The following is a 71,914-nucleotide window of genomic DNA, read 5'->3' as shown; positions in this document are numbered from 1 at the left end:
AAGGATAGTGGAATTAAGGGTTAAGGAGATAAGGCAGGAACAGGATACTGATTGAGGACGATCAGCCATGATCATAACGAATGGTGGTGCAGGTTCGAAGGGCAGAATGACCTACTCCTGCACCTATTGTCTATTGAGTTCATGTGCCATTGCATGGGGATTGAAGGAGCGACGGCTGAGTGCCATTGTCGACTGGATTTGCAGAAGGTGGGAGGTTCTGGGTGCTGAAAACTAGGGAACACACATGCTGGAGGACCTTCGCCTCAGAGAGATGCATCTGGAAGCCGGCTGCAGACACGTTGGGGGAATCATCAAACCCCCTACACTGTGAAACGGGCCGTTTAGCCCAACAATGCACACTGACACTCCCCCCCCCGCCTAGAGCATCCCACTCAATAACCTCCACAGCTAATCCCTGAATTTAGAACGCCCAATCCACTCTAAGATGCACATCTTGGGACCTTGGGAGGAAACCAGAGCACCCAGAGATGGGAGAGGGGAGGGGGGAGGGTGGAAAAGTGCAAACTCCACACAATCACCCTGAGGGTGGGATCGAACTCAAGTCCCTGGCACTGTGAGGCAGCGGCGCTAACCACTGAACTGCTGCCGCGCCACCCACAGTCTTGGATTGAAGGAATCGATTGGCTTCATGCCAGTCCTGGTGACACTCCAGCCCATTTGGGGAATTGAATATGCTTCCACAGAGTTTCCACGGTGCAGGGGTCTTTGCGTCTCAGCAGCTTTAACGATCAAAAGAAGGGGTCGTCTACAGCGAGAACACTAGTCCACATTTCGCTACAGAGTTAAAGTTCTCTGCACAGTCAGAACCCTGGAACACTCCCACGCAGGCTGCGTGTAATCACGGGGCTTCTCAAGTCACGTTGATGTTTGAAATAACTTCCCCTCCTGAATTCAAACACTGCTGATATTCAGGCCCAGAGTAAATTTCTTGTGCACGCCTGAACAGCAAATCCTCCTCTGCTAATACCTTGAGAAAACAGATCATTGCTGTCAGTGCAGGGCAGGAAATAGGATAAGAGAATTCTAGCTTGTACCGAACAGCCTTCCCTATCTCCTACCCGAAATCTGTCTCCCATTTCCTCCACCTTTCAATGGATTCCAACTCGAATTCATCCTTCCATCCTCCTGTTTTTGCCCAGCTCCCCTCACCGGAAAGCGCTGACGCTCGGTTCAGTTTCATAGTCACTTCTTGCCATTCCCAGTATATTGCCCACATCTTTGTTTAGTTTTTAAAACAGAAAGGCAGTGGTTTGCTGATGCCAGGATCTGAGGGGAATTGCGCTCACGTTCCAGATTCTCTCTCGCGTCATTCACAATAATCTGCACTGCACATGTGCAAAGAAGGGGATGCTGGGAGTGGGTGGGACGCATTCACCACCTCCCCATTCAATCAAGACCCAATCATGCCCACAGCGCCCCCTGTCTATTCTCTCTCGCTATCTCGCCTCCCCCCTCTCACACACATGCCATCCTCTCCGTCCATTCTATCTCCATACTCTCTTCCCCCTGTCTAGTCCAGTCTCTCGTCCACCCTCTGCCTTCCTCCATTCAGTCCCTCTCCCCACACTCATTCTCTCTCTCCTCCCACTCTCTACTCACCTCCATTCTCTCTCTTCCCCCACCCTCCGCTCTCCATCCATTCCCTCTCTCTCCCCACCCTCTCCTCACATTCATTGTTGCTCTCTTTCTCCCTCACCCTTTGCCCCCTTCCATTCTCTCCCGACCCACTGACCCACGTCCATTCTCTCTCCCCACACTCTGAACCCCCATTCTCTCTCTCTCTCTCTCTGACAAATGCCCTGCCCCCACCCTGTGCACCGCCAGTGTTTCTCTAACTCCAATGCTCTGTCCCCGGGTCAATTTCTCTCTCTCTCTTCCCCCTAGCCTCTGTTTCCCGTCCAATGTCTCTACCTGCACCCCCATCCTCATTCTTTCTTGTGCCTCGAGCCCTCTTTGATCACTGTATCAGCCCTTCTAAGGATAGAGAGAGAGCGCGGATGGTGATGACTCAACTTGGGAGATGGGAGGGTGTGGTGTGAGAAATGGTTGATCTTTAACATTGAGAATCGCGAAAATGATATTTTCAAAAACATCAGTAAAGTTTGAAAGTAAATTCAATTATTTTTTTAAAAAGCTGCATTTTTCTGAAACTTGCATTGAAATCTGTGCAATTAGGCCACAGTTGAGGATAGGCTGTCAGGATGGAATGGCCAATTCCACGTCTTATGAGGTTGGTTCAGATTAATTAGAAATAGAGTCATAGAGTTGCAGAGCAGGGAAACAAACCTTTCGGTGCATACCAACCACATATTCTAAATTAATCTGGTGATCCATTTGCCACCATTTGGCCCATATCTCTCTCAACCCTTCCTATTCATATACCCATCCAGATGCCTTTTAAATGTTGTAATTGTTCCAGCCTCGACCACTGTCTCTGGCAGCTCATTCCATACATATACCACGCTCTGCATGAAAATGTTACCAGTTCGGTCCCATTTGAACCTTTCCCCTCTCACCATAAACCTATGCCCCTCCAGTTGTGGCTTTCCTCTACCCTGGGGAAAAGACATTCAAAAATTGAGCAGCCAGACAAAATGCAAAAGGAATAAACTGTTGAGCCCCAGGAAAACAAACAAGTCTGGCTCCAACCATTTTTTCTCTCCGATTGGCAGTTGGACCAGCATCTCCACTGGGCATACTGCGCATGCTTCTCGATGTCAGGAAGCATTCCGCATGTACGCTGGTTTCAGCAAAATACTACGCATGCTCTTTGCTGTCAGCGGAAACGGCACGCAACATTCTTGATCGACCAAAGGGAAGCCCTGAAGGACCGGAAGGAGTGTGGTCCTGCTGCCATTGAGAGCCTCCCCCCTATTGCCTGAATGCGGAAGTTGGACTATGCGCTTGTGAAGGTGTTCCTGCTCCTCTCTCTATGCATGAAGATTGAACTTCATCCCAGACTGCAACTTCTTTCCTCTGTCCAACATCTGTGAGTATAACACACTCTTCTCACCCCCTTTTCCATTTTATTTTTTCACTCTGGTGTTCAGTTTTTGACTTGCAGCAAAGTTGGCTCAGTTATGTGTGTTAATTGGCAAACACATGGTAAATGTAGTAAATGCAGTGTGAAGTTACAGCCTTTCCTATGAAATAAAAACAGAAAGGAGGTACATTGTTTAAATGGTGATATATTGGGATGTGGAGTAAGTGAGGACTGCAGATACCGGAAATCAGAGTCGAAAATTGTGGCGCTGGAAAAGCACAGCTGGTCAGACAGCATCCGAGGTGCAGAACAGTCAACGTTTTGGGCAAATGCCCTTCATCAGGAATGATGTGTGGATGTACAAACGTGCCTCAGCTGCCTTCTGCTCAGGCTTTCTACTCCAGTCAATGCCAGTTGTCACATAGGTGCAGCAAGCAATCAGCAAGGCAAGTGGTATATTAGCAAGAGGAACTGAGTTCAAACTGGGGATGCCTTTCTGTAGTTAGGGAGATATTGAATATATTCAAAGCTGAGTTCATCTGACTTTTGAATGTCAAAAATAGTTATGGGAGAAGGCAAGAACTTAAAAAAATATATTTTTATTAGAAACTTTTTCAAATCTCTCACAACACCTCTATACAAAAAAGAACAATACCAAAATACAGAAAAATAGCAGTACAATAATGTCATATTATGATACTATTAATAATGAGCTACCTATTATTCTACTAGAACAAACTTAGCTTAAACTAAACTACAATCAAATTGAATAAAAATAAAATTAAACATAATTTAAGTTAATTTGAATTCTATCACATTACTTTATTCTATTTCACTCACCACACCTCCATTAAGGCTCCCATCCATGGGAGCACCAGTTATTGCACCCGTATTCCTTTCACCCAGCCTTGCCCTCCCAGGGCCCCAGGAGCGCCCAGACTGATTCCCACAGCTGTACCACGGCTCTAATTAATACTGCTGATCAGTCTGCATCAATATAATTTAGAAAGGGCTGCCACGTCTTGTAAAACTGCTGTTTTGTGGTGCACCATATTTGTGAGGTCATCTTGGGGGGGATGCTCCATCACCAGCATATGCCACCCCATATGCCCTGGGGGGTTTTCCAACGTCCAATTAATTAAAATGTTCTTCCTTGCACAGTGCTTAAGAATGTTACAGTCTGTTCCTGTGTTCTCCGAGAGAAGGCAAATTTGGCAATCCCAGAAGAAGAAATACCGGATTCATTTTAACTTTAATCCCCCAGGATGTCCTTCAGCTCCCTTACTATAGCACTCCAGTATCTCTGGATCTTACAACATGACCAATAGCAGTGTGTGAGTGCGTATATTAATTTTACATTTGGGACACCCTGGTGATGTGCCTATCTTGAACTTAGCTAGCCTCTCTGGCACCACATAAGCCCTATGTAAAATCTTCAATTGCATGCCCTGTGCTTTGTTACATATTGAAATTTTCCTTGCATTTTCCCATATATCTTGCCATAATGAAATATCCTATCCTAGCTCCCGATTCCACATCCTAGAGAGTCCCTCCACATCCCGTAAGGTACGTCCCTTCTGTAAATGATACAATGTACTAACTGAAAGAGCACCTGTACACCAGAGTACTCTTTATTCCACATTTGACCTGTAATGCTGAGCCAGCAGCATGGTATTCCTCTGTATATAATCCCTTGGCTGAAAGTACCGGAAAAGGTCCCTATTAGACTATGCATATTTCTGACTTAGCTGGCTAAATGACATCAAGACCTAACCCTCGAATAAATCTCCCAGACAGAAGATTCCTTTATTCTCCCATGACTTAAAGCCGGAGTCCATTGCCCCAGGTTTAAATCCTTGGGCTGCCACCAGTGGGGTAATCAGTGAGGTCTTCAGCCAATTGCCCTTGTCTTGCCTCATTATCCTCCAGGCTTTCACTGGATTTAGAATGATTGTACTCTTACACTGCTCAGTCTCAGATTTCATCTTATCAATGAATAATAGATTAACGAGGGGACATCTCGACTGCAATGCTTCAACGTCAAGCAAAATCGACCCGAGTCCCCTCGTGCCCAGTCGCCCACATATGCTAAGAAAGCGCTTATTTGATATCTCTTCAAGTCCAACAGGTCCACTCCTCCTCACTCTGTGAGAGCTGCAATTTGGTAAACTTAATTAGGGGGCGGCTGCGACACCAAATAAAAGAATCTAGCCAACCATTGAGCCTCCGTAATACTCATCTGGGTAGCAACAACATGAGCACTCTCATGGGGTACAACAGGCGAGGAAGAACATTCATTTTAATCAGAGGTATTCGGCCTAACCATGATAACGGTAATCCCTCCCACCGCTGCAAATCCTGCTTTATCCTCTCCAGCAATTGTACATAGTTAGCTTTATACAGCTGGTGGAAGGCAGGGGTAATAAAAATTCCCAAATACAAAAACCCTTTTGACGACCATCTAAACAGGAACTGCATTCCATCCTTCAGATCAGGCACCTCCACTAATTCTTCCTCTCCCCCATCGGCATAGCTTCTGATTTGGTAAAGTTGATCTTGCAGCCCGAAAAACTGGCAAATAAATTAATTGTTTGAGTCAATCGAGGAACGGACTCGTCCAGATTGGCCAAGAACAAAAGGACACCATCAGCATATAGGGTAATCTTATGTTCCCCCATTCCCACTCCTGGCGCCACTATTTCAGGGTCCCTCCTGATAGCCTCAGCTAATGGCTCAATTGCCAAGGTAAATAGCAGCGGTGAAAGAGGACACCCCTGTCGACTACCTCTCCCAGATTTAAAGTTATCTGACTTAGTGCCGTTTGTGATGATTGCTGCCTTAGGATCATTATACAACACCACCACCCATCTAGCAAAGGTTGTCCCCAGACCAAAGCGCTTGAGGACCCCAAACAGGTATAGCCATTCTATCTGGTCAAATGCCTTTTCTGCATTTAGGGAGGCCACTGAACCCAGGATCAACCTTTGCTGGCATACCTGCACCATGTTCAGTACCTTCCTGATATTGTTGGAGGAGCTACAGCCCTTAACAAAATCCATCTGGTCTTCTTTCACAATACAGAACAACACCTTTTCCAACCTCAGGACCAGCGTCTTGGGTAGAATTTTAAAATCTACATTCAACAGTGAAATGTGTCTGTATGAAGCACATTCTTCGGGCTCTTCCTCCTTCTTTAAAATGAGGGAGATATTAGCCTCCCTAAGAGAGGGCGGAAGATAATCCTGTGCATATGAATAGCTATACATCCCCAGAGGTGGCTCCACCAACACATTTATGAATTCCTTATAGAACTCACTTGGGAATCCATCTGACCCCAGTGCTTTGCCACCTTGGAGATGCTTTATTGCTTCCTGCACCTCCTGTATTGTCATAGGCCCATTCAACAGGAAACCTGTTCCGCATTTATACTAGGGAGGTGCAGGATCTCAAAAAAGGCCTGCATTCTCGTTGCACTGTGTTCATCTCCCTCTGACTGATATAACTCTGCAAAGTATTCCCTAAATCTAACACTAATCTTCGTTAACTCACGGGTAACTGTGCCAACCTTCTCTCTAACAGACATAATATATTGGGAAGCATTTTTCTTTCTAGCCAGATATCTACGTGGCTTATCTCCAAATTCAAACAATCTTTGTTGAGCAAAGCAGACATTTTTTTTTCCCAGTGTGTGCAATGAGTTGGGAGCAGCCCGGAGAGCTGCAGCTTGACCAGTGAAGGCCTATTGTAATATACTTCCTCAGCTATCTGCAGACTGGTCTCCAACATCTGTTGTTGCTCCTTCCTTTGCATCCTTCTAGTCGTTAAATAAAAAATAATCAGGCCCCATAAATATGCCTTAGTGGCCTCCTACAGTATTTCCGGATTACTGGCCGTACCCGAGTTGATATCCCAGAAGGCTCTGAACTCTTGTGATGTACTCAACAAATTTGCTATCCCTGAACAGGAATGGGTCCATGCACCAGTGCTGTGCATTCATTCCACCACTCTTGATTTTACCATCTAAATACACTGGCACATGGTCCGAGACAGCTATATTGCCAATTTCACAAGCCAATGTTCTGTCCAAGCAACCCAATGGCATTAAAAAGTGTCAGTTCCCATGTGGTACTTGTGTGGGTTTGGAGAGAAAGTAAAGTCTTTTCCATTAGGGTGGAGATGTCTCCACACATCCACTAATCCCAACTCCTCACACATGCCCACCAACTGCTTAGATTGCGTGGGTGTACCTGCCTGGCCCCTTGGCACTCTGTCTACCTCAGGATCCATTAGGCGATTAAAATCCCCTCCAATGACCATGCGGCGTACCCCAAGACTCATTATTTTAGCAACTGCATCAATTAGAAATTTAAGAGGGTGCACCGGGGGGACAATACACATTCAGGACGCCATACTCTTCTCCATGTGTTAGAGCTTTAAGAATGACGGACAGTCCATGTTTGTCCTTAATTTGCTCAATTACCTACAAAGGGAGGTTCCTTCTTACCAGTATAGCCACTCCTCTACACTTAGAGCTAAAGGAGAAGAAGAATATCCTATCATAACCTCCTTGCTGCAGTTTCAGATGTTCCTTATCAGTTAAATGTGTCCCCTGCAGCAGCGCGATGTCCACCTTTTCCTTCCTGAGGCTTGACAGCAGCTTCTTTCTTTTTACATTCCAGGTGCACCACCTGAACGAATCAGTAGCCATGGTCATCCAGGGCAGACCAGGGTTTCCCAAGAGGAGGAAGCTTATCCGAGGTGCAGTGAGCAACAAAGGCATTAACTCTATAAAGTCTAAAAACTGCTCCTATTAAAAACTACGATAAATAAAAATCTAAACACCACATATAACTTAAGCAAACGCTCAAATAACCCTCAATTATGTAGAGATCTCTTATCCCTACCTCCCCAAACCCCCACCATTGCCACCATCCTGGCTCCTTCCCACTGAGGCTGTGTCCCAAGCGTCAGGCAATTCACAGATTGGAAAAAGCATGTTATTTACATTCTGAGAGTTAACAATGGTTACCCATCTCCCCACACCCCTTCTCCATACATCTTAAGCACAGGTATAGCCACCCCCAATCCAAAAACAAAAGGACAGCAGAAAAAAAAGGCCCCACACAATATGTAACTGACCAATACACTAAAGAATTCCAGCTTTTGTCAAGGCAGTACGTATAAAGCCAATAACCACAAAAAAGGGGCAAAAAGTAGCATTGTCTGTAATGATGTCCCTCCCGCCTTCACCCCAACTCGATTTCTTTAATTCAGAGAATTCGCAAAGTCCTTTGCCTTTTCTGCTGAATCAAAATGATATACCATCCCTCCATGAGTGAAACGCAATACGGTCAGGGACCTCAAAGAATATTGTATATTCAGATCCCTTACTTTTCTCTTAACTTCATCAAATGCCTTTTTCTTAATCCAGGCTCCTGAGAAGTCCTGGAAATATATTATTCTTGACCCTTTGTGCATTAAAGCCTGTGGATCTCTTCCCAGTCTTCTTGCTGTTTCAATCACGAACTGATTTTCTTTATAATGCAGGAGGTGCACTAGGACCACGCGGGGCTGCGGGTCCGACCCGGACCTGCGCATATCGATCCGGTGGGCCCGCTCCACACTCAACAGGCCTGACTCCAACTCCAGCCCCAGCAATCCAATAAGGTCTTCACCTCCCTCGCGTTCCGGAAGACCCAAGAGCTGTAAGATTTTTCTTCTACTTTAGTTTTCCAGGTCGTCCACCTGCTCCTGAAGGACCCGAAACTGGTCTTCCAGCGTTTGGATCCTTCCTCCTGAGACCTCCGCCACGGTCTCCGATGCCACGGTCCTCTCCTCCGCTGCCTCTTCTCTTCGGGCCAACATTTGAATTTCCTGACCATGCTTTTCCAGCGTGGCAGATCGTGGTTCCACCGCTCCTTCAATCTTTTCTCAGAGTTTGGCAAACTCAGAGAGTAACTGCTGCTGCCCCATTAAACCCAAAGGGACTGCCCTGGGAGTTTGAGCAATGGCTCCAGGCACCCCCGATGCAGTAGGGGAGTGCCCTGCCTGCTGCACCCCTGTCGGCCCCTTTCCTTCATTTGCTTTCATTCTGGTCCTAAAGCTGTCAAACCACAATTATAGCAGCTCCAGACGTTCAGTAAGTTTATATTAGCAATTCGTTTCTCCTACGGATGGTTAATGAGGTGGGGGGAGGGGTAAAAGTCTACCTTGCCGGGTGTATTGCACAGACCCCAGCACAACAGACCACTCAAACCACCGCCATCTTGGGTTTCCAAGAAAATGGTTTACAGACCAGTACAGAACAGCTACAGGGTCATACAGCACAGAAACAGACCCTTCGCTCCAACTAGTCTATGCTGACTATGTTCTCAAACCCAACTAGTCCCATCTGCCAGTGAATGGCCCATATACCTCTGAATCTTTCCTATTCATGTACATTTCCAAATGTCTTTTAAACATTGTCACTGTACCTGCATCCATTACTTCCTCTGGACACCCATTCCACACACAAACCACTCTCTGTGAGAAAAAAGTGGAGCTCTTCATGTCTTTTTAAAATCTTTCTCCTCTCCCCTTCAAAATTTGCTCCCTAATCTTGAAAGCCCCACTCTCGGGAAGGGACACCTGTCTTTCACCTCATCTGTACCCCTCATGATATTATAATCCTCGATAAGGTCACCTGTCAATCTCCTCTGCTCCAGTGAAAGAAAACCCAATCTATCCACCTGGCTGTAGGTATATTCATATTCAGTTATGATGTGTTCAATGTTGATGCAGGCTCAAATGGCCAACTCCTGCCCCCAATTCTCTCACTCTGTGTCCAGGACAGCATTGGGAGATTGGGAAAGGGGAGGGATAGATATCTTGTTTGATTTTATTTTTAAAATGCACTTGATTCCCACAAATAAAAGCAACAGGTACAAGTACAGCACATGCAGTATTCCTAATTGCAGCTTCAAGGTTTTATGTCGTCTTCCGCGTTGGCTCCAGCACATACGGCTTCCTTGCCACCGCCCCCCCCCCCCCCCCCCCAAAAGCCGGCCCCATCCCTGCCCTGAGCCATTGATGCTTCCATTGTTTATAAAATCAAGAGACGCATGGATAGGGTAAATAGACAAGGTCGTTTCTCTGGGGGTGTAGAACCAGAGAGTAATAGGATTAAGGTGAGGTGGCCCGGGGAGGCGGAGTGGGGGGCAAGGGATTTAAAAAGGCAATTCATGCAGAACATGGTACGTGTTCGGAAAGAGCTGCCAGAGGAAGTAGTAGATGCTGGTATAATTATAACACATTTAAAAGGCATCTGGATAGGTTTATGAATAGGAAGGGTTTAGAGGGATATGGGCCAAATGCTGGCAAATGAGACCAGATTCGGTGAGGATATCTGGTCAGTATAGACCAGTTGGACCAAAGGACCTGTTTCTGTGCTGTATATCTAGATGACTCTGGTTTGCCACGCCAGTCTATTAAATTTCTCTCTGGTGTCATAGCCTTGATGTCTCATTCTAAAACTCCCTCACCCCTGTGGAGGCACGTTAACCATTTTGTGTCTGATTGGTTGCCAAGAAGTTGCATTGCAGGTTCATCCTGAATTTACACACTATATTTTTACTTCCAAAAATCAGATCTGCTCACCCTCGACAGTATCCCAATGTCGTGGAAGATATTAATTTTCAGGTGCAGGTATCCAAAATTCAGAGAGATGTCAGTTGTGACTGTTCTGCTCTTCTGTCCCTGTCAGATCCTGAATCAGCACTTTCAGGAGAATTAGAATGGAAAGAGAACAGAGGAAGAGAGAGAGAGAGAGAGAAGGATGGTGCTTTCAGTTTTGTGGAATAACAAAAGAAAAGAATGTTCTGCAGAAAGTAGAATTGCTTGTTCTGAATTTCTACCCTGGACTGACAGTGATTACTTTTGTAATCTCTTTTCAGAGTATTTGATCTGAAGATGAAGTTTCAAAATCAATAGATGAAAGGCTTATGCCTGAACCATTGACTCTCCTGCTCCTCAGATGCTGCCTGACCCGCAGTTTTCGACTCTGATTCTCCAGCATTTGTGAGTCACTCAATCCATCGGGACTGTAACAATTTTCAACTGTGATCCAATTGGTTCCTGTTTCAGTACGTTTTCAGCATCAGTGGGACTGGAAGAGAGACCCTACTGAAGCAGCAACGCACTGAATGTGGAGCCTGAAACAGTTATCTGGCCTGGAAAGAGGAATTCAAGGCAGGGAGGGGACATACACGCGTTTGTGTGCAACTGTAGCTTCGGCCATGGAGAAACCATGGAAGTGTGGCGACTGCGGGAAAGGCTTCCGTGTCCCGTCTGCCCTGGAGACACATCGGCGCAGTCACACCAGGAAGAAGCCATTCTCCTGTCCTGAGTGCGGGAAGGCCTTCAGTGATTCCTCCGCCCTGCTGAGGCACCGGCGGGTGCACACAGGGGAGAGGCCCTTCAGCTGCCCTGAGTGCAGGAAGAGCTTCAGCGATTCCTCCGCCCGGCTGAGGCACTTGCGGGTTCACAGAGGGGAGAGGCCCTTCAGCTGCCTCAAGTGTGGGAAGGCCTTCAGCGATTCCTCCGCCCTGATGAGGCACCAGCGGGTGCACACAGGGGAGAGGCCCTTCCACTGCCCCGATTGTGGGAAGGTGTTCATTCGCTCCTCCCACCTCGTGATTCACCGGCGGGTCCACACCGGTGAGAAGCCCTTCCCCTGCCCCAAATGTGGGAAGGCCTTCAGCGATTCCTCAGACCTGCTGGCCCACCGGCGGGTCCACACCGGCAAGAGGCCGTTCACCTGCTCTGTCTGCGGGAAGTGCTTTACACACTCTTCCGACCTGCTGAAGCACCAGCGGGTCCACACTGGGGAAAGGCCCTTCAGCTGCTCTGTGTGCGGGAAGGGCTTTACCCAGGCCTCCCACCTGCTGACACACCGGTGGGTCCACACTGGGGAAAGGCCATTCACCTGCCTCGAGTGCGGGAAGGGCTTTGCTGTCTCCTCCACTCTACTGACGCACCAGCGGGTCCACACTGGGGAGAGGCCGTTTGCCTGCCCCGAGTGTGGGCAGAGGTTCACAATGTCCTGCAGCTTGAACAAGCACCAGCGGAGGCACCAATGCTCCCAACAATCAGATTTTGCCGGTAACGCTGCAGAGGGTCTCCCCCCAGGACTGAACCTCCTGCCCTTTCTGACAGTGGTGGTAGTGGGAGAGTTGATAGGATTTTTTGTTTTCTACTGGGGAGTGGAGGGGGAAAGGGGGGTGGTAGCTCAGTGGTTAGCACTGCTGCCTCATAGTGCCAGGACCCAGATTTGATTCCATTCTCAGGGTGACTGTCTGTGTGGAGTTTGCATGTAACTCCCCCCTGTGTCTGCGTGGGTTTCCTCTGCGTCCAAACGTGCGCATGTTTGAGCGAATTGGCCAAGCTGAATAGTCCCATACTGTTCAGGAATGTGTAGGTGTGGTGCAGAGTTAAGGGTAAGTGCAGAGTGATAAGGTAGGAGAATGTGTCTGGGTGAGTTACTCTTCAAAGGGTCGCTCTGAACTTGTTGGGCAGAAGGGCCCGTTTCCACACTGTAGTGGCTCTATGTTTCTATGAACCTTGCTTCCAGTGGGCGCTGCTGCTCATTGAGCCCAAGACCCGCACAAACCTAAGACCACAAGACCATTGGAGCAGAAGTTAGGATATTTTGACCCATCGAATCTGCTCCACCATTTGTCAGAGACAAAATAAAAAACTGCAGATGCTGGAATCTAAAATAGACAAACAGGAGGCTGGGCACAATAAGGCAGGCAGCACCAGAAGGTGGAGAAGTCAGCATTTCAGGTATTATCCCTCAGGACTGAAGAAGGGTTCTGCCCGAAACGTTGACATCTCCATCAGAAATGATTTATCAGGATGTTGTTAGAACTAGAGGGCATAGGTTTAGAGTGAGAGGGGAAAGATTTAAAAAGGACTTAAAGGGAAAGCTTTTCATGCAGTGTGGTGCGTGCATGGAATAAGCTGCCAGAGGAAGTGGAGGAGGCTGGTAGAATTACAGAATGTCAAAGACATTTGGTTGAGGACATGAATAGAAAGAGTAAGAGGGATTTGGGCCAAGTGCTGGCAAATGGGACTAGATTAATTTAGAATATCTGGTCAGCGTGGACGAGTTGGACTGAAGGATCTGTTTCCGCGCTGTACCTCTCTATGACTATCGGTCCTGATGTAAGTTTAGAATAGAGTAACTTTGAATAATTCAATCTTGTTGAATTCACCTCCTGAAAGGTTTCAAATGAACCCCTCCAAGTGATATGATTTAACTATACCGAGTTGGATAAAGTATCCCATCAAGTTCAACATGAATGCTTAGTTGAAGTAGTTGAAGTCAGAAGTCACACAATACCAGGTTACAGTCCAACAGGTTTATTTGAAATCCCAAGCTTTGGGAGCATTGCTCCTTCATCAGTGCTGCTCCTTCATCACTTCACCTGATGAAGGAACAGTGCTTCGAAAGCTCATGAGTTCAAATCAATCTATTGGGATTGTCACCTGGTGTTGTGTGACTTCTGACCCGTCCACCCCCAGCACCTCCACATCAGAGTTGACGAATGAGATCAGATTTTATTCAGCATGATTTAGTGAGATATTCATCTGGCTGCCGTTATGCCTGAAACATCGATTCTCCTGCTACTCGGGTGCTGTCAGACCTGCTGTGCTTTTCCAGCACCACACTCTCAACTCTGATCTCCAGCATTTGCAGTCCTCACTTTTTCCTGGTTCATGTGGAAACTCAACATTGTCAGAGTTACGAAGAGACGCCTGTCACAGAGTACTATAGCACAGAGACAGGCCCTTTAGCTCAAACCGGTCCATGTTGACCAAAATGTTTGTCAACACTAACCTCATTTCCCTGCACTTGGCCCATATCCTTCTCAAGCTTTCCTACCCATGTATTTGTTGAAACGCCTTTTCAATGTTGTTAATGTACCTGTTTCAACCATTTCCACTGGCAGCTGTTTCCCCAGGCGAACTACACTCTGTAAATATTTTGCCCCACATCTTTTCTTCCATCTTTCTCCTCTCGCCATAAAAACGCGTCCTTGGACTTGAAATCCTCCCCCTAGGGAAGAGACAGCTACCATTAACCCAAATCTACCCCTCATGGTTTGAAAATATTGCCTCTCAACTTCCCCTGCTCCAGTGGAAAAACATCCCAGCCTATCCAGCCTAAATTCTAATTTGATAATAATGGCAGTGATGATTTTGGCTGCGTGTGTGTCAAGGATCTCTCATTTCTAAGCCAATGCTGTGCCTCTTAAGTTCACCTGATCTTAAAACAAATGGCACCCCATTCAAATAAAATGTCCATGTTTTCTGTGCAAAGTCGGTCCTGGTCAGGAAATAGGCATTGGTGTCTTATATTCCCGTAGACTTCCTGTGACCGGGTTCATATGCTCTGTTTTGAGATGTATGAGTAAATCTTCAGAACAAAACATTAATGCAACCTTTATTCATGTCTCATTATTAAAAACACTTTCTCCATTTACAGATGTGATTGAGAAGCTTCTCCCAATGAATCTTTGACTGATAACAGTATTTGTCAGGCTTTTGAAAGTCACTGCAACTCTGTCACAGCACAGGGGAGGGCTCTTTCAGGCACAACGCGTCATGCAGAAAATTCTCCCACATTAGTCGAGCAAAGTTGACGTCTTTTTAAGACATTGTGAAACTTGAAAGGGTTCAGAAAAGGTTTGGAAGGATGTTGCCAGGGCTGCAAGGTTTGAACTACAGGGAGAGGCTGAACACGCTGGTACTATTTTCCCTGAAGCTTCAGAGTCAGCCAGAAACATCTGTTGAATCAGGAAACACCTCTTCCTGCAGCAGCTTCAGACAGACTGCTTGCTAAAACCCAAACCAGGGGAAAAGAATGGGACAACTGCCCCTTCATTGTAGAAGTGGTTTAGAAAATAAAATGTCAAACCCTTTTCCCTGATTGTTGCCTTAGCCAGTATCTGATAACCATTAGCGAAATCCTTAATTCTCGACGAATGAGAAGCTCTGCCTTTTATAACCCCTCCTGAAAATAAACCAAGAACAACATAATCTTCTTAAAGGAGCATCATCATCACAACAGAAAGCACCTGAACTGAAACATTTGTATCAAAGGGCTGTACAGTTAGCAGGACAAGAAAACAGGTTTTCAATGTCACCAATCAATTTAAATCAGCCCCCTTGGCTACCAAAAACTTAAATTTAAATCCTAAAGTTTTGACAACAGGACCAATCCTATCATAAAGAATTGGTGCTCTCAGTCATCTGTGTATTAGAGAAAGCATCATTTAGAATAACAGAGAAGGGCATTCCTGACAGAAGAATCGGAGGAGGCATCCCCGACAGAAAATGGCACAGAATATTCCGGAAGACACATAACCTGGTTGTAATCTGAGAGATTAAATTCTATTTTGTGTTATCTGAGTGGGACATGTATTGATTGGAACAGCATACCAGAAGAATCTTGATTTATTCCAGAATACTCAGTAGTTAGGACGGATTTATTCAGTTTGTTAGTAGTTTTGTTCATTTGTTTACCGTGAGAGTTGGTTAAATAAATTGCTGACTGTCAATTTTAAAGTGTCAGGGATTTACTTTTCACACTACAGCAGGTTACACCACTTATCACACTGACTTTACAGATTAAAGGGCAAAGTGCCACTCTTTGGACGTTTCGGTTTGAGATCTTGGAGAGTGGGGGTGTGGGGGTGGTGGGTTCAGCCTTCGCTTTATAACAGTATTGATGACATTCTCTTGAATGCAATGGAGTCAATATTAATCCCAGCCTCTTGGTGTGGTTGTGGGTGAATCACCTTAATTTGGCTCCTGACTCAGAAACCGCACAGAGAATCAACTGCTGAAACAATGATTTGCACTTTATTGCACGTAGCAACCACAAATAAAACCTCTCAAGTTCATTCAGCTTCACCACACCCCCCACCCCCCGCCCCAAACTTGGCTATCACCCAGTTATGGCTGAATTTAACTGGGTTTCCAACGACAGTGCCCATCTCTGGAAGTGTCCAGGGGTTTGATGCAGTATTATTCTTCTAGGTACTGCTGCTGCTGTATCATTCTGGAGTTGAATTTTGGTGGCGTTTCCTCAATTTCAAATCTGTGGTGTGATTTTGTTTTAAGACTCTAACATACCTCACATTGCTGGAGATCTCAGGTCTGTAGTTTACCTTCTTATCCTTGAGGTTAGCTGTCTGTTTGAAACAGTCTGCCCTGCAATTAACCCCTCTATGTCAGGGCTTTCCTTCCACAGGTAGAATTAATTGTCCTTTTGTCACACCATTGTAAAACAACATTATCTTACCTGTCCCAAGAAACAATTTATTGTGTTGCCTCCTTCTTCCCAGGGATGTTAACCAGCAGAAATTAAGCCATTTGTCGTATTGAATCTGCTCTGCCATTCAATCATGGCTGATATGTTTCTTAACCACATTCAACATGTAACCCTTGAGCCCCTTGATACTCAAGAATGAGTGAATAGTGGAGCAGACTCAATGGGCTGAATGGCCTAATTTCACTTCCTGTTGTGTCACAGTTTCTCGTCGGCCCTTTCATTTCTTGCTCCAGAAAGCGTTATTGTTGACTCGTGAAGTTTGGGAAGTTCTGGAGTTTACAGGTGCACACCACGCTCCTCTGTGCCTCCTCCTCAGCCTTCAAGTAAAGGGAAGACCTTTTAGAAGAGAAATAAGGAGAACTTCAGACAGAGAGTGGTAATCTATGGAATTCACTGCCTCAGAAGGCTGTGGAGGTTAGATCATTGAATATATTTTCTTGAGTATCAAGAGGATCAAAGGTTATGGGGAGAATGGGGTTGAGAAACTTATCAGCCATGACTGAATGGGGGAGCAGACTCAATGGGCTGAATGGCATAATTTCTGCTCCTATAGTCTAATGATATGCTGATGTGTGGAGGGGTGAGGATGGGGGAAAAGAGATAAAGAGGGGAATACAATTAAGGTGAAGCTGGATACAGATACATAGGCAATACACAAATTGTACGATAAATTTCAGACCACATAGAAGCACTGGCAGGGCTTACTGAAGATCTACAATATGCTGCAGTTCGATATTACAAGCCCAGAAACAACTGCAAATCAGACAAGGTCTTTTCAGAAGTTGGACCATGAACGTCTGAAGCTGCTGCTGCTCTTTCTTTCTCTCTCTCTCTCTCTCTCTCTCTCACGCAATGAAGATTGATCTTCACCCAGACTGGAACTTCTTTCCTCTGTCCAAATAATTGTGAACGCAGCCCTTTTTTTGAAGGATGGCATGTTTCCTGATCATCACAATTAAAGGGGTGTCTTCCCCCTGATATGCAAAGCGACAGTCAGTCAGGGGAGGGCAGGGTCACGTCTTGTGTTGTTGTGTGGAATCTGTGACAGCTGCAACAATTCATCCCAACTCCTGTACTCAGTGCTCTGACTGATGAAAGCAAGCATGCCGAAAGTCTTCTTCACCGCCCTGTCTACCCATGACTCCACTTTCTAGGAGCTATGAACCTGCACCCCGACATCTCTTGTTTTGAAATACTGCATATGAAACAGATTTGGTGCTTATCTCGACTCTAATTCGGTATTTTATACTGAATGCCAAGACTGATGAAGGCCAGTGTGACAAAAAATGTCTACCTGTGACTCCATTTTCAGAGAACTGTGAACCTGTACTCCAAGATCCCTCTGTTCCACTACACTCCTTAAGGTCCTGCCATTCACCATGAAATTCCTACCTTGATTTGACTATACAAAATGTAAGACCTCACACTTATTTATTAAACTCCATTTGCCATTAACCTTAAGCCTATGCCCTCTAAGTTTGGACTCCCCCACCCCAAGGGAGAAGACCTTGCCTATTTACCCTACCCATGTCCCTCATGATTTTATAAATGTCTTTAATGTCACCCCTCAGCCTCCAAAGCTCCAGGGAACATAGCTCCAATCTATTCAACCTCTTCCTGTAGCTCAAACCCTCCAACCCTGGCAGCATCCTTGTAAATGTTTTCTGAACCCTTTCAAGTTTCACAACACCCTTCCTGTAGCAGAAAGCACAGAAATTGCATGCAGCATTGCAACAATGATGGAACCAATGTCCTCTCTGAAGAGGATTTTAAAACAATATTTATAACTACAAGCAAATCAGGTTAGTTGGGCATGACTTTCCCACAGCAGTTTGTTTTGGTTGTCCTTCATTAACCTATGCTTTATAATATATAAGAAAATATTTTGAGGGATGGGATTGTTGCTAGCAGTCCAACATTTGCTCCCCATCCCTCATGGCCTTTGGACTGAGCAATTGGCTTCATGCGAGAAGGCAGTTGAGAGTTAACCACATTGCAGTTGGTCTGGAGTCACGTGATGTGAGCGTGTGCACGCATGTGTAGGGTTGTGAGTGGTATATTTCCCTCCCTAAAATAACACGTTCACAATACTCTGTAATGATTGGACAACAACAACAGTTCTGGCAGAATCTATGAGGAGATGACAGTTTTACTGTTATGAGTCCGGTGGCCCTTCAAAATTAGGCTGGATTCAAAATATTAACTATTTTCTTTCCACAGATACTGCCAGACCTGCTGCATTTCCCCAGCAATTGTGCCTTTTGTTGCTGATCTCCAACATCTGCAATTCATTGTCTTAGCCAATAATGGTTTCCTGGTTGCCAGTACAGAGACAAACTCTCACTTCCAGATCTTTTTATTCGTTGAAAATAAAGTCCACTAGCATCCATGATGGGATTTTAATTTTTGTTCTCAGAAGACCGGGATCTCTGGGCGACTTAACCAGTATCACTACATCACAATCTTCCCTTCACTGACAGTGACATTGACAATCTTGTCCTGAATATTTTTCTTTATTCATTCATGGAACGTGACAAAAAATAACCAAGTACCAATTCAGAGGGCAGTTAAGAGTCAACCACATGACTTTGGATCAAGAGTGACACATTCACCAAACTGGGAAAGGACTGAAGATTTCCTTCCTTTAAAAAAGGTTATTAGTGAACAAGATAGGTACTTATGACAATTGATAAGATCAACAAAGCAGCGATAAGTTTATATTCCAGATACATAAATTGATTTCAAATTGCATCGGGGCCATAGCAGCATCAATTTGAAACTCCAGATGTTAAATCCAGTAACAATGCCCAAATGCCACCAACTCCCTAAAATCTCTAGGCTTCCCAACACTGACTGGTCTGTAATTGCCAGTTGCATCCTTTTCCTCCTTACTATTTACTATTCAATTCAGCCCATTGAGTTGACTCTGCTATTTATTCAGATCCCGATTATTGTGGGAAACATTTACTCCATTTTGCTGCCATTTCCCCATAATCCTCAATTCGCTTACTGATTAAAAAAAACTATCTCAGCCTTGACTGCACGTAACAACCCAGGCTCAACAGCCATCTGTAGTATCAAGTTCCACAGATTTACTGCCCTCAGGAGAAATTCCTATCTGTCCTAAACATGCAATCTCTTATTTGGAGGTTACTTCCTCTGGTCCCAAACTCACCCACTTTTCCACGTCGAGCCTGTCAAGTCTCCTCAGAATCTTGTACGTGACAATAAGGTTACCTCTAATTCTTCTAACTTCTAATAAGCACAGGCCCAACCTATTCAGTTCTCCTCATAAGACATATTTTCCATCCCTGGTATCATCATGGCCAACCTTCTCTGGACTGCCTCCAATGCCAATATATCTTTCCTCAGGTAAAGGGCCCTAAACTGTTCACAGTATTCAGTTGTGGCCTGACTAATGCCTTACATAGGTTCACTATAACCTCCCTACATTTCTACTCTATTGAAAAGGCCAACCTCCCATTTGCCTCCCTATTACTCACTGAAACTGGATGAAGAGATTCTTGGACGAGATTCCAAATCCCTCTATTCTAAAGCTTTCTCCATTTAATATTCAGTTCTTCACCTCCTGACACACTGTATTACCTCATTTTCCCATCTGCCAAGCTTTCGCTCATTTGCTTTACCTGTCTATATCGCTCTCCAGATATCTAATGTCATCCTCACCACCTGCTTTCACATCAACTGTCTCTTCTGCAAATTTAACAATAGTACCTTCACTTTACTTATCCAAGTAATTCGTATATATATTGCAAACAATGTTGGCCCCAGCGCTGATCCCTGTGGTACACCACTAGTTACAAGTTGTCATCCTGAACATGCCCCTTACCACAACTGTGGTAGTTCGCCAATCCTCTATCCATGCTAACATACAGCCTCCCAACACTGTGGGCTCTTTGCTTACTATTTCATGAGATGTGAATATCATTGGCTGTGCCAACAACTCTTCCCAAACTGACCTTGAAAAGGTGGTGCTGAACTGCCTCTTAAATTGCTTCACAAATATGGTGTGGACTGCAACAATGTTCAGGAGTGAGTTCCAGCATTTTGGACAATAACAAAGAAACAATGCGATATATCTTGCAGTGGGAATCCTGTGTTCACACTTGTCTGTTCTTGGTGGTTGAGGTCATGACTTGGAAGGTGCTTTTGAAGAACCACCACTCATGCAACCAAGCCAGACTGATAGATTGTGGCCCGAGACTCTGCCATTTTGACTTCCCTTATCAATCTACATTCTTTCCAGCGAAGTTTCAGTCTCAATCCGCCACGCAATGCCTTCTGTTACGGCTTAAAAGATAAGAACACACATGATTACCAACCGTATTTTGGGTTGTATAAATCTTTGCCTGCCAGAATTATTTTCCAAAAGACTTTAATTAAACTGGGTGACTGCATGAAATGGTTTGTTGGTCAGACTATAATCATCATCCTCAAAGGAGACAATGCCAGTAATACCATTGAACTCGTCTTTTTGTTTAAAAAGGACAAGCTCTTGATTTATTTTTACAACTTACTGGCATTCACACCTGCACATTCAATGTCAAACTCAGACAACATAAATGAAATTACACCATTAATTTTGTTTTACAACAATCCAACAGATTAATTAATAATACACAGTGAATACCAAGGCTGATTAATGTGAAATTAAATTTGACTGAAAATGTAAAATCGAGATGAGAGATAACAAATGGGTGAAGGGCAGAAGGCAAGAAATGCAGCATCATAGAAGGTGCTCCTCCAGGGAGTGTATTTTACCAACTACAACTGCTCAATATAAACAAACGCTCTGACATGATCCTCCGGTTTTAATGTAAACCATAGCCCCATACAGTAGGTACCATTTAAATAAGTTAATAGATACAAGCCTTGAGCAAATCCAGCCTCCAACCGGGCCCCCCGCTTCTTGGAGCTCCGAGAGGGGTTCCCACTCATTCATTCAACAGGAGGCGGCTCAATTTATTGTAATGGGCACGGAGGGTACAGTGGTCGTGTCTCATGATGAGGAGGAAGCTGTTTCCTCTCATTCAACAGAAGAGGACCTATTTACTAGAGTTTTTTGTGGTGCAGCTGTAGTCTCCCATAGAGCCCTGAGGCTCAGGTTCAAATCCCACTGCTCCAGTGTGTGGAATAACATTACTGCCCAAGCCACGTGCCAATTGGCACAGGGATAAGAAAATTAGGGAAGGAAACACGTCAACCTGTTCAATGCTATCTCAAATCATTTCACTTCCTGTCCCATTCGTACTCCAGGGAGTCCAGCCTCGTTTCACGGAGGTTCTTTTTGAGAAGTTTAATCGGGCATTTTTGCACAAGTCAAGTTAAGAAAGCCGGGATCTCTCGCAAGATTGCGCAGAAGACAACAATTGTAATTCTCGGCGGGGAGGCTGAATTATGAATTCACTAATAACCTCGCCTCAGCGATGGCGCAAACGGCGCCAATGCATGTCTCTGTGGCACAATTGGTCAGCGCTTTCGGCTGTGAACCGAACGGTTGGTGGTTCGAGCCCACCCAGGGGCGGTGTGTTCGCTGTTCTTCCTCAGCTTCGAAGCTGTACGCTTTTAATGGGGTCAAGAAAATGTTCCCCAAACGGAAATCTTCTCCACAAAGGGGTTTCTGAATTAAATTAATGTCTAACGTAAGGGACTGCGGATGCTGAGAAGCCGAGACAAAAAGAGAAACTCGGAAGGTTTGACAGTACCTGTCGGAGAAAACAGAATTTTGAAATGTTGTCTCTGATTCTCTTTCCACAGATGTTGCCTGACCTGCTGAGTTCCTCCTGCAATTTCCAGTTTTGTTATTAACGGAAAGTTCATTTCATCTTTTGGGATGAAACACCTAGACTCGCCATGTGCAGATATTTATTCCTTTCGAATCACTGTGAAGTGATTGGATTCAAACAAACTCTGCGATGATTCACTCTTTCTCAGCTCCACAGGCAGATAGACCTGTGAAGTGAAGCTGTCAGTGTGGTTCTGTGTTCGTGGGCCGAGTGGTTAATGCGATGGACTTGAAATCCATTGCGGTTTCCCCACGCAGGTGTGAACCTTGCCGACTACAAAATGAGAAATGTCGTCGAAAAGAAAGTGAGCTTGCTCCCCGGCTTCTTCTTTAAGATTCAAATCAGTGGAGGGGGAAAAGTATTTCACTGACATTGGGACTGGTGGGAATCTGCAACCCACTGCCTGTCCAGGTGGAACAAGATACCCGCAGAGCTTCTTTTGCGTCTATGAGCAAAGTCTTTAGAAATGAGACTAGAACAGTGAGGGGCATGAAATCGTGATCGAAATGAAGCAGGCACCTGTGGACAAGGGTGTTTCCTTTGCCAGTGAAAGATACTGCTTCACAAAGTTGGGCCTGCGGCAGGGAATCAGTGACGGTGATTATCTTTGGTTGTTCACCTTGTGAATGTTCCCATTGCTGCGCATGTCCGTGTTAACGTCAGAACTCTGCAGCATGGTGGCGTTAGATACGCACAGGGCCGGGGCGCAATGGATGACGCATCTGACTCCACCTACCTGTTTGAAATGCAGCCCACAGCTTCTTCACATTGGAGTCAAGAAACAGCGCTGTCAGATGAGGGGAAGGTGAAATAGCCGCACACGCTGCTCACGGGCACACGTTCCTTTCCCCAACTCACCGCCTCAACCACTGCGGCTCCTGGGAGTGGAAAGGAAACAATCACCAAAACCCAGTCTTAGCTTTGTGAATCTTCAGAAAATCAGCAAACCTTCATCCATTCGGATTTTCTATCCTGGGCTGACAGGGATGGGTTTTGTCACTCTTTTGTAGCACGTTGCAAGTGGATGTTTTGCAGAAAAGCACAACAATGCCATCTGATTAATCAGGACCTGGATGTTTTCGGTCTTTGAATGTAAGTGTTGTGCTCCAGAACTTTGTTGTTCACAGTTTATAATACTTATCTTCCCAGTGCACTGTATCACTTGTAGAAAATGTTTAATTTGCGTCTTGTAATCCTTTCACTGTCTGCTAATGAGGATAGCGTTTCCGTGTTTTACCTAAATTATCTTGACCTTGCATAACTCAAGCCTCAAGCTAATTTCACGAGAAAGCTTTTCCAGTTCAAAAGCCAACTGTTAATGATGGCTCTGTTTCATGTCACGCATCCAATTTCAGATCGATGTTGTTAATGTCCCTTTTATTCCTTCAGATCCAGGTTTCGCTCACAGGGCTAGAACAGAACTGTCACCAAATACATTTACCATCTATGTTCATCCTATCGATTGTATTAGCATCATCAACACTTCTCATCAAAATAACTCGAGAGACTTTCATCACAATTTTCTGTGAACAGTTCCACATTAGCTTTGTTGAATGAACCCCAAATTTCTTGAAGTGGCTCCTTATTTTCGGCCCTGATTATTAATCTCTCTATGCATGGGAATGGATCCTTCCCACCCGTTCTATCACTCATCAATGTGTGTAGTTCAATTCGATCTCCCATCAGCCTCCTCTGTCCTGATCAAATCCAGGGGAACAGAATACGTTGGGACTATGGCGCGGACAGGAAAAGCCCAATACTCACCTTTCCTGTTAGAACCATTCCATGAGAAATTTTAGACCACAACTTTGGGCGTGTAGTTGTCGCCGAACACTTAAGGTGCTGGCGTAGAGATCCTTTGGGGCTCCCCCGCTCAGGGTAGTAACCTGCTGACTATGCATTCTTCACTGGCGATTTTAAATGACTTCCTGTTGGTTGCACTATCGCTCAAACTTCACAAAACCCGTCTCGATAAAATCCCGTTTTCTCATGTCTGGGAATTGATTGCCATGCAGGAAAATCGGGTTGTGAACAAACAACGTACCAGCCTCACAACGTACAGCTCTGTTTACCTTTCCACAGATGCTGCTCGACCTGTTGGCTTTCTGCAGTATTCTCTGTGTTTAATCGGCACAAGTGCTGCTTTTCATTCAAGAACTTCAATCCCTGTCCTCTGGTAACTGACTCTGGTCAGTGGCAATTGATTCTTCTGATCATTAATCTGCCCATTCCCACCGCTTCTTCTCCAATCATTACCAACAGCCCCAGGAAATCTCCAGTTAACCTTCTTTGCTCCAAAGCGAACATTCCCAACCTTGGTAATGTTTCTCCAAAATGGAAATTCCTCATCCCTGGAAATGAATCAAGGCGTACAATTGGGAAGAGGTTTTGGCAAAATATTGTCAGTTACGAAATGGAAAAATGTTCCTGAAGCAAAACAGAAATCCCTGTCTCCAGCTTTGTGAATCTTTAGAAACCCGTTGTGAAGCGGATTTAGATGAGAATGAAAGATGAACTGTCCAACTGAGTAGAGACAGTCCAGACACCGTCCCCTTGTTGAAGAGGCCGGGAGATTGACTCTGATGTTCTTGGGACATGAACTGATCTGAGACATTCAAAGAATTGTCGTTCCTGCACATCAGGAATTCAAACCCCTTCTCGCCTCCGAGCCAATGAGAGAACTCGGGAAAGGGCAAAACACTGAAAGGCTCGAAGGGTGACGGCCCGGAATAAGAATGCTCGTTCCTCCTGACATGGATGTGTCTCCAGCCTGTCCCCGGTGTCTCCACAATGAATGTCCCAGGCTTTATTATGGCAAAGTAAAACTGATAGACGACAACTGGAATTCGAGGCCGGGAGGCTGAATTATGAATTCAATAATAGCCTCCCCTAAGTGATGGCGCAGCCCATGTCATCGCCTGTCGCTGTGTTATAATTGGTCAGCGCGTTCGGCTGTTAACCGAAAGGTTGGTGGTTCGAGCCCACCCAGAGGCGCATGACCTTCTGATTGCCTGTCTCTTTAACACGCCACCCTGTTCCCTGGCCAACATCTCTGTCTCAGGCATGCAGCAGTGTTCCAGCAAAGCTCCGCTCCAGATAGAAGACCAGGGCCTCATTTTCCGTTTGGAATCCTCCAGTCTTCAAGGTCGAGTTCAATATTATTTGGACCAGAACACCCCCATGCCCTTGATCCCTACCACACCACACGAGGCCGTGTTATCACATCGTCTGCTGTTACACACGACTTATTGTTAGCCAGGAATAGTCTCCATGAACAGTTAGTCACCCTCCGACACAGAGCGTTATTCTCTCCTTTGTCTCTCCAATGTTCTCCCTCTGAACTAGTGGCAAAGAGAGCAATGTGGATTGATATCCCTGAGCCAGCTCTTTGTCCCATCTCCAGGAACCGGGTTCTCTCCACTGGCGGATAATTAAACCACTTTGTGGTTGCGTTGACGTGAGGAGATTGTATAAATATAAACTTTTCTAAATCCCCACCTTCCGTTGATTGAACTGTGAGTTCACTCTGAATCACAACACGTGTCACAGCGCAATTTGAGGCCCACATTAGCTCTGCTGGTTCTACACAGCAAGTAAATGAGAGTCTCTATTCGTATCATTCTCTTGCCTTCTCCCTGTAAATCTCCACATTGTTACTTTGGACATGACCACCGAATTCCGTTTTGTGTTCTTGAATCTGCCTCCTTGTCACGGTCAGACAGGGACAAGAAAGTGTTCTTCCTAATGTCACTTTTACTTTTTTTCCAAATGCCTTGAAATCTCTGCCAATTTTTTGGGAAATTGAAAGGATTCTCATTCCTGCACATGAGGCTGAATTGATTTAATTTCTAACGTAAAGGACAGCGGATGCTGAGAATCAGAGACACAAAGAGGATCTGCTGGAGAAACTCAGCCGGTTTGGCAGTACCTGTGGGAGAAAACAGAGTTCTGAAATATTGTCTCTGATTCTCTTTCCACCGATGGTGCCTGACCTGCTGAGTTGCTCCTGCAATTTCTGTTTTTGCTTTTAACTGAAAGTTCATTTCATCTTTCGTAATGAAACAACCAGACGCGCCATGTGCAGATATGTAACCCTTTCTAAATCTGTGAAGTGATTGGATTCAAACAAACCCAGCAATAACTCACTATTTCTCAGCTCCACAGGCAGAGAGACCTGGGAAATGAAGCTGTCAGTGTGGTTCTCTATTCCTGGTCGAGTGGTTAATACGATGGATTTGAGATCGATTGAGGTTTCCCCACGCAGGTGTGAACCTTGCCGACTACAGTTGAGAAATGTCGTCAAAAAGAAAGGAAGACTGTTCCCCGGTTTCTTCTTTAAGATTCAAATCAGTGGAGGGGTTGGAAATCTGCAACCCACTGCCTGTCAGGGTGGAACAAGCAGATACCCACGGGGCTAATTTTGAGGCTATGAGCCAAGTGTTTGGAAATGAGACGAGAACAGTGAGGGGCGTGAAGTCGTGATCGAAATGAAGCAGGCACCTGAGGACGAATGTGTTTTATTTGCCAGTGAAAGATACTGCTTCACCAAGTTGGGACAATGGAAGGGAAGCCGTGATGGTGATTATCTTTGGCTGTTCCTCTTGTGAATGTTCCCATTGTGTTAACGTCAGAACTCTGCAGCATGGCGGCGTCAGGTACGCACAGTGCCAGGGCGCAATGGATGACGCATCTGACTCCACCTACCTGTTTGAAATGCAGCTCACAGCTTCTTCACACACCCCAATTAATCTTTCTCATTGTCCTGAAGCCGGCATACGGTTTGAATTCCTGATCTGCAGGAACGAGACTCTTTTCACTGTCTCGCGTCAGTAAGTGTCCCTGAGAACATCAGAGTCACGTCACAGCGCTGTCAGAGGAGGGGAAGCTGAAAGAGCCCCACACGCTGCTCACGGGCACATTTCACTTTTTCCAACTCACCGCCCCAACCACTGCGGCTCCTGGGAGTGGAAAGGGAACAAATACCAAAACCCAGTCCCAGCTTTGTAAATCTTCAGGAAATATGAAAGCTGTTCATCCCTTCTGGTTTTCCATCCTGGGCTGACAGCGTTGATTTTAAATGGCTGTCCAGTTAGTGCCGATTCGTTTTTGCTGAAAAAAATCTTCCTTATCTCATCCTAGCATTTCTTGCCACAGAGAACTGTGCGGCAGAGTTCATGTATATATTTCCTTGTATGGTATTTTGTAAATAACATTCGTTTGCGGTTTGTTTGTATAGGCTATTCCAGGTTCATTAGCCGCTGTTTAAGTGTGTTGGTAGGTTTGTGGGCTACCATGGTGCTGAGAGCGTTGAGTTGTCTGGACATCATTTCCCAGATGTCTTTTATGTAAAGTAATGTGGCTAGGGTTTCTGCACACGTTGTGTCTGCTTGTGTCAGTTTGTTGATGTGAAATCGACACACTGGGTTTATTGGGTTGGCAAAAGTGCGGATTGCAGATGCTGGAAACCAGAGTTTAGATCAGAGTGGTGCTGGAAAAGCACAGCAGGTCAGACAGCTTCCGAGGAGCAGGAAAATCGACTTTTCGGGCAAAAGCCCTTCATCAGGACGCCTCCAGGGCGGAGAGATAAATTGGGGGGTTGGAGTGTGCTGGGCCGAATGTAGCAAAGAGTACAATATGTGAATGGGGCTGGGGATGGAGGTGAAAGGTCAGAGAGGAGGGTGGAGCGGATAGGTGGGAAGGGAGATTGGCAGGTAGGACAGGTCATGAGGATAGCACTGTGCTGGAAGTTTGGAACTGAAGTAAGGTGTGGGGAGGGGAAATGAGGAAACTGGTGAAGTCTACATTAATGTTCTGGGTTTGAATTTATCCGAGGCGGAAGATGGGGCGTTTTTCCTCCAGGCATCGGGTGGGGAGGGAGCGGCGATGGAGGAGGCCCAGGACCTGCATGTCCTCGGCAGAGTGGGAGGGGGTGTTGAAATGTTGGGCCAGAGGGCGATGGGGTTGATTGTTGCGGGTGTCCTGGAGATATCCCCTCAAGCGCCGTGACTGGACTCTGCGAGGAGTCTCCAGTCTCCCCAATGTAGAGGAGACCGCATCGGGAGCAATGGATACAAGAAATGACATTGTTGGATGAACAGGTGAAAGCTTGCTGACGACCGCGGCCCAGGTTCGATTTCCGGGCAGGAAAGTAATTTTTCGGAGAGCTGACAATCGCCATCCACATCTCCCTGGTGGTCTAGTGGTTAGGATTTGGCGCTCTCACCGCCGCGGCCCGGGTTCGATTCCCGGTCAGGGAAACCATTTTCAGGGGTGCAGGCTACCCATTCTTCTTAAATGCGCTGTGTAATTATTTATAGTTGTTCCTGGGTGCTGCAGTGTGTCGTGGCTCGTTGAAATAGTGTCCTGATTCAGATTTTTTTGTATGTGGAGGGATGATTGCTTCTGTAGTTAAGTACTTGGTTCGTGTGCGTTGTTTTCCTGTAGAGGCTGTTTTGAATTTACCATTGACTGTTTGCTCTACTGTGACATCTAGAAATGGCACTTTGTTGTTGTTCTCCTCTTTTGTGAATTTTATGTCAGCGAGGATATTGTTGATGGTGTTGTAGGTTTCCTCTAATTTGTTTCATTTTTTGATGACAAAAGTGTCATCACTGTAGTGGACCCAAAGTTTGGGTGGATCGTTGGAAGGGCTGTTTGTTCGAGTCTCTGCATTATTGCTTCTGCGAGGAATCCTGATACTAGTGGTTTCATGGGTATTTCGTTGATTTGTTTGGAGGGCTTGTTACTGAATATGAAGTGGGTGGTAAGACACAGTTCTACGAGGTTGACAGTGTTATCTTTGCTGATGTAGTTGGTGCTGTGTTTATGTCTCTGGTTCTTCGAGTAGTGTCTCCAGTTTTCTTTGGCCACGTTGATGTTAATGGATGTGAACAGGGCTGTTATGTCAAAGGATATCATTATTCCATCCTCTTCTATCTTAGTGTCTTTGGTGTTCAGGAATTCTTGGATGGAGTAAATGGAGTGGCGTGAATCTTCGACTTGGTGTTTTCAGTGGAGGCCTTTGACTAGTCTGCATATTGGTGTTCCAAATGGTGAGGCTTTGGGCCTGAGGGGGGCTCCTGGTTTGAAGAGGAGAACAACAACAAAGTACCATTCTTAGATGTCACAGCAGAGCGAACAGTCAATGGGGAACTTCAAACTAGCGTCTACAGAAAAACAACACACGCAAACCAAATACTTAACCACAGAAGCAATCGTCCCAACACCCACAAACGTTGCTGCATCAGGACATTATTTCAACGAGCCACTACACACTGCAGCACAGAGAAACTACGAAGAGCAGAAGAGGAATACGTATATAGTGTATTTAAGGAGAACGGGTACCCAATAAACCCAGTCCGCCGATTTCTCATTGATGCTTCCAAGCTGACTTTCAAAAATTCGTTTGGCCCTCCATTCTTTCCTGTTTGTTTTTTGTTGGTTTTGAAAGCTTTCGCAATCCTCTGACTGAGTATTGGAGTTGGGAAGTTATGTTGTGGCTGTACAGGACATTGGTTAGACCAGTTTTGGAATATTGTGTGCAATTCTGGTCTCCTATCAGAAGGATACTGTGAAATTTGAAAGAGTTCTGAAGCACCAGTGGGTCCACAGAGGGGAAGAGGCCCTTCTGCTGCCCTGAGTGTGGGAAGGCCTTCAGTGATTCCTCTGCCTGCGGCCGCACCAGTGGTCCACACCGGGGAAGGCTGTTCTCCGGCCCCAAGTGCGAGATGGCCTTCAGCAGTTCTTCCCACCTGCTGAGATACCAGTGGGTCCACACTGAGGAGAGGCCGTTATTCTGCCCCGAGTGCAGGACGGGCTTTGCTCTTTCCTCCGACCTGCTGGCCCATTGGTGAGTCCACATGGGGGAGTGGTCGTTCAGTTGCCCTAAGTGCAGGAAGTCCTTCAGCAATTCCTCAGCCCTGCTGAGGCACCAGTCCGGCCACACCGGGGAGAAGCCGTTCTCCTGCCCCGAGTGTGGGAAGAGCTTTATCCGCTCCTCCACACTGCGGAAGCACCAGCTGGTCCACACGGGGGCGGGGGGGGGGGGGGGGTGAGGCCATTCTGCTGCCCTGAGTGCGGGAAGGCCTTCAGCAATTCCTTCACCCTGCTGAAACACCTGTGTGTCCTTCAGCAGTGGGAGGCCCTTCAGCTGGCCCGAGTGTGGGAAGAGGTTCATGTTTGCTTGCAACTTGCGGAAGCACCAGCGGGGGCACTGCTGCTCATTGAGCCAGGGACTGCACATTGCCAATGAAATGATCCAAATAAACCTCAGACCGCAAGACCATTGGAGCAGAAGTTAGGCCATTGGGCCCGTCGAGTCTACTCTGCCATTCGTTAGAGACAAAATTAGTGCAGATGAGATTAGCTACAGGAAATAGGCCATTTGTCCCAACAAGTCCACACAAACCCTCCGAAGAGTAACCCATCCACACCCATTTCCCTCTAGTTAATGTACCTAACTCTATGGGCAATTAAGCATGGCCAATCAACATGACCTGCACATCTTTGGTGTATGTAAGAAGACAGGATCACCCAGAGAAAACCCATGCAGACACTGGGAGATTGTGCAAACTCCTCACAGACAGCTATCCAAGGCTGGAATCAAACCTGGGTCCCGTGCGCTGTGAGGCTGCGGTGGTAACCATTGAGCCACTACATATTGCAACCCGAAGTTGCAAGCAGGAGGTTGGGAGAACACAGCCTAAGAATGTGGAGTAGTCAGTGTTTTGGGTATTAACCCTTCTTCAGGACTGAAACGTTAACTTCTCCATGAGAAACGATTTATGGGAATGATGCTGGGGGTTGTAGGGTTTGAGCTCCAGGGAGAGGCTGAATAGGCTGGAGCTGTTTTACCTGGAGCATCGGAGGCAGAGGAGTGACCTAATAGAGGTTACAAAATCATGAGGGGCTTGGACAGGGTAATAGACAAGGTCTTTTCTCAGGGGTGGGGGAGTCCAGAACTAGAGGGCATAGGTTTAGGGTGAGAGGTGAAATATATTAAAGGGACAACGTCTTCATGCAGGGGGTGGTACATATATGAAATGAGCTGCCAGAATATATGGATCAGGTGCTGTCAAATGGGACTAGATTAATTTAGGATATCAGGTCAGCATGGACAAGTTGGACCGAAGGGTCTGTTTCCATGCTGTACGTGTCTTTGACTACTGGTCCTCATATAATTTTAAAATAGAATGCAAGTAACTTTGAATAGTTCAATCTTATTGAGCTCACTTCCTGAAAAGTTTCAAATGAATCATCTGAGCGATACTGTTTAAACATGCTGAGTTGGACAAAGTATCCCATCAAGTTCAAGATAAACACAGAGTTGAAGAAGTCAGAAGTCAGAACACCAAGGGGAGCAAAACTGATCACAATATTCCAGGTGCAACCTCATCAACGTCCTGTATAACTACAACATAACTTGCCAACATCTATACTCAGTTCTCTAATTGATGAAGGCCAGTGTGCTGAAACCTTTCTTCACTGCCTTGTGTACCGATGTTGTCAGAGGTATAGGACCTACTGTAAACTGATCCACAATCCAGCTACTCGGAGCCCAGAAGCAGAGTAGTGCTGTGTGAGTGTGCTGTGCAGATAACCCAGAGGTCGATGGGTAAAAACCGTGTGATGCTATTGCCCAATGTCTTCGTAAGCTGCTTTCATTTACAATGGTGCTCTGTTCTGTATGTTGCCTTTGCATCTGCTTCCCAAAGCTTCTTCAGTGGAGGAGTGGCAGCTGGAGCCCAGGAGTTCAACGACCCGCCGGAGCTTGAGGAAGGTCCAAGCTCCAAGAAGCGGGGGGTAAGGCTGGAGGCTGGATTTGCTCAAGGGTTGTATTTTTAACTCATTTAAATGGTACCTACTGTATGGGGCTATGGTTTATATTAAAACCGGAGGATCATATCAGAGTGTTTATATTTAGCAGCGGTAGTTGGTAAAATACACTCCCTGGAGGAGCACCTTCTATGATGCTGCATTTCTTGCTTTATTCCCCCATTTCTTATCTCCCAGCTTGGTTTTATGTTTTTTTGGTTAAATTTAATTTCATATTAATCAGACTGGGTATTGACTGTGTGCTATTAATTTGCTTCTTCGAATATTGAAAGTCAAAATTAATGGTGTAATTTCATTTCTGATGTCAGAGTTTGACATTGAATGTGCAGATGTGAATACCAGTAAGTTGTGAAAATACATCAAGAACTTGTGGTTTTTAACAAAAAGAGCAGTTCACTGATATTCATGGCATTGTCTTATTTGGGAGTGATGATTCAAATCTGACCAACAAACCGTTTCATGCAGCCACCCAATTTAGTTAAAATTTTCATTAATTTAATTAAAGAAAAGAACTCTGGCAGGCTAAGATTTATGCAATCTATTTATAAGATTATGTCCATTGCTTGCAATATGGTCTCATCCACATTGGGGAAACTGGACGCCAACTCGCGGAACGTTTCAGGGAACAGCTCTGGGACACTAAAACTAAACGACCGACGCCCTGTGGCTGAACGCTTTAACTCGCTCTCCCGTTCCGCCAAGGACATGCAAGTCCTGGGCTGCCTCCACTGCCAAACTCTTGCTACCCGACGCTTGTAAGAAAAACACCTCACCTTCTGACTTGGGACCCTCCAACCACATGGTATCAATGTAGATTTCATCAGTTTCCTCATTTCCTCTCCCCCACCTTGTCCCAGATCCAACCTTCCAATTCGACACCAACCTCTTGACCTGTCATACCTGTCCACCTTGCTTCTCACCTATTTGCTCCACCCTCATCTCTGACCTATTACCATCAATCCCGACCTCCAGCTATCTATTGCACTCCCAGCTGCCTTTCCTCCAGCCCCACTTCCTTCCCATTTATCTCTCAGCCCCCTCGGACCACCCTTTATTCCTGATGAAGAGCTTATGCTCTAAACCAAGACTATGATGAAACAACATTCTCAACAAATAGGAAATAGCTCCCAAGTCAGATTTCATTCCCTCTTCTGTTTCCCAGTTCTTTCAGAAATAAGAAATATCTTTTTCTTCCACTAGAAAGTGATCTTCCACTTTGCGCTGTCTGAAGCGTTATGCCACATTATTACTTCAGCCACCTTTTAAGAATCGTTTCAAACTGTTTTTCTAACAGTTGTGGAGGTGACCAAAAGCAAACATTTCACTCCTCCTCAATGCCCCATTTCTCCTCCTATGAGCCACTTTGTCATGTTGTCTATGTTACAAGCAGCCGAGTGCACTTGGTTTCTGAATTGAAATTTGGCCATTGAAGTGATCAGAATTAATATTTATCGATGGCTAGCTGTGTATGCACTAACTGTCATTATCCACCAATACGATGTCGTTTGTTCCACCAAAACTGGAAACAATGATTTGTGATTATATTGCAGTCGGATGTAGAAAATCATCCCAGCGATCTTCACGTTATTATAGTTTACTGTGGCCATAACAGCATTGCGTGGCAGTTTGATGTGACTAAAACTTGGATGGAAAGAATGTGGATTGATGAGAAGTCAAAATGGCAGAGTCTCTGGCCACAATTGATCTGTCTGGCTTGATTATATGAGTGGCGGCTCTTCAAGAGCAACTTCCACTCCATCACTTCAACCAGCAAGAGGAGATAAGTGTGAACACAACATTCCAACTGTGACATATACGCATTGCTTCGATGTTATTGATCAAAATCCTGGAACTCGCTCCTGAACCTTTATTATAGACCACAACATATTTGTGAAGCAATTTAAGAGGTAGCTCACCATCACCTTTTCAAGAACGGTTTGGGAAGACTTGCTGGCAGAGCCAATGATATGCACATGATATTGGAAACAGTCTAATCGTATGGATAGATGATTGGCTAACCAATGATACAGGAGGGATAAGGGGCATGCTCAGGATCGCAACTTACAACTAGCAACGTTCCACAGGGATCAGTGCTGGGGCACAAAATTATTTACTTTATGTATATGAATTACTTGGATAAGTAAAGTGAATGTACTATTGCCAAGACTGCAGTAGATACAGTTGATTAGAATGCAGGTGGTAAGGATGACATGAACTCTTCATCCAAGTTCAGTGAGTAATCGGGAAGGCAAAAGGGAGATTGGCCTTTAAATGGAGTACAAAAGTAGGGAGGTTATAGTGAACCTCCGCCTGGAGGTTTTGATTGAAACCAGCTGACAGTGAAGATTCAACCAGCTGACAGTGGATCTGAATCACATGTAGATCAGACCAGGTTTGGACAGCAGGAAACCAGATAAGTTTTTACAACAAACCACAACGATTTCATCATTTGACTCTTAATTCCAGATTTATGTTGAATTCAGATTCCACCATCTGCCGTGGCAGGTTTTGAACCCAAGTCCCGTGAACATTACCTGGGTGAATGGTCTGGTGACAATAAAGTGGCCATCGCCTCCCCTGAACACATTGGCATATTGTGTTCAGAGGTAACAAAGGAGCAAGAGGTTTCAGCAGCTGCTAAGTTGTTGATATTACACAAGGGAACATCAGCACTCTCAGTAATGGCACATACTGAAGCCAGGGCCCTGTATCAGAGGTAAGGGCTCGGGAACCACAAGAAATAGGAACAGCAATACGCCATTCAGCCTCTTGAGCCTGCTCCTCCATTCAGTAGGATCGTGGCTGATCTGGCATTCCCCACATCCACTTTCCTGCCCTTTTCCTGTAACTGTTCATCCCCCGACTGATCACGAATCTATCGATCCTAGTTTCAATGTGACAAGAAGGATGTCAACAGAGTTACTGGGGTTGGGGGAGGGGCGGGGGGTGTCAGGTCGAACTTGGGGACTAAAACAATGGCTTCACACTTCACAATAGTTAACTAAGGGAATGTTTATGGTTATCCAATGCTGGAAATTGGGCAGGCATTCAGATGAAATTATTGGTAAATTATGAATGACAGAGGAGTCGGGAGAGAAGTGGTGTTCAGGCACAGTTGGATATCATCAGTATAGATGCCAACACCAGCAGCTACGGTTAAATAAATAAGAACGGAAGACGCTAAAAGCAGACCCTCCCAGAGGGATACAGCGATGCTGGAGAGGGTCAGTACTGTCATTAACTCTGATCAAGGCTGTCCGCAGGTCGACGAGGGAATGTTCATCCCTGTCACCGTTACAAAGGATGTCAAATATGACCTTGATAAGAATTGTTTCAGGGGTAGAAACCAGACTCGTGGGCTTTAAACACAGAATTCTGGAAAAGCTGGGAATGGCTTATTCAACAATGTTACATCCAAACCATCACTTCCATTGGTGCGATAATTATAGAAGTGTTTTGGTTTTTATTTAGATGATTCTCAGCAACACTGAGTGAGGAGCAACAAAATTAACACAAGAAATATTGCAATTGCTACAATATGCCTGCTCCCAATAGGAGACCACCTGATGTTCACTTAACTGTCTGCAAGGCGCAATATTGGAAAGGAATTATCCAGTTCATAGCTATAAGAGGGGAGACACAGACTGCTTGATACAAAGGGCGGGAGTAGGCCACTCGGCCCTACGAGCCTGCTGCAACATTCAATAAGATCATGGCTGATCTGAATACAACCTCAGCTCTACATTCCTCCACATCCCCGACAATCTGTCACCCACTTGGTTAGCAAGAACCTGTCTACCTCTGCCTTAAAGATTTTGAATTCACTGCCTTTTGAGGAAGACACACAACCATCAGAAAGAAAAAAAATCATCCTCATTTGTGTCTTCTACTTTTAAAATATGACCCTCTATTTTCAGATATTAAGATAGGGATACAAGCTGCATTCAAATAATACCTGTGGTACAGTTAACTATCTCAAAGTGCTTCACGTGAACATAATGAGAATTCCTTTAAAAATCACAAGAGTGGAGCACAGATTAGGACAGGTGGCCAAAGACTTGGTCAAAGCGGCAGGTTTAGGGCAATCTTTAAAACAGGTTCAATTTCCCAAACATCTGAGGACTAAGACATAAAGAGCAAACACAAAATAGCAAAGGATGGGAAACAACAGTGTGGACATAATGTCACAGGATGAGTAATCCAGGGAACATGAGTTCAAATCCCACCACAGCAAGAGGTGAGATGTGAATAATTCAAATCATAAATGGGGAACACAAAATTAGTCTCAGTATGGTATCGATGGCACTGACGTCAATTGTCATAAAAGCCCATGTTCACCAATGTCCTTTCAGGAGGGAAACTGCCATGCTTACCTGATCTGGCTTACATGTGACTCCAGACACACAGCAATGTGGTTGACTCTTAAATTGCCCTCTGAATTGGCATAAGCAAGACACCTTGCACTTAAGGATGGATAACAAACATCAACCTTGTTAAAGTGTCAGAACAGAAATTGCTGGAGAAACTCAGCCAGTCTGGCAACACCGGTGGAGAGAGAGAGAGAGAAAGAAACAGAGTAAATATCCTGGCATGCGTCCAGAACAGTTGTGAAGAAGGGTCACAGCACTTGAAATGCTAACTCTGCTTCTCTCTCCACTTGTGCTTCCAGTCCTATTGAGTTTCTCCAGCAATTGGTGCATTTTTGTCTTTCAGATCTCCAGCATTGCAGTTCTTTATTACACTGACTTAGGGAAGCTCAAATCCGATAAAAGAATAAAGCAGAAGGGCTGGAATTACTCAGCAAGTCTGGCAGCAGCTATGGAGATAAAACAGTTAGTTCTTCGGGTTATTGAATGATCTTACATCGGGGACAAACTTTTGGCAAGCTGCAAGAGTAAAAGGCACTGGTGTAACTTCAACATCTGGGAGAACTCTCTCAGCCATGGAGGTCAGACTGACTCAGCATTCTGGTCCTGCTCATTACCTGTTAACTTCTCCATTTGTTGTTCTTGTTATATTTCTCCATGGTTGACACATTCCTATGTTTTAAAATGATATTCCAAACTGACAGGAATTTTCCTTGTAAGTAATCATACATTAGAGGGTTTGGAACGTGAATGTAACTTTTAAACAAAAAGTATTTATTCATGCATGGTGTGTGGGCATCGCTGGCAATGCTTGCATTTATACCATCCTTAACCACCCTGTGGTTGGTTGGAAAAGTGAATGAAGGTGTCTGAGATTGTCTTGATTAGCACAGCAATCTCAAAGATGGGTGTGCTCAGGTAGAAGTACCCTCCACTCCCACAGCAAGTCTGCATTCACTTCAATTACAGATGCCATCTCACACTCCCAGGAAAAGGACAGCATGGGATTACAATCAGAATAAAGCTTCCTCTACTCTTAAATTGAAAGTGAAGCTACCTCAACACTGTCCCCAACAAACACTGTCAAGACAGAGAGAGCATTGGGTTAGATACAGAGTAAAACTCCCTCTACACTTCCCCATTCATTCAGTCCCTGGACAATGACAGCAAAGGGTTAAATAAACAGTACAGCTTCTTCCATTATGACTGACACTTAGTACGTTCTACACCAATCCTCAAGGATAATTCAGAACTGAGCCTATTATCTGGTACTGAATTCACACACCCTAATGGGAATGACAGCAACAGAAAATCAGGGAAACCACACACAATGTACAACAAAACTAGACCGTTATTGGGATCTAAGATATTTAAATGAGAGGAGATGTGATCCCTGCAATGATCTGAATGTGAGCTGAACAACTTACTCACTTGAACAATATTCTCTGGGAATGCAATGTCCACCTCACTGCTGTCGATTCAATTCCTCTGCTCTCGTTCAGGGCTGAGTTGCGGCTGACCACATGGTGGCGTGGGCGTCAAGAGGTTAGACAATTAAGGTCAACTTGGATTGAGGGCATCCTGTGTCATGCCAGTGAGGTCGAGGGTCGCTGATTTACTCAACTTATAATCGGGGACAAGGGGATGTCAGGCTGGGCTTGTATCAATTTGCGTTTAGAAGAAACAGATGATCTGATGAAGCTGTATAACATCTGGCGAGGACTTAATGTAAATGTAATGTCCACTCATTTCTTGCCAGAGACTAGCCTCTCATTGAAGATAGGAGAGTTTTGTTTTTCTCTCAAGTGTTCCCAAGTCTTTGAAATTCACTTCTTTAGAGAGCAGCAAGTGGTGGTGGCACGGTGGATAGCACTGCTGCCTCACGGCATCAGTGATCTGAGTTTGAACCAACACTCGGGCCGACTCTTTGTGAGGAGTTTGCACATTCTCCCCTTGTGTCTGCGTTGGTTTCCTCTGGTGCTCTGGCCTCCTACCACAGTCCAAAGGATGTGCAGGTGAGGGTAGATTGACCATGGGAAATGCAGGGTTACAGAGATAGAGTAACGAATTGGTTTTGGGTGGGACGGTCAGTCAATGTTGACTCGATGGGCTGAATGGCCTACTTGCACGCAATTGACCTATATCAATCAACAGTATACTCTTGCTTTATGGTTACCGGCATCAAATTACATTCGTGGTTTTGGTTATTTCATCTCTTACGTCATCATATTCAACCAACTGCAACATCTCGAAATTTGCTTAATTACAATATCCAATATCAGCAGAGTACTTTTTCTTTTTGTCACGACCATTATCTTGAAATCTGACGTGTGACGTCTTCATTGCTGTCAAAGTTCCTTATTTGTCCCTACATTGTCATGGTTTTACTTTGTCGAATGACTTCCTGGCTTTTGCATTTAAGACCCTATATTCTGCCCTCGTCAACACTTTCCCTTCCAATTCTGTACTAAAGATTTCATGAAAAACCTCAGAGTGTGGTGAGACTGTGGAACTCACTCCCATAGTGAATAGTTGGGGTGAAAGACATTACAACTGAGGGTTCGCAACCAAATACAAATGAATGTCACTCTCACCAGATTCACAGCACAGTGAAATTAAAACATGCAATGTCCCTCAATTTCTCAACTGTTCCTAACCAGACTTGATGAAGAACAGATCTTGCACATCAACATTATAATTTAAACAAAAACCAACAATTATAAATACGGCAACTTTTCTAGGCCAAAGTTAAGCAGATAATCTAATTAATAGCAATGAATTAAACCCTTTGATCAAGTTCCCCATCATCTCAGAAATAGAAATTTCAGCGGCAAATTAAGAAAGAATTTTTTTTAAAAACTTACCAATTCAAACAAACAGTTTCCAACAATGGATTGCCAAGCCTTTGTGCAATACTTGGACTATGAGTTTTTCACAGACACGTAACTGTAAATCCAATTTAAAAGTCACTGCTGAATGTGACGAGACACCCCAAAGTATTCAATCATTTCTTACAGGCTCGGACTCATTCCCAGAAAGAGCCAACAATTCTATAACTGACAGTAGAATCTCGAGAGAACAGCTCCTGGGCTCAACAAGCAGCAATGCCCAATGGAGGCAAAGTTGGCGGCGGGGCAGGGCGGGGCAAGGGCATAAAACAAAAAAGCCCACTGACTCTCCCACTGCACACACACTGTGAGAATGCACAGGGGCTCAGTCCTGGGAGTGACCCACAGCAGTTTCATCAAGAGGGCCACACTTGATGAACAGATCTTGCACACCAGAATTATAATTTAAACAAGAACAAACAGATATGAATACCGCAAATTTACTAGGGCAAAGTTAAACAAGATAATCCAGTTAATAGCGATGATTTAAGCCTTATGAACAAGTCCTCCACCATCCCATAGACACAAAATTAAGGGGTAAATTAAGGAAGAGAATTTTTAAAATTATCAATTGAAGCAATCAATTCCCAACAATGAATTGCCAAGCCGTTGGGCAATTCTTCGATGATGAGTTGTTCACAGGCACATAACCGTAGATTTAATTTCAAAATCAATGCTGAATGTGAATGGACACCCTGAAGTATTCAGCTATTATTTACAGACTGGAGCTCGTTCCCAGACAGAGCCAATAATTCTTTGACTGGGCAGAAAACACTAGAGGGAACAGCTCCTGGTCTCAACGAGCAGCAGTGCCCACTGGAAGCAAAGTTGCTGGGGTGGGGAGCACGACGGCATAAAACAAAAAAATCCGACCGACTCTCCCGCTATAAGCACTGTCAGAATGGGCAGGGGTTCAGTTCTGGCAGTGACCCACAGCAAGTTTCACCAGCAGAATCAGATTGTTGGGAGCACTGGTGTGCCCGCTGGTGCTTCTGCAAGGTGCACTACACTACACTACACTTACTGCACACTCTGGGCCCATTTAGTATGGTCACTTCTCCCGAAACCGCACATCGTTAGACTTTGGGAGGAAACCAGAGCAGCCGGAGGAAACCCACGCAGACACGGCAGGGAGAATGTGCAAACTCCACACAGACAGTCGCCCCAAGGCTGGAATCGAACGCTGGTGCTGAGTGCGGTAAGGCAGCAGTGCTCTCCACTGATCCATCGTGCTACTTCCGTGTGCAAAAGGAGGTGGGGCCTGGGAACTTTGTTAATTGTACCACACAGTGGATTGTTGAGTAAGGTTAAATCTCACGGGATCCAGGGAGAGCTAACCAACTGGGTACAAAATTTAGAAGCGCATTGTTGTAGATGCTGGAATCCTTCCTGAAAACAACAAATGCTGAAGATCACATTTGGTCAGGCAGCGCTGTGCCACTCTATGACCGGATAGTGTGGATGTGGAGATGATGTTTCCACGAGGAGAAGGGTTGAGGATGCCAAGTCATTGAGGGTATTTAAGACAGAGATACGTTCTTGATTAGTAAGGGGTCAAGGGTTATGAGGAGAGGGCAGCAGAATGGGATGGAGAAATATATCAGCCATGATCGACTGGTGGAGTGGACTCGATGGGCCAAATGGCCTCATCCTGCTCCTGTGTATTATGGTCTTAAAGCGGAGCAGTCGTCTTAAGAGGTTCTCACAAACTATTTCAGAATCCTGAAGAGGAGTTGTTGGACTGGAAACCTTAACTCAGCTTTTTCTCCACATATGCTTCCAGTCCTGCTGAGTTTTTCCAGTGTTGTCAGTTTTTGTTTCAGTTTTCCAGCATCCACAGTTCTTTGTCTTCTTTATCACAGTCATTTCTTGCCTTTCCCAAGTGTCTGGAACTTCATCTCCCTGATCTACAAACTGTTCAGTTACCCTGGAAATGACCACTACCTCCTTATCAGAGTAGACCCCTTTGTTGCAAAATGATTGTTCAATTCTGTGACCAAAATAATTGCATTCGTAATTACTTACACCAGGGACTCTCAATATCTCAGGCAAGAACACAGCCAGATTTTTTCAGACAGTACATTTATTTGATTTGATACAAATCCCTATTCCCCACTTTACCAGCGTGCTGCTGGGAATGGAGGGTTTGAGTTAAGAAGCTGGGACATTTTTCCAACGAAGCCTAGCAAGTTGACAGATAACTTTATAGAGATTTTTAAAATCAGGAGGGGGAAAAAATAAGGTGTCATTTCCTGGAGGCTCAGAATATTTTATTGCTCCAGAAGGTGTAAAAGGGTGTCAAAGATTCAGCAGAAATCGAGTAGAGCTGAGAACAGACAACATTTCACTCTGTGGGAACAGGGGGACCAGAGGACAGAGAAATCAGGACCTGAAATCGAGATAACACCAGACTACCATGTTATCAGTGCTTTGACAATGGTACTTTTAGATTAGATTACTTTAGATTACTTACAGTGTCGAAACAGGCCCTTCGGCCCAACAAGTCCACAGCGACCCGCCGAAGCGTGACCTACCCATACCCCTACATTTACCCCTTTACCTAACACTACGGGCAATTTAGCATGGCCAATTCACCTGACCTGCACATCTTTGGACTGTGGGAGGAAACCGGAGCCCCCGGAGGGCGCCCACGCAGACACGGGGAGAACGTGCAAACTCCACACAGTCAGTCCCCTGAGTCGGGAATTGAACCCGGGTCTCTGGCGCTGCGAGGCAGCAGTGCTAACCACTGTGCCACCGTGCCGCCCACTCTGTGCGGGGCAGAGTTGAATTATGAATTGAATAGTAACTTCCTCAAGGAGACTGTGCAGCAAGGTCAGGGCCTGTCTCTGTGGCGCAACTGGTCAGCGTGTTCGGCTGTTAACGGGTAGGTTGTTGGTTCGAGACCACCCCGAGGTGGTGCGTTCGTTGTTCACGCTCCAACCGCTTTCTTGGCTGCAAAGATGCGCATTTTTAATGGTGTCATGAAAATCTTTCCCAAACGGAAATCTTTTCCACTGAGGAAGCACAAAGGGGTTTCTGAATTGATTGAATTTCTAACGTAAAGGACTGCGGATGCTTACAGTCCGAGACAGAAAGCGAAACTGCTGGAGCAACTCAGTACCTGGATGAGGAAAAAAAAGTTCTGAAATGTTGTCTCTGATTCTCTTTCTACAGGTGCTGCCTGACCTGCTGAGCTGCTCCTGCAATTACTGGTTTTGTTTTTAACTGAACGTCCATTTCATCTTTCGGGATGAAACACCCAGACTCGCCATTTGCAGATATTTAACCCTTTCGAAACCTGAAAAGTGATTGGATTCAAACAAACTCTGCAATGATTCACTCTTTCTCAGCTCCACAGGCAGAGAGACCTGGGAAATGAAGCTGTCAGTGTGGTTCTGTATTGGTGGGCCGAATGGTGAATGCGATGGACATGAAATCCATTGCGGTTTCCCCACGCAGGTGTGAACCCTGCCGACTACAGTTGAGAACTGTCGTCAAAAAGAAAGGGAGATTGCTCCACGGTTTTTTTTAAAGATGCAAATCAGTGGAGGGTTTGAAATATTTCAATCACATTGGGACTGGTCGGGAATCTGCAACCCACTGCCTGTCAGGGTGGAACAAGCAGATACCCGCAGAGCTGCTTTTGAGGATATGAGCCAAGTGTTTGGAAATGAGACGAGAACAGTGAGGGGCGTGAAGTCGTGGTCGAAATGAGGCAGGCACCTGAGGGCAAAGGTGTTTTATTTGCCAGTGAAAGATACTGCTTCACAAATTTGGTACAATGAAAGGGAAGCAGTGACGGTGATTATCTTTGGCTGTTCACCTTGTGAATGTTCCCATTGCTGCGCATGTCCGTATTAACATCAGAACTCTGCAGCATGGCGGCGTCTGGTCCGCACAGGGCCGGGGGCGCAATGGATGACGCATCTGACTCCACCCACCTGTTTGAAATGCAGCTCACAGCTTCTTCACACACCCCAATTAATCTTTCTCATTGTCCTGAAGCCGGCATACGGTTTGAATTCCTGATCTGCAGGAACGAGACTCTTTTCACTGTCTCGCGTCAGTAAGTGTCCCTGAGACATCAAAGTCACGTCACAGGGCTGTCAGAGGAGGGGAAGCTGAAAGAGCCCCACACGCTGCTCACAGGCACATTTCACTTTCCCCAACTCACCGCCCCAACCAGTGCGGCTGCTGGGAGTGGAAAGGGAATAAACACCAAAACCCAGTCTCAGCTTTGTAAATCTTCAGGAAATAAGAAAACTGATTATCCCTTCCAATCTTCCATCCAGGCCTGACAGCGTTGATTTTAAATGGCTGTCCAGTCAGTGCCGATTCGTTTTGGCTGAAAAAAATCTTCCTTATCTCATCCCAGCATTTCTTGCCACAGAGAACTGTGCGGCAGAGTTCATGTATATATTTCCTTGTCTGGTATTTTGTAAATAACATTCGTTCGCGGGTTGTTTGTATTTAAGGTTCACTAGCTGTTGTTTAATGCTGAGAGGGTTGAGTTGTCTGGACATCATTTCACAGATGTCTTTAATGTAAAGTAATGTGGCTAGGGTTTCTGCAGACCTTGTGTCTGCAAGTGTCAGTTTGTTGATGTGAGATCGTCACACTGGGTTTATTGGGTAGGCAAAAGTGAGGACTGCAGATGCTGGAAACCAGAGTTTAGATCAGAGTGGTGCTGGAAAAGCACAGCAGGTCAGACAGCTTCCGAGGAGCAGGAAAATCGACATTTCGGGCAAAAGCCCTTCATCAGGAATAGAGGCAGGACGCTTCCATGGTTGGCGAGATAAATTGGGGGGTGCTGGACCGAAGGTAGCAAAGAGTACAATAGGTGAATGGGGGTGGGGATGGAGGTGACAGGTCAGAGAGGAGGGTGGAGCGAACAGTTGAGAAGGGAGATTGGCAGGTCGGACAGGTCATGAGGACAGCGCTGAGCTAGAAGGTTGGAACTGAGGTAAGGTGGGGGGAGGGGAAATGAGGAAACTGGTGAAGTCCACATTGATGTCCTGGGGTTGAATTTATCCGAGGCGAAATGTGGGGCGTTCTTCCTTCAGGCATCGGGTGGGGAGTGAGCGGCGATGGAGGAGGTCCAGGACCTGCATGTTCTCGGCAGAGTGGGAGGGGTTTGAAATGCTGGGCCAGAGGGTGATGGGGTTGATTGCTGCGGGTGTCCTGGAGATTTTCTCTCAAGCGCTGTGACTTGACTCTGCGAGGAGTCTCCAGTCTCCCCAATGCAGAGGAGACCGCATCGGGAGCAATGGATACAAACAATGACATTGGTGGATGCCTTCTCACGATCGTGGCCCAGGTTCGATTTCCGGGCAGGGAAGACATTTACATTAGAGCTGTGAGGCGGCGCTGCAGTCTCCATGGTGGTCTAGTGGTTAGGATTCGGCGCTTTCACTGCTGCGGCCCGGGTTCGATTCCCGGTCAGGGAAGTATTTCTCAGTGGATGTTTTGCCTACCCATTCTCCTTAAATGCGCTGTACAGTTCCTTATTGGTCTTCGTCGTTAATGGCTACTGCAGTGTGTATTGCCTCGTTGAAATAGTGTCCTGATTCAGGCTTGTTTGTATGTGTAGGGATCATTGCTTCTGTAGCTAAGTACTTGGTTCGTGTGTGTTGTTTTCCTGTAGACGCTGTTTTGAATTTACCATTGACTGTTCGCTCTACTGTGACATCTCGAAATGGCACTTTGTTGTTGTTCTCCTCTTTTGTGAATTTTATGCCAGTAAGGATATTGTTGATGGTGTTGTAGGTTTCCTCTAATTTACTTCATTTTTTGATGACAAAAGTGTCATCACTGTGGCGGACACAAAGTTTGGATTGGATCGTTGGAAGGGCTGTTGGTTTGAGACTCTGCATTCTTGCTTCTGCTAGGAATCCTGATACTGGTGGTTTCATGGATGTTTCGTTGATTTGTTTGAGGCTTGTTACTGAATATGAAGTGGGTGGTTAAGGCACAGTTCCACGAGCTGGATAGTGCTATCTTTGCTGATGAAGTTGGTGCTGTATTTGTGTCTTTGGTTCTTCGAGTAGTGTCTTCAGTTTTCTTTGGCCACGTTCATGTTAATGGATGTGAACAGGGCTGTTATGTCAAAGGACATCATTATTCCATCCTCTTCTAACTTAGTGTCTTTGGTGTTCAGGAATTCTTGGATGGAATAAATGGAGTGGCGTGAATCTTCGACTTGGTGTTTTACTCTTCAGTGGAGGCCTTTGACTAGTCTGTACATTGGTGTTCCAAGTAGTGAGACTATAGCCTGAGGGGGGCTCCTGGTTTGAAGAGGAGGAGAACAACAACAAAGTGCCATTCTTAGATGTCACAGTAGAGCGAACAGTCAATAGGGAACTTCACACTAGCGTCTACAGAAAAACAACACACGCAAACCAAGTGCTTAACCACAGAAGCAATCATCCCAACACCCACAAACGAAGCTGCATCAGGACGTTATTTCAATGAGCCCCTAAACACTGCATATAGAGGATTATAAAATCATGAGGGGCACGGATGAGGTGAACAGCAGGTGTCCTTTCCCTCAGCTGGGGGTTTCAGGATCAGGGAGCAAATATTTTGAGGTGAGTAGAGAAAGTTTTATAAAGACAGAACAAGGATCGTTTTTAAGAGAGTGGTCTGAGTGCAGAATGAATGTCCAGAAGAAGTCATAGCGTCACAGAGATGTACAGCACCGAAACCGACTGTTTGGTCCAACTTGACCATGCTGACCAACTATCCCAACCCAATCTCGTCCCACCTGACAGCACACGGCCCAATATCCCTCCAAACCCTTCCTATTCATATACCTAACCAAATGCCTTTTAAATTTTGCAATCGTTCTAGACTTCACCACTTCCTCTGGCAGTTCATTCAATAAACGTACAATCCTCTGCGTGAAAACGTTGCCCCTTAGATCTCTTTTGTATCTTTCCCCTCCAATGCTAAACCCATGCCCTCTCGTTCTGGACTCCCCCACCCCTGGGAAAAGACTTTGTCTATTTATCCTATCCATACTCCTCATGATTTTATACACGTACAGTTACAAATTTTAAAAGACATTTGGATAAGTACATGAATATGAAAGGTTCGAAGGTTTATGGGCCAAACACTGGTAGGTGGGACGAGTTTAGTTTGAGAACATACTCAGCATGGACGAGTCTGTTCAGTGCTGTCTGACTCTGTGACTGACCTGTACTGGTCATAAAACCATTTTCTTACCTCCACCCCATAACCATCCACTTCTTTGTTGTTCAAAATTCAGATGAATTTAGCCTTGAATATGTTTAATGACCCCACTTCTGAACTGAATTCCTCTTCGTAATATACCACTTGCCTCGCTCATTGCCTGCTGCATCTGCCCGATAACTGGCATTGACTGGTGTGGAGGGACTCTGAGACCCCATTGTACATCCATACATCATTCCTGATGAAGGGCTTGTGCCCAAAACGTTCACTGTCCTGCTCCTCAGATGCTGCCTGACCTGTTCTGCTTTTCCAGTGCCACATTTTTCGACTTTCACCTCTAGTCCTCACTTTCTCCACATTCCAATATATCACCATTTAAACAATGCACTGCTTTTTTTTTTAAACAGCCAAGGCTATAACTACACATTGCGGCACTGCACTTGCCATGTGTTTGCCAATTGAGACACAGACCTGGACCAACTTTGGGAAGAGGCAAAACACTGAGTTCTGAACAAAAACCGTCACACCGCTCAAAACGTCGGCTCTGTTTAGCTTTCCACGGATGCAGCTCGACCCGTTGGCTTTCTGCAGTATTCGCTGTGTTTGAACTGATAGAAGACAATGGTAATTCTGGGCGGGGCAGGTTGAATTATGAATTGAATAGTAGCTTCCTCAACGAGACTGTGGGCGTGATGCTCAGACCTGTCTCTGTGGCGCAATTGGTCAGCGCGTTCGGCTCCGAAACGATAGGTTCGTGGTTGGAGACCACCCAAGGGCGGAGCGTTTGTTGTTCACGCTCCTGCTGCAAAGATGCGCGTTTTTCATGGTGTCAGGAAAATCTTTCCCAAACGGAAATCTTTTCCACTGAGGAAGCACAAAGGGATTTCTGAATTGATTGAATTTCTCACGTGAAGGACTGCGGCTGCTGAGAGTCCGAGACAGAAAGCGAAACTGCTGGAGCAACTCAGTAGGTTTGGCTGTACCTGGATGAGGAAAAAAAAAGTTCTGAAATGTTGTCTCTGATTCTCTTTCTACAGATGCTACCTGACCTGCTGAGTTGCTCCTGCAATTTCTGGTTTTGTTTTTAACTGAACGTCCATTTCATCTTTCGGGATGAAACACCCAGAATCGCCATTTGCAGATATTTTACCCTTTCGAAACCTGTGGAGTGATTGGATTCAAACAAACTCTGCAATGATTCACTCTTTCTCAGCTCCACAAGCAGAGAGACCTGGGAAATGAAGCTGTCAGTATGGTTCTGTATTGGTGGGCCGAGTGGCGAATGCGATGGACATGAAATCCATTGCAGTTTCCCCACGCAGGTGTGAACCCTGCCGACGACAGTTGAGAACTGTCGTTAAAAAGAAAGGGAGATTGCTCCACGGCTTTTTTAAAGATGCAAATCAGTGGAGGGGTTGAAATATTTCAATCACATTGGGACTGGTCGGGAATCTGCAACCCACTGCCTGTCAGGGTGGAACAAGCAGATACCCACAGAGCTGCTTTTGAGGCTATGAGCCAAGTGTTTGGAAATGAGACGAGAACAGTGAGGGGCGTGAAGTCGTGGTCGAAATGAAGCAGGCACCTGAGGACAAAGGTGTTTTATTTGCCAGTGAAAGATACTGCTTCACAAAGTTGGGTCGATGGAAGGGAAGCAGTGACGGTGATTATCTTTGGCTGTTCATCTTGTGAATGTTCCCATTGCTGCGCATGTCCGTATTAACGTCAGAACTCTGCAGCATGGCGGCGTCAGGTGTGCACAGTGCCAGGGGCGCAATGGATGACGCATCTGACTCCACCTACCTGTTTGAAATACAGCTCACAGCTTCTTCACACACACCAATTAATCTTTCACATTGTCCTGAAGCCGGCATACGGTTTGAATTCCTGATCTGCAGGAACGAGACTCTTTTCACTGTCTCGCGTCAGTAAGTGTCCCTGAGAACATCAGAGTCAGGTCACAGCGCTGTCAGAGGAGGGGAAGCTGAAAGAGCCCCTCACGCTGCTCACGGGCACATTTCACTTTCCCCAACTCACCGCCCCAACCACTGCGGCTTCTGGGAGTGGAAAGGGAACAAACACCAAAACCCAGTCTCAGCTTTGTAAATCTTCAGGAAATAAGAAAACTGATTATCCCTTCCGGTCTTCCATCCTGGCCTGACAGCGTTGAATTTAAATGGCTGTCCAGTCAGTGCCGATTCGTTTTGGCTGAAAAAATCTTCCTTATCTCATCCCAGCATTTCTTGCCACAGAGAACTGTGCGGCAGAGTTCATGTATATATTTCCTTGTATGGTATTTTGTAAATAACATTCGTTTGCGGTTTGTTTGTACACGGTATTTAAGGTTCACTAGCCGTTGTTTAATGCTGTGAGGGTTGAGTTATCTGGAAATCATTTCACAGATGTCTTTAAAGTAAAGTAATGTGGCTAGGGTTTCTGCAGACGTTGTGTCTGCTAGTGTCAGTTTGTTGATGTGAAATCGTCACACTGGGTTTATTGGGTAGGCAAAAGTGAGGACTGCAGATGCTGGAAACCAGAGTTCAGATCAGAGTGGTACTGGAAAAGCACAGCAGGTCAGACAGCTTCCGAGGAGCAGGAAAATCGACATTTCGGGCTTAAGCCCTTCATCAGGAATAGAGGCAGGACTCTTCCAGGGATGGCGAGATAAACTGGGGTGTTTTGGGCCGAAGGTAGCAAAGAGTACAATAGGTGAATGGGGGTGGGGATGGAGGTGACAGGTCAGAGAGGAGGGTGGAGCGAACAGTTGAGAAGGGAGATTGGCAGGTAGGACAGGTCATGAGGACAGCGCTGAGCTGGAAGGTTGGAATGAGGTAAGGTGGGGGGAGGGGAAATGAGGAAACTGGTGAAGTCCACATTGATGTCCTGGGGTTGAATTTATCCGAGGCGAAATGTGGGGCGTTCTTCCTTCAGGCATCGGGTGGGGAGTGAGCGGCGATGGAGAAGGCCCAGGACCTGCATGTTCTCGGCAGAGTGGGAGGGGGGTTGAAATGTTGGGCCAGAGGGTGATGGGGTTGATTGCTGCGGGTGTCCTGGAGATGTTCCCTCAAGCGCTGTGACTTGACTCTGCGAGGAGTCTCCAGTCTCCCCAATGTAGAGGAGACCGCATCGGGAGCAATGGATACAAGCAATGACATTGGTGGAAGCCTTCTCACGATCGTGGCCCAGGTTCGATTTCTGGACAGGGAAGCAATTTACAATAGGGCTGTGAGGGAGCGCTGCTGTCTCCCTGGTGGTCTAGTGGTTAGGATTCGGCGCTTTCACCGCTGCGGCCCGGGTTCGATTCCCGGTCAGGGAAGTGTTTCGCAGTGGATGTTTTGCCTACCCATTCTCCTTCAATGCGCTGTACAGTTACTTATTAGTCTTCGTCGTTACTGGCCACTGCAGTGTGTATTGCCTCGTTGAAATAGTGTCCTGATTCAGGCATGTTTGTGTGCGTAGGGATCATTGCTTCTGTAGCTAAGTAATTGGTTCGTGTGTGTTGTTTTCCTGTAGACGCTGTTTTGAATTTACCATTGACTGTTCGCTCTACTGTGACATCTCGAAATGGCACTTTGTTGTTGTTCTCCTCTTTTGTGAATTTTATGCCAGTAAGGATATTTTTGATGGTGTTGTAGGTTTCCTCTAATTTACTTCATTTTTTGATGACAAAAGTGTCATCACTGTGGCGGACAACAAAGTTTGAGTTGGATCGTTTGAAGGGCTGTTGGTTTGAGACTCTGCATTATTGCTTCTGCTAGGAATCCTGATACTGGTGGTTTCATGGGTGTTTCGTTGATTTGTTTGAGGCTTGTTACTGAATATGAAGTGGGTGGTTAAGGCACAGTTCCACGAGCTGGATAGTGCAATCTTTGCTGATGAAGTTGGTGCTGTGTTTATGTCTTTGGTTCTTCGAGTAGTGTCTCCAGTTTTCTTTGGCCACGTTGATGTTAATGGATGTGAACAGGGCTGTTATGTCAAAGGACATCATTATTCCATCCTCTTCTAACTTAGTTCTTTGGTGTTCAGGAATTCTTGGATGGAATAAATGGAGTGGCGTGAATCTTCGACTTGGTGTTTTACTCTTCAGTGGAGGCCTTTGACTAGTCTGTATATTGGTGTTCCAAGTAGTGAGACTAAGGCCTGAGGGGGGCTCCTGGTTTGAAGAGGAGGAGAACAACAACAAAGTGCCATTCTTAGATGTCACAGTAGAGCGAACAGTCAACAGTGAACTTCAAACTAGCGTCTACAGAAAAACAACACACGCAAACCAAGTGCTTAACCACAGAAGCAATCATCCTAACACCCACAAACGAAGCTGCATCAGGACATTATTTCAATGAGCCACTACGCACTGCATATAGAGGATTATAAAATCATGAGGGATACGGATGAGGTGAACAGCAGGTGTCCTTTCCCTCAGCTGGGGGTTTCAGGATCAGGGAGCAAATATTTTGAGGTGAGTAGAGAAAGATTTTATAAAGACAGAACAAGGATCGTGTTTAAGAGAGTGGTCTGAGTGCAGAATGAATGTCCAGAAGAAGTCATAGAGTCACAGAGATGTACAGCACAGAAACAGACTGTTTGGTCCAACTTGTCCATGCTGACCAACTATCCCAACCCAATCTCGACCCACCTGACAGCACACGGCCCCATATCCCTCCAAACCCTTCCTATTCATATACCTAACCAAATGCCTTTTAAGTTTTGCAATCGTTCTAGACTTCACCACTTCCTCTGGCAGTTCATTCAATAAACGTACAATCCTCTGCGTGAAAACGTTGCCCCTTAGATCTCTTTTGTATCTTTCCCCTCTAATGCTAAACCCATGCCCTCTCGTTCTGCACTCCCCCACCCCTGGGAAAAGACTTTGTCTATTTATCCTATCCATACCCCTCATGATTTTATACACGTACAGTTACAACGTTTAAAAGACATTTGGATAAGTACATGAATATGAAAGGTTCGAAGGTTTATGGGCCAAACACTGGTAGGTGGGGCGAGTTTAGTTTGAGAACATACTCAGCATGGACTAGTTGGATGAAGGGTCTGTTCAGTGCTGTCATACTCTGTGACTGACCTGTACTGGTCTTAAAACCATTTTCTTACCTCCACCCCATAACCATCCACTTCTTTGTTGTTCAAAACTCAGATGAATTTAGCCTTGAATATGTTCAATGACCCCACTTCTGAACTGAATTCCTCTTCGTTATATACCACTTGCCTCGCTCATTGCCTGCTGCATCTGCCCGACAACTGGCATTGACTGGAATGGAGGGACTCTGACACCCCTTTATACATCCACACATCATTCCTGATGAAGGGCTTGTGTCCGAAACGTTCACTGTCCTGCTCCTCAGATGCTGCCTCACCTGTTCTGCTTTTCCAGTGCCACATTTTTCGACTTTCACCTCTAGTCCTCACTTTCTCCACATTCCAATATATCACCATTTAAACAATGCACTGCTTGTTTTTAAACAGCCAAGGCGATAACTTCACATTGCGGCACTGCACTTGCCATGTGTTTGCCAATTGAGACACAGACCTGGACCAACTTCGGGAAGAGGCAAAACACTGAGTTCTGAACAAAAACCGTAACACACTCAAAACGTCGGCTCTGTTTACCTTCCCACGGATGCCGCTCGACCCGTTGGCTTTCTGCAGTATTCGCTGTGTTTGAACTGATAGAAGACAATGGTAATTCTGGGCGGGGCAGGTTGAATTATGAATTGAATAGTAGCTTCCTCAACGAGACTGTGCTCTTGATGCTCAGACCTGTCGCTGTGGCGCAATTGGTCAGCGCGTTCGGCTCGTAAACTGATGGTTCATGGTTCGAGACTACGCCGGGCCGGCGTGTTTGTTGTTCACGCTCCTGCCGCTTTCTTGGTCGCAAAGTTGCGCGTTTTTAATGGTGTCAGGAAAATGTTTCCCAAACGGAAATCTTTTCCACTGAGGAAGCACAAAGGGGTTTCTGAATTGATTGAATTTCTAACGCAAAGGACTGCGGATGCTGACAGTCCGAGACAGAAAGCGAAACTGCTGGAGCAACTCAGTAGGTTTGGCTGCACCTGGATGAGGAAAAAAAAAGTTCTGAAATGTTGTGTCTGATTCTCTTTCTACAGATGCTACCTGACCTGCTAAGTTGCTCCTGCAATTTCTGTATTTCTTTTTAACTGAATGTCCATTTCATCTTTCAGACTCGCCATGTGTAGATATTTAACCCTTTCGAAACCTGTGAAATGATTGGATTCAAACAAACTCTGCAATGATTCACTCTTTCTCAGCTCCACAGGCAGAGATATCTGGGAAATGAAGCTGTTAGTATGGTTCTGTATTGGTGGGCCGAGTGGTGAATGCGATAGACATGAAATCCATTGCGGTTTCCCCACGCAGGTGTGAACCCTGCCGACTACAGTTGAGAACTGTCGTTAAAAAGAAAGGGAGATTGCTCCACGGCTTTTTTAAAGATGCAAATCAGTGGAGGGGTTGAAATATTTCAATCACATTGGGACTGGTCGGGAATCTGCAACCCACTGCCTGTCAGGGTGGAACAAGCAGATACCCACAGAGCTGCTTTTGAGGCTATGAGCCAAGTGTTTGGAAATGAGACTAGAACAGTGAGGGGCGTGAAGTCGTGGTCGAAATGAAGCAGGCACCTGAGGACAAAGGTGTTTTATTTGCCAGTGAAAGATACCGTTTCACAAAGTTGAGTCGATGGAAGGGAAGCAGTGACGGTGATTATCTTTGGCTGTTTACCTCTACCTCAAAAATTCGGCAGAATTTTAAAGTCACAATGAAAAGAAGTAAAAGTGACATTCGGAAGAACGTTTTCGTACAGGGAGTGGTTAGGGTCAGTAAGTCCCTGTCTGTCTTTGACAAAGAGTAAGATTCAATGGACACAAAAGGGAATTCGGTGGCCACGTTCAGATGTGCAGATTTACGCTGAGAAGGCGAGAGAATGAAACGAACAGAGACACACGTTTACTGAAGTGTAGAACCAGCAGAGCGAAGGTGGGCCGCATGGCCTCCGTCTGCGCTGTGACACATGCTGTGATTCAGTGTGAAATCACAGTTCGACCAACAGAATGTGGGAATTTAGAAATAAGTTTATATTTACACAGCCTCCATACGTCTGCGAAACAGTATATTACCCGACAGCAGTGGAGGTCTTTGACATCAGGCTCGAACGTGCCTGCCGCGTGCCAGACGGAAACTAGAAGTGTTCTGTGGAAGGGACGACGCGCGCGGCCGCAGAGTGGCGCAGCGGGAGCGTGCTGGGCCCATAACCCAGAGGGCGATGGATCGAAACCATCCTCTGCTATTGTTCAATGTCACCTCCAGTAAGTTCACCTTAAGATTGGTGCTCTCTTCTGCAAGTTGCATTCACTTACCAAATGTCACATATTGATGCACTCGTCAAATCAAGTTGCCTGATTTTAGAGGTCTCAGTGGTATTCTGGTATTCGTCTGTTTCCTCTGAACCGAATCGCAAACCCAGTTCTCTGCGATGCCAACCAGCTGGTAAAGTTCAAACACATGCCTTGCGGTTTTGTCCATTCCTTGCAGTAATTCGCCACCCTGGTTCAGACGAGAATGACAAGCATGTCAGAAACCGCATCACGACTCAGACATAGCCCCCTACTATTAGGACGGATACCACCGATTGTGAATAACCTCAGAGAGAGAGAGAAGTGACAGACAGTCGCCGTGGACGCGATGGGCTGAACGGCTTCTGTCTGCGCGAGAATGATGCTACATGTTTATGCCGTCCCACTGCCTGTCTCTGGGACAGAGAGGCTGAGGAACAAAACTGCTTCATTTTTAACCGTCCCTTCCGTGTTGGACTGCCTGCAGTCCCTCAGCTCAGGGCCGTGGGGATGACTCTCAGTGAGTGAAGGTTTCACTCGGATTCTCTTCATCTGGGACACTTGGGGTTCAGATGTTAACTGCTGCGCGATCGCAGCAAAGAAAGCGATGCCCACTTTGCAATAGACTTTCCGTAAGATTGCTGCGTGAAGACGATTTCTGACCACCAAGAAGGCTGCACAACAATGTGAATTTACCTGAGCGAAGAGTCCTCGGTGTCCATTTCTTTCTGTCCTGCCAGCACAACATCTTTCTATCTCTCCGATAACAGACCCTTGGAGAAAGTTCACAATCAAAGTTGTTCATGTTCCCCGCATTAATGTAACTGACACCTCTCACCCCAAGGGTTTCAGAGAGAGAGAGAGAGAGCAGAAGAGCGAATGGACTCTACCCGCCCCCCACCCTACACCCCGTCCCACCCCCCAGAACAACGTGCAAGTAGAAATAAAATGGTTTAATTATCCACCAGTGGAGGTAGTCCAGTTCTTGGGGATGAGACAAATATCAGCGCCCCGGGGACAGAATGACAAGCAGATGTTCTGGAAACGCTTTGCTGCTTGCAATTGTTGGAGCAATGTGGACTGTACTTCACACTGAGCAAGTTTCAGCTGGCTCAGAGTCTCCGATGTACATTGCTGTGTTTGCCGCCAGCTCAGAGAGAGAACAATAGGAAGGACGTGGGAGTGAATAACGATCCACGTGAGAGGGCGAATAACTGTTAATGGAGACTGTTGGCGGCTAACAATACGTAGTGTGTCATAGCAGACGAGGTGATAACAAGGAGTCGTTTGTGTGGTAGGGGTCAAGGACATGGGGGAGTTCAGGCCCTAAAGTTATGGAACTCGATATTGAAGACCGGAGGGCTGTAAGGTCTCCAAGTGGAAAATGAGGTGTTGTTCTTTCATCTGGAGCTAGAACACTGCTGCAAGCTTGAGACAGAGATGTTGGCCAGGGAACAGGGTGATGTGTTAAAGTGGCAGGCAACCGCAAGGCCAGGGCCTTTTTCCTGCGGGCAGAACCGGGATGTTCTGCGAAGCAGTCACCCAGTTTATGCTTCATGCTACATTGGGGAAATGACACTGTGAGCAGCGAATGCAGTGGACTAGGTTGTGGCAAAAGTGCTGCTTCACCTGGCAGGTATGTTTGAGCCCTTGGATATTCAGGAGGGAGCAGGTAAATGGGCAGGTGTTACACATTCGGCGGTTGCAGGGGAAAGTGCCTTGTCACGATGGGAGGTGGGTGTGGGGTGTTGCGAGTGAAGGAAGAGTGGAACCGAGGTGGAACCCCTGGCACAACGGGTGCGTGTTGGGACCATAACCCAGCTGAGAACGCATTCTCTCCTATTCACTCAATGTCGTCTTTAGCAGCTTTCCGGTATAACAGCACTCTGTTCTGCACCTCGCCTTCTCATCTGCTGCCGAAAAAAAGCTTGGACATAAATATTTCCCAGTGATATACTGGCCCAATGTGCACAGTCGCGTTGATACACTCCTGGAGGTCTGCGTGGTCTTCTCCTGTTCTCTGTATCCTATGTTGATGCTTGTCACATAGGGCACTGCTTGTCACTGGCCACTCGGGTGTCAGAGAAAAGTTTCGAAACAAAATGGTTGAATTATCTGCCGGTGGAGAGAGCCCGGTTCCTGGGGACGGGACAAACAGCAGCAGGGAGACTGAATGAGAAGCAGCTGTTCGGGAAACTCTTTGCCGCTTGCAATTCTCAGAGCAATCTCAAATGTATTTTATACTGAGCAAGTCTCAGGTCGCGCAAGCGGTGTGGGCGGTTGGTAGCATTCCGGCCCTCTGGCTCGTTGGTCTAGGCGTATGATTCTCGCTTAGGGTCCTTTACTGTACCGAGTTGCGAGAGGTCCCGGGTTCAAATCCCGGACGAGCCCGCCTTTTTTAACTTGACTTGTGCAAAACTCCCTGATTAATTTTCTCAAAAAACGCCTTCGTGAAACGAGGTTGGGCTGTTTGGAGTACGAATGAGGCAGAAAAGAGGGAAGTGAAATGGTTGGAGATAGTGTTCAACAGGTTGACGTGAGTGGTGCGGTGTTTGAGGAATGTCAACAATCAAGGGAGATTGGAAAATTGGAACAGCTCTCCTCGGAGAACCGAACTTTTCCAAGTCATGTGGGACCTAGAAACAGGAAATAATGTTGTGAAAATGCTCCCACACCTGAAAGGATCCACAACGATTCGGCAAGTGGAAAATGAGGTGTTGTTCTTTCATCTGGAGCTAGAACACTGCTGCAAGCCTGAGACAGAGATGTTGGCCAGGGAACAGGGTGATGTGTTAAAGTGGCAGGCAACCGCAAGGTCAGGGCCTTTTTAGTGAAACTGACACCTCTCACCCAAGGGATTCAGTGATGGAGACAGCAGAAGAGCAAAAGTGCGAGATCACTTTTTCACAAAAGCATCTTCGTTAAACGAGATCGGACTGCCAGAAGTAGGGGATGGGGCTGAGCTACCATTGCCGCGAACACAGCGAAGGGAAACACTTGTTCAAAGTTAGAACAAGTATTGCAGATTGTTCGCCCGCACAATCCGAGTCTGAATGAATCCTCCAACTGCGTTTTTGCTCCAATCTGAGAGTGACATTTCAGGAAGCGTGGAATTGATGTGATTGGAGACAGCGCTGGGCAGGTTGTCTGAATTGTGCCGTGTATGAGGAATGTCAGTAATTAAGGCAGATTGGAAAGTTGGGACAGCTCTCCTTGAGGAACATACGTTTGAAATCTGGCCCAGTTGACGTTTTCCAAGACACGAGGCGTCTAGACAGAGAAAATAATATAGTGAAAATGGCACCACGCCTGAAGGATCGCTAACAATTAGGCAGAGTCTTGAGGAAAGGAAGTAAACATAACATTATGAAGAACATTTTCGTGCAGAGAGTGGTTAGGGTCAGATTTACACAGTTGCGCTGGCACCCTTGTGAAGCTCTGAGTTGCCTCGTCCTCTTCTGTCGGTGTGTTCTGATCTCAAGTGTGAAACCTCTTCCCTCAGAAAGTAATGAACTGGTGAAGTTGAAACACACGACTTGCTGTTTTTTTGTCCATTTCCTGCGGTAAAGAAACAGACGCCCGTGTAACAAAATACTTTCTGCAGGATTGCTGTTAAGGCAAATTCTGAACACCAAACAGGCTGCACAAGCAGGCACTCATATCAATTTACCTGAGGGAAGAGTCTCCGGTGTCCATTTCTGTCTGTCCCGATAACACATCACCTTGCCATTTCTCCGATAACAGACCTTTGGAACAAGTTGAAAGTTGCCATTTGATGTATTCGTGTCAATGACGGCTCCTACCCCAAGTGATAGTGAGAGAGAGCAGAAGAGTGAATGGGCTCTGCCTTCCACCAGCACAGCTTGCAAGTAGAAACAAAATGGTTCAATTATCCTCCAGTGGAGCGAGCCCGGTCCCTGGGGACGGGACAAACAGCAGTGTTCTGGGAGCAGGAGACAGACTGAGAAGCAGATGTTCTTGAAACTCGTTGCGGCTTGAAATTCTGGAAGCAATGTACAATGTATTTCGTACTGAGCAAGTCTCAGCGGCTTCTGGAGCTGGCTGCGTCCATGGCATGTGGCTCGTTGGTCTCAGGGTATCAACAGGTTGACGTGAATGGTGCCGTGCCTGAGGAGTGTCAGTTCTGAAGGTAGATTGGAAAGTTGGGACAGTTCTCCTTGGACCTGTAGTTGCTGGGGAGGAGGATCATAAGACACAGAATATAGAATAAAAGATTATAGTGTCATGTAATATAAATGATATATTGAAGAAACCTAGATTGCTGTTGAGTCTTTCATCTTTTAAAACGGGTTGTAGATTTCGGTTCATTAATCTGTAAATCCCAGAACTTTTTAAAAATCACATTCTCCAGGTAACTTAAGGTTCTATAAAAGGAGGTGACACCTCAGGTCAGACAATGCATGAAAGCTGTGAGGGTAGGGTCTATCTGTCTCCTAATCTTGAGTGAGACTGGTTCTATTTCCAAGTATATAATTCTGCAAACGCAGATTCACCCCAAAGACTTCTATATGTGAGTGCATGCATGAGAGAGAGCGTGTGTGTGCGGGTGCATGCTGGGTACAGTGTGTGTGTGTGTGTGTGTGATGGAGTATTAGTATGTGAGATGGTGTATGCGTCGGGTTGAGTGTGGGGATGTATTACTGTGTGTCTGAGAGAGAGCATGTCTATCAGAGAGGGTCTGCACGAGCGTGTGAGTATGTAAGAGAGTGTGCTTGTGTGTGTGAGAGTGTATTGTGCAGCTGGGTCTCCTGTAGTGTGATGTGAACCCAGGGTCTCGGCTGAGGCCATTATCATGTGTTCTAGACTTGGCTATCAGCCTCTGCTCGGCCACTAGATCAAAGAGGGCTGGGGCACGAGAAAGGACGGGCGGGGGCACTGGTGGTGGTGAAGAAGGGAGAGAAATGGAGAGGGGACAGAGGTTGGGGAGTAGAGAATGACTGGGGCTCAGAGGGTTGGGGAGAGAATCGGGGTGCAGTGTGAAGAAGGGAGAAAGGGCGGGGCAGTGGGTGGGGAGAAAATGGACAAGGGGCAGAATGGGAAGCGAAAGACAGCACAAATCCCACCTTCCCCAGGACTGGTGTCAGTGTCCCACGAACTGGAACCCACTCGTCCCACAGCAGGTTTGGGGTAACCATTTCTCAATATAAGCATGGCTAAGGCATATCATCCCTGCAGACCATTCACACCGACCTTCCCAACAGCATCCCACCCAGACCCACTCGATTACGCTACAGCCCTGCAGTTCCCCATGGCTATTTTCTGATGAAGGGTTTTGCCCAAAACGTCGATTCTCCTGCTCCTCAGATGCTGCCTGACCTGCTGTGCTTTTCCAGCACACGCTCTCGACCCTAATTTCCAGCATCTGCAGTCCTCACTTTCGCCCTGTAAGGGGTGAATGTTATATTCCGAGTCTTTTAAATATTTTAAAATCTTTTCCCCTCACCCTAAACCTATACCCTGTAGTTTTGCAATACCTCTACCCTGGGAAACGACAGAAACGTTGAGCAGCCAGACCAAATGCCAAAGGAATAACATGTCTAGGCACAGGGAAAAAACATTTCGACAAAAAAATTGCTTTGGTATTTTTCTGCCCTATTTGAACACTTAAAATTTGTCATGATCTGGAGGTGCCCGTGTTGGACTGGGGTGTACGAAGTTAAAAATCACACGACACCAGGTTACAGTCCAATCGACTTGTTTAGAAACACTTAGCTTTCGTAGCGATGCTCCTTCATCTGGCGGTTGCGGAGTATACGATCATAAATTCTGTGTCTTACGATCTTATACACCATAACCACCTGATGGAGGAGCAGCGCTGTGAAAGCTAGTGCTTCTAAATAAGTCTGTTGGACTATAACCAGGTGTTTTGTGATTTTTAACTTTAAAATTTGTAACAAATTCCTGCACACTGAGCATGCTCCGCGGTGTCAGCAAGCACTGCGCATGACCGCCAGTGTCAGCAAAGCACTGCGCATATTCCTTGGTGCCCGCGGAAACTGCGCGTCAGCTCCTTTGCATGGACCAATGGAGAACCTTGGAGGACCGGAAGGAGACTGGTCCTCCTGCCAACCAGAGCCGGTCATTGTCGAAATGTGGAGGTTGGACCGTGAGCTCTGAAGCTGCTGCTGCTCCTTTCTCTGTGAACTTCACCCCAGACTTTAACTTCCTTCCTCTGTCTAACTTTTGTGAGTACAACAGTCTGTTTCTCACCACTTTTTCCATGTTTTGTTTCATTCTGGGGTTCAATTGTTAACTTGCAGCAACTGAAAGGAAAGAGTGAATCGGGGGAATAAATTCTGGAAAAGTTGATCCAGTTCTGTGTCTCAGTTTGCAAACACATGGCAAATGCAGTGACACAATCTATAGTTTTTGATGTTTAAAAAAACGCAGAGAGGAGGCGCATTGTTTAAATGGTGATATGTTGAGATGTGATGAAAGTGAGATGATGGAGATCAGAGTTGAATATTGTGGCACTGAAAAAGCACAGCAGGTTAGGCAGCAACTGAGGAGGAGGAGGAGAGTCAATGTTTTGGGCACGAGCCCTTCATCAGGAATGATGTGTGGACAGACAAAGGGGCCTCAGCGTCCTTCTACACCAGTCACTGCCAGTTGTCAGACAGGAGCAGCAAGCAATCAGCAAGGCAAGTGGTATATTAGCAAGAGAAGCTTCGAAATCCTCATTTCCCTTTCCTCCACCTTATGCTAGTTTCTCACCTCCAGCAACACTGTCCCCTTGACTTGTCCGACCTGCCTAGCTCCTTTTCCACCTATCCACTCCACCCTCTCCTCCCTGACAATCACCTTCATCTCCTCCCCCACTGACCTATTGTTCTCTTTGCTACTCTATCCCCACCCCCACCCGCCTCTAGCTTATCTCTCCACGCTTCAGGCTCTCTGCCTTTATTCCTGATGAAGGGCTTTTGCCCGAAATGTCGATTTCGAAGCTCCTCGGATGCTGCCTGAATTGCTGTGCTCTTCCAGCACCACTGATCCAGAATCTGGTTTCCAGCATCTGCAGTCATTGTTTTTACCCTATTAGCAAGAGAAGTTGAGTTCAGAAGTGGGGATGTCTTCCTGCAGTTAGGTCAATCATTGAATGTATTCAAGGCTGAGTTCATTTGACTTTGAAGAACAAAGAAGTGGGGGAGGTAAGAAAATGGTTTTAAGACCAGTATAGAACAGTTACAGTCATACAGCACAGAAACAGATCGTTAAGTCCAACTAGTCCATGCTGACTGTGTTCTGAAACTAAACTAGTCCCACCTGCCAGTGTTTGGCCCAGACTCTCTGAACCTTTCCTATTACAATTGCAAAATTTAAGAGGCATTTGGATGGAAATATGAATAGGAAGGTTTTGGAGGGATATGCTGGCAGGTGGGACTAGATTGGTTTGGGATATCTGGTCAGCATGGACGGGTTGGACCGAAGGGTCTGTTTCCATGCTGTTCATCTCTATGTACTTATCCAAATGTCTTTTAAACACTGTAACTGTACCTGCATCCATCACCTCCTCTGGACATTAATACCACATGAGAACTACTCTGTCTTAAAATAAAAAGGTGCCCCTCATGTCTTTTTAAAATATTTCTCCTCTCATCTTCAATGTTTGCTCCCTAACCTTGAAACACCCATCCCAGGGAAAGAATACCTGCTGTTCACCTCATCGATACCCCTGAAGATTTTATAATCCTCTCTTAGGTCATCTCTCAACCTCCGATGCTGCAGTGAAAAAAAATCCCACCCTGTCCACCTAGATGCCGGTATATTTATATCCAGTTATGAACTGTTCAATGCTGGTGCCGACTGGAACGACCAAATGACCTATTCCTGCTCCAAATTCTCTCACTCTGTGTCCAGGACAGCAAGAAACCATATGACATAGGTGCAGAAATTAGGCCATTCAGCCCATCAGATCTACTCCACCATTCAATCACAACTGATACGTTTCTCAACCCCATTTTGAAATTTTGATTTTGGAAAGGCAGATCAGGGCAGGATCTGCGAAGTTAATGGGGAGTGTTGTTGACCAAAGATACCTTGGAGTGCTGGTTCATAGTTTCTTGAAAGTGGAGTCACAGGTAGGCAGGATTGGGAAGGAGGTGTTTGGTATGCTTGCCTTTATAGGTCAGTGCATTTCAATACAGATGTTGGGAGGCTATGTTGCCCCTGTACTGGACATTGATTCAGCCACTTTTGGAATACTGCATTCAGTTCTGGTTACCCTGCTACAGGAAAAGTGTTGTGAACCTTTAAAAGGGTTTGGCAAAGATTTACAAGGTTGGAGGTTTGAGCTATAGGGAGAGGCTGAATAGGCCGGAGCTGTTTTCCCTGGAGCATTGAAGGCTGAGGGGTGACTTTATAGAAGTTCATATGGAACATGGATAGGGTGAATAGCCAAAAACATTTCCACATAATAGGGAAGTCCAAAACTAGAGGGCATAGATTTGAGGTGAGAGGGGAAAGATTTAAATGGAACCATATGGACAACTTTCTCACACAGAGAGTGATGCAAGCATGGAATGAGCTGCCAGAGGACCTGGTGGAGGCTGGTATAATTACAGCATTTTAAATGGCATCTGGTATCAGGGTGAATTGAGAGGGATATAGGCTAAGTGCTGACAAATGTGACTATGTTAATTTGGGATATCTGGTCAGCACAGACAATTTGGACTGAAGGAAAGCAGAAGTATTGTTGTGAAGACTGGACTTTCAGAGCAGCTTCCAAAGATATTTTGTCCTTACGCTGGGAGTAGAGCTATAATGAAATCTTTCATTTGAGAGACGGCAACTGAGGAAGTGAGGACATCCAGGATTTTGACGGAATGTGGGAATTTGTTGCAATGTGGGGTTGAAGTGTTTTAAGTAAAGTGTCCTGAGTGGGAAGCCTAGTGAAGGGTTTCGGTGGGTTTTTGTTTTCAACTGCTTATTTCTTTTAGCCCCCAACAATGTACTTCCAATGCTGTCCATCAGAAGGAGCGGTGAATCAGTAACTGGGATCATCAGAAGCCTTACGGTTTTCAGTACTGCAGGTATTGCATTGTTGCGTCAGCATTGTAAAGGTTATCGGCAGCAGTGGGAGGTGTGGGCTGTATTCACTGGAAGCGATGAAGCAGTTAGATAACACACATATGAGAGGGCAGGGTGGGACTTGTCTTTCAATTTGCAGAAGTTGGGAGGTTCTGGGAGTTGTGGTTCTGGGCAAACACAACTGCAGTAAATCCATAGAAGCCCTACAGTGTGGAAGGAGGCCATTCAACCCATCAAGTCCACACTGACTCATCGAACAGCTTGCCACCCAGACTCACCCTATCTCGTCGTTTCTGCTGGTGGGTTAGACTAGGTAACAAGATTAGGGGTAGGTTTAAGGCAGAGGAGGAGGGACTACATTTCCTGGAGAGTGGTGAATCTATGGAATTCTTTGCCCAAGGAAGCAATAGAAGCAGGCATATTCAAGGCACAGTTCGATGGGATTTTGGATTGTAGGTGAATTTAGGGTAGTCAGGATAATGCAGGTAAGAGAAGCTGAGATGATCGATAGATCAGCCATGATCTTAAAGAATGGTGGAGTAGGCTCGATGGGCCAAATGGCCTCTTTCTGCACTGCAGGGATTTTATGAGAGCTTCATATGGTGTATATCTGATATTCGCTGTTGTACAAGCTGCATGGCTATGATTTTTCACCTTCTAATATAGTAATGGAATTACATCCTGTATTTCTTGTATTCATTTTTATTTTAACAGGTCAGCAGGAAGTCTTTCGGCAACTTTACTGCCTTTCTTTCCTAAAGCAGCCTTGACATTTCATTTTCATATCCTTCATTCAGCTCCATTTCCAGCAACTTTGTAGGAAGGTTGTTCCAGGTCATTGTCACCTAAATGAAGTTTTCCTCTTTATATACTTAATGCTATCTGGCTGAATGAGGGTTTTCAGGTTTCTGTGTCATGAATAATATGTGATCAGCAGGTATCTAGCAATCTAAGGAATTGTCACCGCTGTTATCTTCATTTGACTGTACTGACCGTGACTTATTTCGTGATTTTATTTGCAGGAAGACATGGGGAAAGAAATCTGAAACCAAAAGATACATCAGCTTCTGACAGAGTCATTTGATTCATTGGGACTTGAATATCAGCAGCTATTCCAGTCGAGAAGAAATGTTTGCTTCTGTCTGCTTGGATACTGGTGTGGCAGGAAGAATACTGATACACCCGAATGAGGGAGATTCAGTGCGGTGACCGTGAAAAGTACAGAACTTCACACCATTTACTCAGCTTGGAGGATCAAAGAGACCGTTCACTTGCTCTCTGTGCGGGAAGGGCTTCACCCGCTCCTCCCACCTGCAGAGACATCAGTGAGTTCACCTCCCATCGCAGGGGGATTGAAGGAGCCTCGGCCGAGTGCCATTATCGACTGCATTAATAACCCAGTTCTGGGGACTCCCGGGTTTGAATCTCACCATAGCAGATGGCGGATTTGGAGTTCAGTCAGAAATCTGGAGTTCAGAATCTCATTATGAAACCATTTTCGGGGAACAAACACCCCAATCTGATTCACTCATGCTTTAGGGGAGGAACCTGCCGTTGTGGGAAAGGATTCACTCAGTCGTCCCAGCTGCATCCTTTCCCTGGTCTGGCCTATATGTGACTCTAGACCACAACGGTGTGGTTGATTCTTGACAGCCCATCTTCAAATGCGCGGGGGGAATCTTACTTGCAGACAGGCTATGGGTTGCAATTGCTGAGTGAAGCAATATTTCCTCCAGGCTAAGGCTGCACCAAGGATCGAATTACAAAGGGTGTAATAGTGAAGAAAGTGGGATGCAGGGGAGTGTGTGTGTGTGTGTGTGTGTGTGTGTGTTTAAAAAAAACGCTACTTTTTGTGCATCTGAAGCTGCAACAAAGTTGGGTCCCAACAAAAGTTACCTGAACTTACCGTCGGACTCAGACATTGAAGGCTATGAGATCCAACAGGTTTTTCTTTTAAAGCTGCTAATTTCTTTCAATCTCTGGCGCGAGGTTTCCAATGTCTTATATCAGAAGGAGCAGTCAATGTGTAGCTCGTATTATTAGAATTGTACATTTTTCAGGACTGATGGTTCATTGTTTCCTCAGCATTGTAAAGTTTACTGGCAGCAGTGGGAATGGTGGGCTGTTTTCACTGGAAATATAGTTAAAAATCCAGTTATAGTCCAACAGGTTTATTTGGAAGTACGAGCTTTCGGAGTGTTGCTCCTTCGTCAGGTAGCTGTACAGCAGGATCATAAGACACAGAATTTGTAGCAAATTGATACATTGAACAAATCTCGACTGCTTTTAAGTGTTTCATCTTTAGAATGGGTTGCAGGTTTCAGTTCATGAGTGTGTAAATCCCAAAACTTCTTTTAAGTCACAGTCTCGAGATAACTTAAGGTTTTACAAAGAGGTGCCATCTCAGCTCAGACAATGCATGAAAATGTGAGGTTCGAGTCTGTCTTGAGTCAAAGTAGGAATTTAAAATTTTTTACATGGATTGACTGTCTGCAGATTGTGCACTTTTTGAGCAAAATAGAATGTATCTACAAACATAATTCTGCAAATGCAAATTCACCCCATAGTCTTATCTATGTGTGCATGCATGAGAGTGAGTGAGTGTGTGCATTCGCGTGAGTCTGGCTGAGAGAGTGTGTGTTTGCGTGTGTGCATGCTTGGTAAAGTGAGAGTGTGCAGGAGTATACGTCTGTGAGAAGATGTGTGTGTGGGTGAGAGTGTGGGTGGGTACATATGTGTGCATCTGAGAGAGCGCGTATATCTGAGAGAGTGGCTGCGTGAGTATTTGAGAATGTATGGCTGTGTGTGAGAGACAGCGAGACAGAATGTGTACAGTGTAGTGAGGTCACCTGTAATGTAACATGAACCCAAGGTCCTGGTGGAGGCCATCCTCATGGGTTCCAAACTTGGCTATCAGTCTCTGTCCGGCCACAAGAAATGATTAAGCAGTTACACAATAGACACTGGAGAGGGCAGGGTGAGAATTGTCTTTCAATTTGCAAAAGGTGGAAGGTTCTGGATGATGTGATCCATGGGAAACACAACTTGGAGACCTTCGGCTCAGAGGTGGAGCTGGAAGCCAGGCTGCTGACACGCTGGGAAGGCAAGGCGGAAAGTTAATCAGATGTTTTTTATTCCGGGAGATGGTCTTTCCCTCCGTGGAGAGCCTTCCGATGGGGTCAGTGGACAGGGTCAGGAGGGTGTGAGCCCGGGTCAGGCAGGTAAAGGGGATCTGAGAGAGGGCTGGGTGGGGGGGAAACTAACTGTGGGGTGGTGGGAGTAAGAACAACGTTAGGGAGGGGGAGAAAAGGGACAGAATAGTGACGGGGCTTGCCTCCGTTCTCTGCAATTGGCAGCAGAAGCACAGATGGCATCAGAATCTGGTGCCAGGATTCAGGAACCGCTGTGGTCTGGGCTGGAGAAGTGGGAAAGGGAGGTGCAATGGGTGTGGTCCAACGATGTCAGCAGGAGACAGCCTCTGCTGAGGGCGCATGAGAAGTTAAAAGCTGCAAAGACAAAACAGAACCTCAAAGCACTGGGTGGGGTGGTGGCTCAGTGGTTAGCAATGCTGCTTAATAACGCCAGGAGCCTGGGTTTGATTCCACCCTTGGGTGACTGTGTGAAGTTGGCATGTTCTCTCCCCCTTGTGTCTGTGTTGGTTACCTCTGGGTGTTCTGGCTTCCTCCCACAGTCCAAAGATCTGCAACCAGTTCTTCATCCAGACACCCCCTCTGGACAAGCCCTTCGCATACATAGGATCTGTTCAGGTGAGGAGGAACACTACGCAATGTTCTTCACAGCTTGCAGCACATTATTGATGAGGATGAGCACCTCACCAAGACCTTCCCCACGCCTCCACTTACCCCCTTCAAACAACCGCCAAACTTTAAACAGATAATTGTTCGCAGTAAACTGCCTGGCCTTCAGGACAACATGATACAACTCTGTCACGGCAGATAATGAAAGACGTATCAGAATGTTGACACGATTACCACTATTACACGTGGGGACACCACCCACCATGAGTGCAGCAGGTACTCATGTGACTCAGCCAACATTGTTTATCTCATATGCAGCAGGCAATGATGCCCTGAGTCTTGGTATATTGGTGATACCAAGCAGAGGCTACAGCAACAGATGAATGGACACTGCACAACAATCACCAGCCAGGAGTGTTTCCTCCCAGTCAGGGAACAGTACAGCGGTCTGGGACATTCAGCCTTGCACCTTCGGGTGACTATCCTTCAAAGTAGACTTCAGGATGGGCAACAACGGAAAGTGGCTGGGCAGAGGCTGATAGCCAAGTTCAATACCCTTTGAGACGGCCTCAACCAGGACCTTGGGTTCATGTCACACTACACTATACATTCTCTCTCTCTCTCATACACACGCACGCGCATGTATTCACATACACCCTCTCGCAGACTTATACTCCATTATACACTCCCTCTCTCTCTCTCACACACACACACACCCTCTCAGACTTATTCCCCATCACACTCTCTCACACACACATGATCACTTGGTTTCTCCTGCACACACACACACATACAGAAAAGTTTGTGGGTTGAATTTGTACTTGCAGAATCGCATTTTATTTTGCTCAAAAACTCATACACGTAAGATTCTCTAATACAACGATAGAAATAGAATCCGTCTGACCTAACATTGGGACACAGACAGACTTTAACTAAACACCTTCAATGCATCATCTGATTGAGATGACACCTATTGTTAAAAGCTAGCTTGACAACGTAACTTTTGAAAAGTTTTAGGATTTACATGTGAAGGAATCGAAACTAACATGGTCATTCTAAAAAATGGTCGAGGTAAGCTAAAGTTGTTTAATACTCCATCCCATGTCACTGCAATCCTGGTGCTATAAAGTCTGTGTGTTATGATTCTGCTCCACAACCAATGATGAAGGAGCAGCGCTTCGAAAACTAGTGATTCCAAATAAACCTGTCGGGCTATAACCTGGCATTGTGTGATTTTTAACTTTGAAAATCTGCAGTAATGCCAACATCTCCATACTGCGCATGCTACTCGGTGTCAGCACGCACTGCGCATGTTCCACGGTGTCAGCAAACTATTACGCATGCTCACGCAACAAGCGGAAACACTCCGTGACCTTGTTTTGATGGACCAATGAGAAGCTCTGGAGGACCGGATGTAGACTGGTCCTCCTGCCAATCACAGCAAACCCATCGTCTGGACGCGGAAGTTGGACCATGTGTTTCTGAGCTGGTTGTTGCTGCTCCTCTCTCTCTGAATGAAGATTGAGCTTCACCCCAGACTGCAACTTCCTTCCTCTCTCCAACATCTGTGAGATCAACACACTCTTTTCTCAACCCCTTTTCCATTCCGGGGTTGAGCTGTTGACTTGCAGGAACTGAAGGGAAACGGAGTGAATCCAGGGAGGGGACAGAATCTGGGAAAGTTAGTCCAGGTCTTTTTTTCAATGGCAAATACAGGAGAATTGACATTTCAGGCTCGAGCCTTTCATCAGCAATAATGTGTGGATGAATAAAGGGGCCTCTGCGTCCTTCTAATCCAGTCAATGCAAGTTGTCAGACAGGTGCAGCAAGTAGTGAGCAAGGCAAGTGGTATATTAGCAAGAGGAATTGAGATCAGAAGTGGGGACGCCTTCCTGCAGTTTGGGCGTAATTGAATATATCCAAGGCTGAGTTCATCTGATTTTTGAACAACAAAGAAGTGATGATTATGGGGGAGGCAAGACCAGTGCAGATCACTTACTATGCTGACTATGTTCTCAAACTAAACTGGACCCACCTGCCTGTGTTTAACCTATATCCCTCTGAACCTTTTATATTGGAGTCATAGAGATGTACAGCACAGAAACAGACCCTTTGGTCCAATTATCAGTTATCCTAATCTAGTCTATTTGCCAGCCCTGGGCCATATCCCTCGAACCCCTTCTATTATAGACCAATCCAAATGTCTCTTAAATTCTGTAATTATACCAGTCTCCACCACTTCCTCTGGCTGGTCATTTCATATATGCACTACTGTGTGAAAAGGCTCCCCTTTGAGCTCTTTTATGTCTTTCCCCGTTCGCCCAAAACCTTTAGTTCTGCACTACCCCACCCCAGGGAGAAGACTTTGTCTATTTACCCTATTTACCCTATCCATGCCTCTCATGACTTTATAAACCTCTAAGGTCATCCCTCAGCCTCCGACGCTCCAGAGAAACAGCCGCAGCCTATTCAGCCTCTCCCGAGAGCTATTTTTTTCAAATCTGGCAACATGCTGGTAAATCTTTTCTGAACCCTTTCAAGTTTCACACCGTCCTTCTGATGGGCAGGAGACCAGAGTTGCATGCAATATTCCAAATGTGGCCTCACCAATGTCCTGTAGAGCTGCAACATCACTACCTCCCAACTCCTTTACTCAGTGCTGTACCCGATAAAGGAAAACATGCCAAATGCTGCCTTCACTATCTTCTCTACCTGGGACTCGACCTTCAAGGAACTATGAACCTGCACTCCAAGGTCTCTTTATTCAGCAACACTCCCCAGGACCTTATACACTTTATGCTAAGTCCTACTTTGATTTGCTTTCCCAAAATCCAGCACTTCACATTTATTTAAATTAAACTTCATCATTCATATACTAATCCAAATGTCTTTTAAATGTTCTAACTGTATCTGCATCCACCCCTTTGTCTGGAAATTCATTCCACACACAAACCACTCTCTGGGGGGAAGAAAATGGCGACCCTCATGTCCTTTTAAAATCTTTCTCCTCTCTCTCTTTCAAAATTTGCTCCGTAATCTTGACCCCCAGCCTAGAGAGAGGATTTTGGCCGTTCACCTGATCTATACCCCTCACGATGTTATAATCCTCCTCTGCTCCAGTGGAAAAATTTCCAGCTTATTAACCTGAATGTCGGTATATTCATGGCAGGTCAGGCAGCATCCGAGGAGCTACCTGATCTGCTGTGCTTTTCCAGCACCACTCTAATCTAGACTCTGGTTTCCAGCATCTGCAGTCCTTGTTTTAGCCTTTTACGTCGGTATACTCAGATCTACTTATGATCTGTTCAATGCTGGTGCAAGCTCGCCAGGCTAAATGCCCTATTCCTGCTCCCAATTTGCACACTCCTAGTCCAGAACAGCAAGAGACCATAAAACACAGGAGCAGAAATTAGGCCTCTGAGCCCATCAGGGGTGCTGCACTATTAAGTTCTGGCTGATAAGTTTCTCAATCCCATTCTCCCACTTTCTCCCTGTAACCCTCCATCCCCTTGATACTCAAGAACCTATCTATCTCCATCTTAAATCTACTCAGTGACCTGGCCTCCACAGCCTTCTGTAGCAATGAATTCCACATATTCACCACTCACCGGCTGAAAATGTTTCGCCTTATCTTTGTTCTAAAAGATATTCCTTTTACTCTGATGCTGTGCCCTCGGGTCCTAGACTCTCCTACCAATAGGAACATCTTCCCCATGTGCACTTTGTCCAGGCCATTCAGAATTCTGTCCGTTTCAATTAGATCTCCACTTCCCCCGAGTGTGGGTCTGTTAATCAGCATGAACCACACCCTTCAGGATGAGTTACAGCAGGAATTAGGTTCAGCAAAGTCAGAACGGGGGGAGTGTGTGTGGGATGGAGATTCTCAGCTTTTAGGGGATGAGAGAGGAAATAAAGTTCAATATAAATTAGAATTGATCGGCTGGGCTGATGGGCCGAGGAATGGCAACATGAATTTAATTTAGATATGTGAGGTGTTACATTTTGAAAGGCAAATCAGGGCACGACTTACACAGTTAATGGGGAGTGTTGCTAAACAGTGTCCTTGCAGGTTCATAATTCCTTGAAAGTGGAATTGCAGGGAGACAGGATTGTGAAGAAGGCATTTGGTACGCTTTCCTTTTTTCGTCAGAGCATTGAGTACAGGGGTTGGGAGGTCATGTTAGGCCACTTTTGGAAAACTGTGTGCAATTCCAGTTGCCCTCCTCTAGAAGAACGTTGTGAAACTTAAAATGGTTCAGAAAAGATTTACAAAGATGTAGACAGAGTTGGAGGGTTTGAGCGATAGGAAGATGCTGAATACGCCAGGGATAATTTCCCTGTAGCATTAGAGGCTGATGGGTGACCTTACAGAAGTTTATAAGGGGTATGGATAGGTTGGACAGACAAAATCCTTTCCCCATGGTAGGCAACTCCAAACCTAGAGGGCATAGGATTCGCGTGAAAAGGGAAAGATTTAAAACGGACCTGAGGGGCAACTTTTTCACAGAGGGTAGTGCATGTTTGGAATGAGCTGCCAGAGGAAATGGTGGAGGCTGCTATAATTACAACATTTAAAAGGCATCTGGATGGGTATGTGATTAAGAAGGATTTAGAGGGATACAGGCCAAATGCTGGCAAATGGAATTAGATGAGTTTAGGATATCTGGTCGGCATGGTTGAGTTGGACCGAAGGCTCTGTTTCTGTGCTGTATGACTTTAATCATCTTGTGTGAAAGCAGAAGTGTTATTGTGAAGATTGGACTTTCAGAGCAGCTTTCAAAGGTGTTTTGCCTTTACTGGAAGCAGAAGAAGTGACAATGAAATATTTCATTGGTGAGACAGCAACTGAGTACGTCTAGGATTTTGGTGGAAATTGGGAATCATTGCACTGTGGGGGTGAAGTGCTTTAAGGCTTACCAGCAGTAAGGACAGTGTGCTGATTGGGGTGCCCAGTGAAGGGTTAGGTGGAATTTTGAGTTAAACTGCTCATTTCTGCCAGCCTCCAACATTGTATTTCCAATGTTGTCCATCAGGAGGACGGTGAATCAGTAACTGGTATTGTTAGAAGCCTTACGATTTTCAGTACTGCAGGAATGGCATTGTTTCATCAGCATTGTAAACGTTACTGGCAGCAGAGGGAGGTGTGGGCTGTATTTACTAGAAACAATTAAGCATTTAGATAACGTACATACGAGAGGTCAGGGTGGGATTTGTCTTTCGATTTGCAGAAGGTGGGAGATTCTGGGAGCTGTGATCTGAGGCAAACACAACT

The 71,914-nt window shown here is 45.8% G+C and overlaps 1 protein-coding gene and 3 non-coding genes across 4 annotated transcripts; all 4 read left to right on the top strand.

The window, feature by feature from the left end:
- Nucleotides 1–11,277: 11,277 nt before the first annotated feature.
- Nucleotides 11,278–27,455, top strand: LOC148143158 (uncharacterized). Its single transcript, XM_087975781.1, has 2 exons — nt 11,278–12,201; nt 27,426–27,455. Exons 1-2 carry the CDS (start codon nt 11,278–11,280, stop codon nt 27,453–27,455), a joined length of 954 nt encoding a protein of 317 aa, XP_087831907.1.
- Nucleotides 21,854–21,927, top strand: trnah-gug (transfer RNA histidin (anticodon GUG)). Its single transcript has one exon. It is a non-coding gene; the product is annotated as a tRNA-His (tRNA).
- A 919-nt stretch (nt 27,456–28,374) lies between the features above and the next one.
- On the top strand, nt 28,375–28,446 carry trnae-cuc (transfer RNA glutamic acid (anticodon CUC)). The gene has a single exon. It is a non-coding gene; the product is annotated as a tRNA-Glu (tRNA).
- A 21,270-nt stretch (nt 28,447–49,716) lies between these two features.
- trnae-uuc (transfer RNA glutamic acid (anticodon UUC)) lies at nt 49,717–49,788 on the top strand. Its single transcript has one exon. It is a non-coding gene; the product is annotated as a tRNA-Glu (tRNA).
- Nucleotides 49,789–71,914: the final 22,126 nt, after the last annotated feature.

This window comes from Chiloscyllium plagiosum, unplaced genomic scaffold (assembly GCF_037043375.1).
Source record: "Chiloscyllium plagiosum isolate Xiang-an unplaced genomic scaffold, Cpla_swu_hap1 HiC_scaffold_27, whole genome shotgun sequence".
NCBI lineage: Eukaryota > Metazoa > Chordata > Chondrichthyes > Orectolobiformes > Hemiscylliidae > Chiloscyllium > Chiloscyllium plagiosum.
This window is presented reverse-complemented; position numbering and strand designations above follow the sequence as displayed.

Excerpts from the sequence above, each read along its gene's own strand:
- LOC148143158 (XM_087975781.1), top strand. The coding sequence starts at position 11,278 with ATGGAGAAACCATGGAAGTGTGGCGACTGCGGGAAAGGCTTCCGTGTC. Across the intron at positions 12,202-27,425 it reads TGCCCTTTCTGACAGTGGTG|GCTATTCCAGGTTCATTAGC; the intron begins GTAGTGGGAGAG and ends TTGTTTGTATAG.